Source organism: Indicator indicator, chromosome 9 (assembly GCF_027791375.1).
Source record: "Indicator indicator isolate 239-I01 chromosome 9, UM_Iind_1.1, whole genome shotgun sequence".
Lineage (NCBI taxonomy): Eukaryota > Metazoa > Chordata > Aves > Piciformes > Indicatoridae > Indicator > Indicator indicator.
The window spans coordinates 13872085-13944173 of NC_072018.1; the positions used below are offsets into that span (position 1 = coordinate 13872085).

Here is a 72089-nt window from a genome sequence, read left to right on the forward strand (position 1 = left end):
TTCAGAGAAAAAATATTTTAAAAAAAATCTATTAATGCATAAGCATCACTCTTCAAGACAAAACAAATAACACAGAAAGAAGAAATAAGCTGCCTTGAAAACGTCACTGAAGGGTTTACATTTAAATGGTGAAAAAAAAGGGTTTGTCATATCAGATTTTATGTCACACACCACATACCATTATGGCTATTTTTTAATAACCCAGTGATACAGGAAATTTAAAAGGTATTTACAATACTCATTTTTAAGAAATTTCATCCTATTAACAACTGCCCTACTTGGTCACCCTTTCCTCAAGATTAATATTAATAATTTCACTTCATATCTAAATTATGTGATATTATCTTCCATTAATAACAGCTTCTCAAAGACTCAACTGGATTAGGAGCTTGTTAGAGTGCAAATCACCACTGTGCGCTTACAGACCCATATGTATGAATCATTTCACGAGAATTTCTACTACCTCTAGAAAACAGTGTTTGGAAAGAAGGACACACATTAATAAGATATCTTTGTTCAGGCCACTGGCTCCCAAACATATAGCAACTGATAAGCCCTTACTAAAGAATGTTTCCCCTAAATTATTCTTTGGGGCTGATTTTCCTCCAAGGTAAACATCAGAACATATTTCATGAAACTAAACTCTTGTTTTGCTATTCAATTAATCTGTATTTCTCCTATTACAACAACAAACACCACCCCCTAAAAAACCAACCAAACGAAAAAGACAGCAAACATAATAACTAATGGTTTTGTAACAGAACTGGCAACATGCCAGGGAATTACAACGATCAACCCTCAGCACATAGGTAAGATTATAAGGGCTTGGAATAAGATGCTAAAAACCTTCCTAGATCAGAGTAGTGAGCCATCTATCTTGTTATCCCCAAAAGGGAGCAGAAACAGATGTTTAGAGAAAGCATGTACAGAACAGAGTAAAGTTCTGTAATCCATGTAGTCAGGTTAGCAGTTTGTTAGTTATGAAGATACAGATCATCTCAATTACCAGTTGTCTTAAGCTTCAAGAAAGCATCCAAATGCTTTCTGATCCCATTTAGACTTCTGATTTCTATGACCCGTCATGACATAAGATTAAGTACATACTTTTTTAGTTCTTCATATAGGTAGCCCTGCAGTAAAGTCCTATTCTTTTCACTCATAGATCAAGATAATCTATATACAAGTTCTTTTTCTTACTTAAAATCCAAATATATTTTCCTTCTTCTTACATAGGCAGTTCCATTAACTCCAGTCATTCTTGTTACTGGTTTTTTTTCCCCTTTTTTAATGCCAGGTCTTCTAGAAGCCAAGTATCGGGCAACACCTTTTGAAAGCTCTTTACAACCACCAGTCTGTGCTACTCTTAAACAACTGCAGTTAATTTAGTGCTCGAGTTGGGTTATGCGTATTTAGTTGCCGCTCTTCCCCACACATAACCTTCGCATTCATCAATAACGGATTTCACGTGTTATTTCCCACAGATTACTCCGGCCTGTCACAAAGGCAAACGAGAAGAAAACGGATACCTCTTTTTGCTGCCTCCCTTCTGGGTTACTGCTCTAGCTCTCTTCAAGAGGGCAGATATCCGCAAAACCACCTTCTGGTGGGACGCCTGTGGCTTAAAGGCCGGGCCTACCCACAACCACGCTATGCAGGGCCTACTCACTATCCCGCTCCCCCGACAGGAATCCTGCCTTCATCGCGCTCCCTACATCCCCGCCCGGTGTCCCTGACCGAAAAGCGGCAGAAGGAAGACGGGAGAAGACTCAACTATCCTCTCGCCCCGCTCACCCAAGCACACGAAGAGCACCGACTTCACCTCCCCTGCCGCCATCTTCCTTCAGGGCCGGACAGCTACCCGGGGAGAGGACCTTTCTGGCTGTCGCGCTGTCTGCGCCTCACTTTACGGCAGCAGGCATTGTAGCCGTCTATTATTTTTGCCTGATTTGAGAGGGGAGGAAAGCAAACTATGCAACGCTGCCGAGCACAGGCGGACGCGCTGCTGGGACGGGACGGGACGGGACGGACGTGCGCGTAGGTGGCACACAGGTAGGCAGGCGGTGGATGGCCGCCTCGGCCCCTCCCGCCTCACCTGCGACAGGTGCGCGGCTCGGCAGGGCCGCCCCGGCGCGGCCCAGTGTGGCAGCGGCGGCGAGGAGAGGAGAGGCGAAGCAAAGTCGGCGTGTCCCATCAGAAGTGAGTATCCCCGCGGGGAACAGGTGGGCTCCTTAGCGGAGAACCGTGGCGGAAGGTTCTTGCCCTCCTCGGTTTTGACTAGGGCTTCCCAATTCAGAGGCGGCGGTCCGTTTCGTCGTACCCCGCCGCCTTCTTCTTCTCCCGGGTGGGCGGCCGTTTCTCTGGTCATCTGTCCGGCGAACTGCTGGGGTGGGCCTCGTAAAGAGGAGTAAGCCGCCTGCCTCTCCTGTCCCTGCAGAAGCCAACCAGAAGGGCAGAGGATGCTGTGAGGGTAGTCAGCCCGTGAAGGCTGGTCAGCTTGCTGCCCCGTGGGGCTCTGCCGCCCTGAGCCGGTCAGGCTCTCACTGCAAACTGTGTAAACTGCGAGCTTACATTTTTCATTAATTGCCCTTCTCACTCACTGTCGTGGCATGTGGCGCATCCTCCCAGAAGAAATTCAAGAACTGTCAAATTTTAGGAGGGGAGGAAATGGCCTCAAGTTGCTCCAGAGGAGGTTCAGATTGGATATTAGGGATATTTTCTTTACTAAAGGAGTTGTCAGGCATTGGAACAGGCTGCCCAGGGAGGTGATGGAGTCACCGTCCCTGGTGGTGTCCAAAAAATGTGTAGACATGGCACTTCTTGATACGGTTTAATGGCCATAGTGATGTTGGGTCAGTGGTTGAACTCAATGATCATAAAGGTCTTTTCCAACCAAAATGGTTCTATGATACAGTGTTAGACTCACCAGGCTGCTGATGAAGTTGAGCGCACATGCTCATCTTTCTCCAGAAGAACTTGAGTATTTTTTCCTTTATCTAGTTTCATCTGTTGGATAATCCCATGTACCTGGCTGCGTTTTGCAATTCTGGCTGCCAGCCCTGCGACAGCAGGGTGTGACCAGGGATGGATTCCTCTGCTGCTTTTAAGACTTGTTTGCCTTGTTCTTCAGTCAAAATGCAGCACTTGGGAGATTAAAATGCCAGATTCTAAATTCTGTGCTGTATCTATGGCTTCCAGATTAAAGTGATGACCAATTAACTATTGTAACTTACAAAGTTTATGTAACTTATTTTCTGTTAAGGAGAACAAACAGCACATTCCCTTTTATACAGTTTTATATGCCTGCATACATCACTTTTGTAAATGCAGTTGTACAACTGCAGTTTCAAATGTTTATTTTTCTTCTCAGTGGAAATGACTGGTAATCAGAAACAGTGATTCTCTGTCCAGCATTCCCCTTATTATGCACTGCAGCACTCTGCTGTCATGTGGGTCAGCTTGGAGGTGTTAGGAGTGCAAGGTGGTGGAGCCAGAAGGGGCCGTGACACTCCTCAGTCATCTGATGTGGCCTTGGTGAAGGAGAGAAGGGCAAGATGAGTTGCTGTTGTTGTTTTCACATGTAGCTCTGCCATGTTGTATAACCTAAGCATTGACAAGTGCCTTTAATTCTGCACTCTGTCAAGTGGAGTGCCTTGAACTCTCAATATAGGAAGTATAATCGCCACCACCACCACCTCTCTGTGCATTTGTGGGTCAGAGGAAAGTGAAGCTTGGCTTTGAAAGCCCATTCTGGAGTTCATATAAAACCCAGTATTTGCATGTGTGTATATTACATGTAGGTACATGCCTAGTCTAGCTTCAAGGCAAAGTATTTAATGTTTCCATGCCTTGGGAGGTTCCATCATCTTAAGTGTTCTGTGTTCACAGCTCTCAGTAGTGGAAGAGTCACAGTCTGTACCCTCTTCATTTAATGTTCACTTCGTACCTTTGAAATTAATTCTAAGAGAGTTCATTGTAGCTCTTTGTGTCTTGTATCATGTTTTCTCATCATTGAAGATTACAATTTCTGATGTGACAAACCATATTTTGGGCTTTTTTTGTTGTTGTTAAAACATCCATTACACATTTATAAAAGAGTCTGTAATGCAGGGCTGCTATAAAGAACAGGCTGTATGACTTAGTGGGAAAGAAATACTACAGAGAATAAGACAATCCAAGAGCTTAAGTAGAACAAGGGCTACTCTTCAACTCTTGTTTAATAAATATTAAGCACTTCTTTTTTTTAAGAACAAAATATTTTAGCTTGAAGAAATGTTTCTTGTGTGATTAATTGTATAATTCATTATGAGAATTAGTAATTTCTTAAATTTGAAGCATGCACGTAGGGAATTAGGACATTTGTGAAATGGATAAATGAGAGCATCAGAATGATACAGACAGTTTTACTGATAAGGTGTTGAATAATTTCTGCATGGAATAGCTTGAGTCTGTATTTTGTTACCCAAATATTCTTTTCATGTAGGTTTTTACTGTAGCATACAGGACTGCTGTGTAGTGCACATTGAGGTTGTAATCTGCTACTTTTTTTTCTCACTGTGTTTCTGTCCCTAAAACAAACAGGATGGTTTTTAGGATTTTTTTTTTTTCTGAAAAGCACAGCTTTGTTATAGTCCCAGCTTTCTTAGCAAAGGTAGATGTACTTGGTTACCTGCTTGGATTGCCTTCAAGTGTATTCTTGGTGATAAAAATGAAGTTAGCAAACCAAAGTTGGGATTCCCTTTGGGATTTCTCCCTTACTTCCATGTCTAAATTTTCCATATCCTACCAACTCTTGTATCAATATGAGGTGAGTGAGGCAGAACTGCAATCGTCGCTCTGACTTAGCTCCAATCAATGCTACTTGCATGATCTTGCTTGGTGGGCAGCGCCCAACCCCTTTGGTACCAATTGTTTACACATCAAACACAATAAATGTGTATGAAAGACTTGCTGAAAGTGTTTTAGGTAGACAGTTTCCCAGGGTTTGTGTGACCAGATGGATAGGTGTGGTGGTGTGTTTTGAGAAAGCCTGCAATTCTCATAGTACAAATTCTTGGAAGAGTTAACTCATTAGTCCCAGACAACCCCCACAGTAACTCTGTCTGCTTTTGGTGCTTGTTGTAGAGTCTACCACTGTATTATATTCTTGAAAATGCTGGTTTCTGACTATTTTTGTACAAACTGCATGATTTCTTTCCCCCATGCTCCTTGTGTTCATCCACTGACCTAATGCAAAGGCTGCAACTCAGTAGTAGAACTGTGGACTCAGGACTTTAGCATTCTTGTAACTGCTAAAAGTTCCAAATAATTTTAAAGACTTAGCTACAGGTTGTTATACTGCTCTGTCTCCTGTGCAATTGAACAGATGTCTGATGTGCTTTTTGGAACAAATTCTCTGAGTGTTGTGCCTCAGGCTATTAGTGACTGTTTTCACATGCCACCTAAAGAGTCACCTAGTTGAAGCTTGCATACTCAAAGAGAACGTGTTTTTCTTTCAAGTGCAGTGTTCATCTGTGTCAGTACCACTTTAGTCTCAGGTATTCCAGCTCTCATGAAGTTCGTGCTCTAGGAGATGAAAGAAAATTCAGCATTTCCAATTAGAATTTCCTTCAAGCTGACTTCAGTACTGCTGGGAACCCAACTTTCCAGATAATATAGGTGACTCTGTACATTACAGGATTTTTTTAAAATTTCTTGACTTTTCTCAAGGAAGTAATTAATATGAAGTGGGATAGAGGACTAATATCCCATTAAGTTACCAAATGATACACTTCGGGTTTGGATTAGCTAAGTACTTTGTTGAGAAAAGTAAAAAATAGGCACACAGTGAAACTGTGGGCATAAGAGTTTTTAGCATTAAAAAGATGGATATGCCATATGAAATATACTGAGTTTCCATGGTCTGGAAGTGCATACATAATTGGTAGCAAAATCTGGAAAGGCAGCACATCAACACTAGCAACTGATCAAAACCTTTGTATGCTTTGAGACCCTATACATGACAATATTCATGCTGACATAGCTAACAGGGATGAATGTTTTTATCACATTTCCTACGGTTTATTCAGATAACCTTGCTTGTTTTCGGAACAATCATCAGCTAATATCTCAATTGGTATCTCTTTAAGGTTAGAGGACAAAAGCCTAAAAAGTTGGCCAGAAAGTAAATTTTGGGTTGACTTCACATTGTGAATTTGCATAGTAAAATCCAAATGGAGATGTCAGGTTTTCCATCATTGTTCTCTGACTTCTTTAACTGTCTCTCAATGAGCATACAGATGCAATAGAAGATTCCATACAGGTTTTCAGAAGTACTAATCTTTAAAATGGCATTTGTCATTTCTTTCCCTCTTAGCTTACTGTGATGTAAATCTATAAATATTTTGTAAGCTTCATAATTTCAAGAATTATTTCTTATTATTGCCCTCTCCCCAAGTCAATAAAAAAAAATCTTCACTGTAAATATCTTGCTTCTATGTAGACGTAGAAGTGTCTATGAGATTGTTGTATTTGACAAATATAATTATTGGGCTATTTTCCTTTCAGGGAAGGTACCATCTTCTGTTATGTGATGTTCCTTTTTCATATTTGACTTCCTGAAGTCTGAGTTTAGTTACAACTTTGGTATGCTCATGAGGTTTTTCCTGTGCAAAGGCTGTCATCAGCAGCTAGCTTTAGCAGGTGGAACAAGAAAAAACTGACTAGTTTTAACATGGATAAGAGTGGGGGATTTTAATTTTCAGCTTTAGTTTTAAGCACATTTCACTTCCTTCCAATGCAGTGTTTGAGAAGTGTTTGGGATAGCAGTGTGCCGTTGTGGCCAAGAGGGACAGGGATCTGCTGGAGAGAGTCCAACAGAGAGACACCAGGACGATTAAGGGACTGGAGTATGTGCCCTTTGAGGAGAGGCTCAGAGACCTGGGGCTGGTTAGTCTGGAGAAGAGAAGACTGAGAGGGGATTTAATAAGTGTTTATAAATATCTGAGGGCTGGATGTCAAGAGGGAGGGGACAGGCTATTTTCAGTTGCACCCTGTGATAGGACATGGGGAAATGAATAGAAACTACAGCACAGGAGGTTCCATCTCAAGATGAGGAGGAACTTCTTCACTGTGAAGGTCACAGAGCACTGGAACAAGCTCCCCAGAGAGGTTGTGGGGTGTCCTTCAAGACCCATCTGGATGTGTTCTTGTGCAACCTGCGCTAGATTCTGTGGCCCTGCTCTGGCAGGGAGGTTGGACTTGATGATCTCCAGAGGTTGCTTCCAACCCCTAACATCCTGTGATCCTTTGGAAAAAATTGATACTTCTTATATTCCCATTCATAGTAGGTAAACCTTAAGATACTTCACCTTCTTGTTTTCTGAATGCTAAAGATTTTGCGGACCTTTGTGCTTAGTTCTTCTTCCCCCACCACTACCAGCACCACTTTATTGCAGTACCATCCAGTAACCTTGTTATCTAGGGTGGCAGAGGAAAGAGGACTCCACATACCTTTTCACTGACCTGGTTGCTTTGCTGCCTACCACTGGTTTGAAGTGTTGGAAGTAGTAAATGGAGGTAGACTGATGGAGACACATTTAACAGTCTGCTGATTGTCACCCACTGCCCTGTGTCACTTTGCTTTTTCTGGGGTTATCTAAAATACTTACAATGTGTATCTTGCATGTTGTTCTAGGAACTCCAAGTACCAGATGAAGGCTAGAGCTGGCTACCACAGCACCACAATGTTACACATCTGTGAAACCAAAATTACATTCATCTCTAATTGTAATGCAGAATTGAAATCTCTTGTTTAGGCTCTTTTCCAGCACTATACTGTCCTGTTTTTCAGGTTTTTTTTTCCCATTAGATGATGTTCTTTAACCCTTTTTGACTATGCTTCTTTTGATGTTTATGAATGTTCTTACTCATAATATTGACTTTTTTTCTGGTCATACAAGCTTTTTAGCATTCATATTGCTGCTACAACCATAGGCATTTGCAAATTAACTGCACTTCAATGTATTCTTGTGCTGCTTCTGAACTTCTTAGTGAAGTGAAAGCAAAGACTGAATTACTGAGGCTCATAGAAGCATTTGCCATTGTTGGGTTTTTTTCATTGTGACCAAAACCAAACCCCAAACCACCTTTCACCAAATACTTCAAAACCCTTACGTGCATGAAACTGAACTTTTGATGTTCAGGTTCTCCTAATGCCACCATGCTTTATTTCATCCGTTCATATTCAGCAGAATTTTGATTGTGTCAGAATTAGTTATAGGTTTTAAGTAAAAAGGCTTTATTTATTCTTTATTACACCTTGCTCAGATAATTTCACCAAATGTTCAGCCAACACATTATTACTGTTAGTCAGAATGTAAATTAGAGGCTGACGCACTTGCTTCATCAGCTTACAAATTAAGCAGTTAATCAATTTTGGTGTGATATTGCCCAATGGGGTTTGTGTTGCTGACTCACATACGCTCAATATCTTCTCCTTTCAACAACAAGCAGGAGTGCAAATGAAGCTTGCTCCCAGGTGAGCATTCACTGGTCGTGGCATTCCAAACCCATCAGTCAATATATCCTCCTGATAGATATTATTGTCTTATTGCTCCTGGTTATCTCCTTCCTGAGCATTACTTGAATACAAAATAGACAATTATATATGCATACTTAAAAGCTAATAGTGAAGACAGTGCTACAGGATTATTCCTTATGTTATTGAAGGGGTAAACTGAATATGGAACTTCTGCTTATTTCTAAATATTCCATACAATATTCTTATTAAAAAACAGATAGTTCTATAGCATCTATTTTAACATACTTGCAATAGTAAATCAGTTTTTAAGAAAATAAAAAGGTAAGCTTGAGGGAGAGCAGGACAGTTTGATAGGTGAACAGAAATTTAAACCTTTTTTGATGTCACAGAAAGCACACTTCTGGTTTTGTCTGTTTATACAGTGATTAAAATAAATAGAAATGAATTTTTTTTCTGAAACCTTCATGATAATTAGTGGTTTTATTTCTATTGTATTTTGGGACAGACACCACAATTTCATAGTTCAAACCTCTATGTACTATTTTTTTTTTTTGAGAAAAAACAAAGTACATAAGTAGTTTTGAATTGTCTTTTGACGTATTTCTGTGATTTTCTACTGACTAGGCTTTTACCTGAAAAATTGTGATGTTCTTTGCCTTTGTACTAAGTTTTACAGAGCTGATTGATCTAAAGGAGAAGGAGGCTGAGGGGAGAGCTTATCATTCTCTACAACTACCTGAAGGGAGGTTGGGGTGAGGAGGGGACAAGTGACAGGACTAGAGGAAATGGTTTCAAGCTGCACCAGGGAAGGTTGAGGCTACATATCAGGAAATACTTCATCAAAAGGATTATCCAACATTGGAATAGTGTGCCCAGGGCAGTGGTGGAGTCACCATCCCTGGGGGTGTTCAAGCGATGTGTGGACCTGGCCCTTAGGGACATGCTTTAGTGTTGACCCTTCAGTGCTGGATCAAGGGTCAGACTGGATGATCTTTGAGGTCTCTTTCAACCAGACGTATTCTGTGATTATGTGAAAATTTAATAGTAAGAGTGAGGTGCTAGCCATGCTATATAGGTAATCATTAAACTTTCCCTTTTTTAGTGATGATTGTTATCTTTGTCCTTACCTAATACTGAATTATGGCAAAAAAATCTTGAGGGTGGTATAGCCTAAGAGAGAGAGACAAAGCTTCATCTTTCCTCCATTATAAAAGTATTAGATTCCTTTTGCTGTGGCTCTAGCTATCTTGGTAAAATGAGAGTCCATCCAAGCTTTACCAAGCATCATATTATACATAATTAAGGTCAGGGTGTGGACTTGTTTTTTGTTTGCCTTTTTTTTTTTTTTTTTTTTAATAAGCAAATCTTCGGTTCCTCAAGAACACTGCTGGCATTCCGCCAGTTTTTTAATAGCTATGTAACATCATGGAAGTAAATAAAGGAACTCAAAATGAGCCACTATGTACAGAATCATATGGTAGCCCCTATGAGTAGCTGTGTTGGTTTTCAGCAGTGAAAGTGTTTAATCATTTGCCTTGATTCCTTGTGCCATGATTGCTTGTCAATTAAGTAACTTTCATATGTGCTGCTGTTTAAATTAAAATCCAAATGCAAGTCATCCCACTTGTAACCCTTCTCTAGCAGGTCTAACTTCAGAGGGAAGCATGTTCAACATCATCTTTTTTCCTTCCCTTTACCCCCAATTAGTATCTCAATTTTGCTTTGGAAATATCACCCATTTCTCAGCCTGTTTCTGAAAGTGCTGAAATCTGGCTTAATGCAAAGTAACTGGCAGTAAGTTGTCAAATCATCTTGCTTTTTCTTAGGCCAGAACAGTAATCCTGTATTGCTTCAATCTGTGGCAGGAATGGGAAAAGCAAGGGACAATGCAAGTGTGAATTTCTATAGATACTGAAAGGATGCAGCAGCTATGTTGATGTATTAAACAAATAATACAGGGAAAAAGTGAAATTTCTCCTGTTATTTTGAGGATGGGAACGTTAGGTTATTCTTGCACTTACTGTTGCAGTGAACAGCTAGATGAGGAATATCTCTCCCTCTCCCCCACTCCCTGTTAATAAAGGAACAACTGAAGATGTATCTACAACATCTTTTCTGTTACCAGTATGGATTCTGAGAAAGTACAAGGGGAACAGATTGCAGAAAAGAACCAGCTTTGTGTGCTCTTCCTGAGTGGCATCTTCTGTTAAAACCATCAGAGACAAAACGTGGTTCTGATGCAGAAGGTCATTTCTTGTATTTGCTGTTTCCCTGTTTGCTTTACTGCTTGTTTGTAAAGAATAACTTTTCACATATGAATTACACTGGTTTATTTTTATATGAGCTGTCCTGAACTGACCATAGATATAATTTCTTATTTCTTTCATGCTATACAGTGAATAACCCTATACCTTCCAACCTGAAGTCAGAAGCTAAAAAGGCAGCTAAAATATTACGAGAATTTACGGAAATAACTTCCAGAAATGGACCCGATAAAATCATACCTCGTGAGTAAAGAAAATATTTTGATTCAGTTAAACTCCAGCACTCCCCTGTGTTGCAATTATCCTCTTTAGCAGTTTCTTCTGTTTTCAGTGACTATAATTTAGAAAAGATTGAAGATTTAGGGTGCATAACTGTTGTGAAAACATTTTGGAAGGGAAAGGGATTTAGGTTGCTGTATTTTAGGCAAACATTACATACTGGGAGAGATCTTTTGCATGTTTGCAGCCACAGGGTATCTGCACAGGAAGGCTTGGATGGATGGATGCACTGTCTCATGCTTACCTTGGGAATGCCTTTTCTTAAGGTAGAGCCTGGAATAGTATGTCGGTTCTTCAATGTCTTTGTTTCTTAGAATTAGCTAGATGAAAATAAGTTAAAGAGATTAGGACACATTTCTCCTTTGATAATAATTAAGCATTCATATTTGCTGCTGTTTTATTTATGCAATTGTGTTTCTGCAAGTGTCTGCATCTGATGTTTCTGCTTGTGGCTTCGAATTTAAAACTACTGTGTTCCAGAAGGTGTATTATAAAACTTGCAGGGTGAGGGCACTTTGTTACAAACGGCATCTAATAGTATAAACTAATTACACTACTGTGTGTCACTATGATTTAAACACAGGCTCCTCCAAAAATCTGTAGTGAGATGGATGTCAACTATCCACTACATTTTTGCCTTGCTAAGGGTTCTCACACACAGTGTTTTGGCAAAAAGTACACTAATTCTGTATGAGCTGGCCACAATAGGTGAAGCTGTGGTGTCAGCATAGATATCAGTGCATGCTCATGTGACCTCTCTTTAAGTTTTTGCTTCAATTATTTGACCCTTCTCTTACAAGAGCTTGAACAAACGATTTTGCTGTTTCAGCTCATGTAATAGCTAAAGCCAAAGGCCTTGCGGTTTTGTCCGTTATTAAAGCTGGATTTTTGGTGACTGCTCGAGGAGGAAGTGGAATTGTGTTGGCTCGCCTTCCTAATGGAAGTAAGTGAATATTTTCCTTTAATATTTTATGGGAAAATTAAAAGAAACAAGTATTTTTTCCTTTATAATTTCTTTTCATATTGTAAAAAAATTGTCAGTGGCTGCACTCAATCTTAGAGGTCTTTCCAACCAAAACAGTGCTGTGATTCTACAAGATGTGTGAGGACTCAATGGGTAGGTGACAATGTTTAGTTTGAAAGCTGTTTTTAAAATTTGGTACCTACTTTTTACCAGATGTAAATGCTTTCAGTCTCTTTGAGAAAAGGATGAAATATAAAAGTGCAAGTATAGTTGAAAATTTTTTAGAAGAATTAATTGTATTCAATTATGGACAATTGCATGATGATTTGCAACAAAGATTGGTTTAGATCACAAGGGCTTGTATTTCTTACATTCCTTCCATTGAGACAAATCAGTATAGTTATGTGATTCCATCGTAGTGCTTTTGAGCATAGTTTTAAATAGAAAATTGATTAGTGTATTTTAACTGTAATAATAAAATGACAATTTCTTGTAACATGTGGTAAAAATTCTTTATGTTTGTCTTATTTTGCATGACAGCCTGGTCTGCTCCTTCTGCAATAGGAATTGCCGGCCTTGGTGGTGGATTTGAAATTGGAATAGAGGTAAAATTTTGTATTTGGAATACTTGTTGGTGACTTTTTTTTGCAAGAAATTGAAATGCATTGAAAAAGATCTAAAATTTAGTGAAGGAGTAGGATCTATTTTTTTCTGTAATGGTTTAGCTCAGGGGCTAACTTGCCTGCCTCCCAACACAAAAGTGAAGGGAAAAATAACACACAAAAACTCGTGATTGAGACACAAAGTGAGATAAGAATAGCGTTTACTGAGCAAAATGAGAAAAAACATGGTACAAAATGCATAATTACTTTAGCCTATTTACAGAAAAAGCATGACACAAAGAAGCAGCAAACAGAAGCAAGCGAGCCAAAAGGCCAAGCCAGAAAACTACTCCCCCATCACTTCTCATCCTGTCACCATCCCAGCAGAAAAGAGCCTATACCTGAGAACTCAGAACCAAGAAGCAGGAACTGGAACAGGAAGCCTCCCATGTTGCAATCTGAACTTCAAGCCCCATAATACTTTGCTCCAGTTAGCACTTCCATTTTTGAAGATGGCATGACGGCAGCGTGGTATGAATAACACTGTAAAAAAACTTACAGAACTGGTTTGTGAAAGACAAATGAAATAGGGGGTGTTGATCTTACCAGTATAATTGCTTGGAGAGATTAAATTAAAAGAAGGGACATTACAGCTATTTCTCCACTTTCTCACTTCTAACAGACTGAATTTTTCCCTTATGGAAAGCTTCCCATCAGTGTTCACACACAACCCAACTTCAGTTAACTAAAAGTATCTTGTACTTAATACTGTATCAAGTACTTTTTTAAAGAGCACAAGGACTCCATTTGGCAAGAAACAGTGAGAGGAATTGAAAGTGGAATAAAATGGAGCCTAGCTAATACACTGTACTGCGTGGCACTATACTTCATGCATTTTGCATTTAATCTAGTGATTACTGTCTTTTGTTTGGGAGCACCAAAGTTCATGATGGCTCCTGTAAAGGAATGCTACAGAAAAAGAGCTGTTTTCCAGGCAATATAAATGGTTAAGTAAGGGACTCTAAATATGTTCAGAGAAATTCTGTTGATCTTAACCCTGATCACACTCTGCCTCTACTTCCCATCCCTTCTTCCTCACAGCTCTTTCACCCTTGTTTGTTCCCATCTTTCCTTCTCTCTCCCACCCTAGCCTTCAGTCCTGTGCTTCCTCTTCTCTTTCTGTTTAGCTTCTGTTCTGTTCCAAAGAAAATTAGTGTAACAGTATGCTACCAACAAGATCTCTTGCTACAAGCCTCATGCTCTTCAGAAGAATCCATGCATCGCTGGCCTGGGTCGTCCATGTCAGCCCCCAATGTGTCTCCTACAACTAACCAGCTATCCCTGTCCTGACAGCCAGTCAGTCAGCACTCACAGAATTACTTCTACTGTATTTTACTGTATCCTCACTGTGCAGTCTCTGATCTCAGGCATTATGCTGTGCACATTTTAAAGGATGGTGTGAATACAGAATTATTTTATTAAGAATTTTTTTCTTGGCTTTTATGACAATAAAACAGACTCTTCACATGCTTTGCTTAATCTATGAAACTGTTCCTTCAGTCATCTCCATCTGATATTGTAGATAATGTGACTATTTACTATTAATACTTGCTCAGATAGTTTCAGTATAGAAGCTATTTCTGAGGGGGTGTTTTTCTGAACCATATTATGCCCTTTATTTGAAGTTTTTGTCAGTTTTAAAAAAATACTGTTTCATTACTGCCACGTAAAACACATTCTTACTTATTTCTTCTAGTGAAGAAGTGCTAAGTGGCGTAGGAACCCAGAATCCAATTTCAGCATTTTTTTTAGTCACATATAAACTTAAACCTTGTAGAAACTTGTTGAATTTTATTCATATAGGGTACAATTGCAGTGGTACCTATGAGTGATTTTAAACAAGAAGAAAATCACAGACTTCAGAAGTTGTGTTAAGCATTAGGACTGGGCCAGCTTCTAGATGAGTGACAGACACTGTATTAAACCCTCTCCCCTTCCAAAGAGAAAGGGAGTAAGGGAGAGACTTGTGGATTGGAATAGAAAACTAGAACTACTTTAATGAAATTAATAATAAAATGAAATGCATACAAATGTATACAAAACAAATACCACACCAAATCCCCCTGATGGCAGTTATGTCACTGTCACCACTGATGCCATGGACAGGCACTGGGGAAGTCCCAGACTGGGTTGAGCAGCAGACAGAAACTGAATTCAGGAACTCATGCATCGGTATTGAAGGCAGCATGGACAGAGTTCTCAGAGGAGACTTCACTCTCATGAGCTCTGAACTTTATACCAAATATGACATATATGGAATGGAGTCCCTTCTTGGTCACTTTAAGTCACCTGTCCTGTCTCCTCCTCCCTGCAAGTGTGCTTCTTACTTTCTGCAGCCCCAACGTGGAACACAAGATTTGGCAGACCAAGTATATGCCAGCAGCCTTTCTGCACTCAGTCGTTGGTAGGAACTATAAGCATCAAGCATTAGCACTTCCGGAAGCAGACACTCTCCAAATGTATGATGTTAATTGCACTTACTTGGAAGAAACTGAGATAAAAAGTAAAATCACTGAACAGAGTTAGTTCTGTTCTGACTCAAACGAGGACATCATAGTGAAGAAATTAGTACCTCAAATTAAAGGCTAATTTTCACATTCATCTGAGTGCTTTCCTTGAAGGTTTTCTCACTATTAATTCATTTGGTGTGGATTCATCATTTTAAAGGGTAAGAAGAGGTAGCGGCATCCTGAATGACATTCGCTTTCCATCCCTGGATGATTCAGAAACTACTCATGTCAGCCATTTTTTGTTTGGGATCGGGTAGAGGTTACCAGGGGACTAATAACAAAGGCCCCTCTTACACTGTGTGTAATACTCCTGGGCCAGCCTTGTGCAAATAATCTGGTATTTCCTCTTGCATTTCCTGCTGTCATGATTTGGAACTTGGGGTAAGTTGAAAGCTTTTTCTGAACCTGACTTTCAGTGAAATCTGTCAGATGAAAGATCAGGAACTAGTCCTTGGCTAGTCAAGATAGTTGAAAGGATCACAGCAAGGTACCAAAGTTCTATGTGCTGGTACTGCTGCAGTGTTTGGATTTTGATATGTGTAGTGTCTTTACTGATCTTTCAGTTAAGATGGAGTGATCTTTAGAGAATAATGCATGTGTTTGAAAGAGTTTTTTTCCTTCTGTAAAATGCTTCCTGGTTTGGGAGGAAAAATAAGTTGTGGGAGACTTGTATTGAAATTTGTTAAAGAGAGTTAGAGTTTTACAGTACTGGCGGGAATAGGCATCAACTTCAGTAGTAAAAGTTCTTTGCTACCCATTTTTCTCTCACAACCCAGGCATACAGGTTTTTTTTAAATAGTGAGTTTTACTTTTTTATTCCCTGTTTTACATTTGAATCTTTCAAAAATGCCCCATTAGCTCTTCAGTTATTATAATTTCTTCCAGAAACTGCCGACATACCATAAACTCAACGTTTTTAAGAATTAAATATTATTTCATATATATACATCTTTTATGTATATTAAACCCCATTTTTTCCTATCAAGACAATAAAATTCTGTCATTAACAGGAAAACCAGTATCCTTTTTGCTGTTTATTTTCTGGACTATAATTTTTGTTTACTGACTTCTGTCTTGCTGTTATTAATGCAATTCTGGAACAATCAAAATTATTTTCTTAATGTGAGGTCTCTTCACATTTGAAAATGCCTATAGAAAATAAAAGCCTTTAAAAAGCCAGAGAAACAGCCACAGCTGTTCCTGTTACAGTTGTTGTCTATCACATACTGACCATATCAGCACTTGGAAAAAAAAAAAAAAAGACCACAGTTAAATTTGATTTAAAAAGTAAGGGAAAGAATTTTTAGTTTCAAAATATCTTGCAGAAAAAGAATCCAGTTTGTTAAGAAAACTTTTTTCAAAGGAATCCTTTCCAGGAAAGGAAGTAATTCTCTGAGAAGATGGGAGATCCTCACTTGAACTGAAATCTTGCTAAATCTAGTTTTCATTTGTGGAAAGGAATATTTGCAATGCTCTCACTACGTTTCCTTCAAAATGGAAGACATGTCTCCTGTGCCATTCTAACGTCTTTAAAAGCACACTACTTTTATTTCATATTTTATAGGTTTCAGATTTAGTGATAATACTGAATCATGAAAGAGCAGTAGAAGCTTTTGCCAAAGGAGGGAATCTTACACTTGGAGGGAATCTTACTGTGGCAATCGGACCTCTGGGAAGGTGAGTAAAACGCTTGCATATTATGGCGTAGATTTAAATACAGAGTAGAATAAAATGTGGAATATAGCTTTTAAAGCTCTGTATAAACATTGGTGTGGTTTCTTTTGATATGTTACAAAAACCTGGGTAACCTGTATGTTGACTGTACCATATTGTTCTTGTTGTGTTACTTGTCACTTGTTACTTTATTTCTCTTTTTTTTCTTTCCTGATAAAGGTGGTTATTGGTAGAAGGAAAGTGTTCTGAATTTTATCCTCTCTATGCAGTAGACTCCTTGGCTAGGCTCAATAAAGAGCACAGGCCCTACAGTGCCTGACTGAACTATGTGCTTTCTGTCATCACAGGTCTGCCTGAAAGTAAATGAAAAATAAACCAAGTAATTACTTTTGAACCTTAGGCAGTTAAGACAAGTTACTTTAAAAGATGAGATGATATAAATAGAGAATAACTTGAAAGGGACTGTATGAGATCTCTACTCCGAACTCCTGCTCAAAGCCAGGTCTGTTATAGCTTAAGATCAGGTTGCTCAGGCCTTTATTCCAGTTAGGTCTTAAAAACCTACGAAGATGGAAACTTCTTGGGCACTCTGGGCAACCTGCTCTACTGTTCAACTGTCCTCATGAAAAATTTTGCCTTACATCCAGTGAAAGCATTTCTTGTTTCAATTTATGTCTGTAGTTTTTTATTCTTTCACCATACACTGTTAAAAAGAGCCTGGATTCAGATTCTTGATTGCCTTTTTGTAGACTTGAAGGCTGCTCTTAGGTTCCCCATAAGTCTTCACTTCCCTGGGCTTACCAAGCCTAGCTGCCCCACACTGCTTGTGGCACACGTGCCTCCTGATGCCTTGCGTTTTTTATGATGACATTTTTACTGATGTTATCTTTTCTGACAAAATAAAAGGATAAGGCAATGCCAGTTCCACAGATGAGAAAGAGCTGTGGATCAGGGGAGGGCAGTGAATGTCACCTGCCTTGCAAAGGCCCTCAGTATGCTGTCCTGCAACATCTCTGTGTCCAAGGTGGGACATAGGTGAAAAACGAGATCATCAGGCCTGAAAATTGGTGGTAAATGATTCATATTGTACTTGGAAGCCATATTTCTGTTGAATTCCCTAGGAAACTCTTCTGGGACCTCTCCTGCTTGATATTTTTATCAGTGACATGGAAGACCAGATACAAAACATCCTCTTCAGTTTTGTGGATGACACCAGCTCAGAGGGTGAAGCCAATATACTTCAGTGTAGGGTCATCCTTTAGGGCAGTGGACCTAGAGAGGGTAAGGGAAAGATCCGACAGGAAACCTCATGAAATTAAAAAAAGGAAAAATGCTAAGTTCTGCACCCTTGGTTGGATGAATTCTCTGCAGTTATGTAGGCAGAGCCTGCCAGGCTGGGTAGCTGCCCTACTGAGAAGTTGCCTGGGTCCTGGTGGACAGTAAGTTGAGCCGTCAAGGCATCCTGACAATGAACAGTGTAGGAAGCTGCATCAACAGAGCTGTATCCAGTAGATAACGTATGCTGGTTTACCACAGTCTTTTCCCTACAACACAAAAGTAAAGGAAAGTAACACACATTAAAAAAAAATCCAGGTTGAGATAAGATTTTCCTGAGTAAATGAGATACTAATAGAATGCACAATTACCTCAGCCTATTTGCAGAAAAAAGTATAGCAGAAAGCCGCAGCAAACAGAAGCAAGTGAGTTAAACTGCTACATTCTTCCCTCTCTGGCTGCCATCCCAGCAGAAGAGAGCCAACACCCAAAAACCCCAGAACCCAAAAGCAGCAACCGGAACAGGAAGCCTCTCATGTTATTATCTGAACTTCAAGCCCCATAATACTGTGCTGTAGCTAGCACTTTCATTTTGAAGCTGGCACAGCAGCATGGGATTGAATATCAGTAGCAGATTCAGTCTAACCCATGACATAAGGTGTGGTGGTTTTGAGGCTATGCCTTTAATTTTCACAGAGTTCGAGCAGAAAAGTAAAAGAATGTAAATAAATCACAATTGGTTGTAAGAAAGCAAAATAATGATTATTCTAAACACTTCCATTGGGGAGATAGAAAAGTTTAAGAGTCAGTACTCAAAACAAAATCAGTCTGTCTGGTGTTTTCTGCTGGACAGTCTAGTGTTCCTCTTCTGGCTTTGCTTTCAGAGATAACATACTGGCATACTCACCTTGAAAGCTAAGTTCTAACAACCTCTTTGCTTCTTGTCTTTCTTCCTTCTGCCAGGGGGGGTCTGGGGAAGGCAGGGAAGGGGGAGGCAGGGGGGCAGCTTTCCTGGCTTTGGCCAGGAGGGTTTTGTGCTGTTTCTGTTAATTGTACATATTTGTAAATACTGTGTATTTGTACGTATTCATTGCATTCCATTGTAGACTGGAGTTTTTGCTTGTAAATACAGCTACATTTGGTTCTGAACTGAGCTAGTCTGGTGTTGTTAATGTGGGAGGGGAATTTCAGCCCACCACACCACAACATAAGGGAAGTTACTGTTCCCTTTTACTTGGCACTTCATAGACTGTGCCTGAAATACTGTGTCCAGTTTCAGCCCTGCAGTGCAAGAAGGATGTTTATAAACTTGAATGTGTGCAGTGACCAGCTACCAAGATGGCCAGGGACATGGAGCCACATGAATCGTGAGCCTAGGGAAGCTTGGCTTATTTTATATGTAGGAGAGAAGGCCTTGAGGTCTAAGAAGCTGCATTCCCAACAGGGCATTACAAAAAAGGCAGACCCCAATTCTTCAGTGAGGTGGCATGGCATGACACTGGAGAGATGGTAGTTGTAAATTGGAACAAAGAAGGTTCTGTCTGGGTATGACAAAAAAAAAATCAACATGAGTGAACTGAGCACTGACATAGGTTGCTTAGAGTTTTCTGTGGGATCTGTATCCTTGGAAGTCTTTAAAATCTGGCTAGAGAAAGCCCACAGCAACCAGATCTGAATTTGATGTATCCCTTTTGAGCAAGAGGTTGGATTTCAAGTCTATCCCACTTGAATTTATTCAGCAGGGGTTGCCAGAACAGAGGGAAGTAAAATTCTTGTTGCCTTTTGGTGGGATTAAAATAAAAAGACAATTGCTGTTCATATTGCAAAGCTATATTGAAGATTGTCAACCAAAACTTTTCCTTCTAGAAACCTGGAAGGAGATGTTGCCCTGAGAAGCTCTGCTGCTGTCTATACATACTGCAAATCTCGAGGACTGTTTGCAGGTGTATCTCTGGAAGGTACCTGTTTAATTGAAAGGAAAGAAACAAATCGCAAGTAAGTTCACTGTGAATGTGGAAGAAACAGTGAAAGCAGAGAGACAAAATGAACAAGAACACATTTAATTTAGGAAAAAAGAGTGCTTTCTGAGAGCATGCTGTGCTGAGTATAGAGTTCCTTGAGGGGCAAGGACTTCTTCAATTTAGATGTCTTTCAATGGGTCTCGAGATGCTGCTGAACGTTTAGAGATTAAATACCTGTGGCAGGTTAACCTTGGCTAGCCATGAGCTGTCAACCAAGCTCCTCTGTCACTCCACCTCCTTAACAGGATGAGAGGAGAGAAAAAAAGGTGACAACAAGCCCATGGATTGAAATAAAGGCTGGGAGAGCACTTGCCAGTTACAGTCTCAGGCAAAAAAACTCTCTAGTTGGGGAAATTTAATTTATTGCAAATTAATAAGAGAGTAAGATAATGAGAAATAGGAACAAATCTGAAATAAAACATTTTCACTCCATTCCTGCATCTTCCTGGGCTCAACTTCTGTCCCAGCTTCTGTATTTCCTCCACTTGAGTGACATAGGAGAATGGAGAGAAGGGGGCTGTGGTCAGTTCATAGCACTTTATCTCTGCTGCTGTGTAGCCATTTCTGAATCTGCAGTCTGCATTCAGAGGATGATAAAAGCACTGGTTAAACACATCTTGCTGAGACCCAGCATAGTCCAGAACCTGTTGAGACACAAATGGATCCTCTACCCCAGCTTACTAATTCACAGAAATCAGACCATTGACCTGTTTGTAGGTTTCAGACTTCTACTTTGGCACCTGAAGGTGTGGTATCGGTGGTGGTCAGGGAATTAGAATGGTGTATCATTAGGATCTCTTGAAAATCGTCAGAGAAATGCAAAAAGACTTTTTAAAACAGTAAATAGTTATCTGATGTGATACTCCAGCAATAAAAGGCTCGCTACCAGTGGCGAATGATATTAAATGATAGAATCAGTCAGGGTTGGAAGGGACCACAAGGATCATCCAGTTCCAACCCCCTGCCAAGGGCAGGGACACCTCACACTGGATCAGGCTGGCCAGAACCTCATCCAGCCTGGCCTTAAACACCTCCAGGGATGGGGCCCCAACCACCTCCCTGGACAACCCATTTCAGGCTCTCACCACCTCATGGTGAAGAACTTCTTCCTCACTTCCAGCCTGAATCTCCCCACTTCCAGCTAAATTCCATCCCCCCTAGTCCTGTCACTACCTGATATCCTAAAAAGTTCCTCGCCAGCTTTCTTGTAGGCCCCCTTCAGATATTGAAGGGCCACAATAAGGTCACCTCTGAGCCTTCTCTTCTCCAGACTGAACAGCCCCAACTCTTTCAGTCTGTCCTCATAGCAGAGGTGCTCCAGCCCTCTGATCATCCTGGTGGCCCTTTACACTGCTGCTTCCACCTCACAGTCTTGCCCTGCTCCAGCATGCAATCCCTCCCATGGGAGACAGTCCTTCATGAATTTCTCCAACATGGGGCCTTCCCACAGGCGGCAGTTCTTCACAAACTACCCCAGTGTGGGTCCTTTCCATGAGGTGCAATCCTTCAGGAATGGACTGATGGAGTGTAGGTTCCCTGTGGGACTCTGGCAGAAAACCTGCTGCTGTGTGGTTCACAGGTCCTGCCAGGAGGTTGCTCCAGTGTGGGCTTCTCATAGGGTCATAGCCTCCTTCAGGCATTCAGCTGCTCCACCATTAACCTCCATGGGCTGTGGGTGTACAGCCAGCTTCACAGAGTCTTCGTCACCAGCTGTCTCTATTCAAAAAAGTGAGGTTCCAGTGTTCCCACTCAGGAATTTTACTGCATCATTAAGGAATTTCTTATAACATTTAGCAAAAGTGGCATGGATTTCTTCAGTTTGCTGTGTGCTTGGCTTTCAGATGATCTAGCTGATGCATTGCACATGAACAGGAACAAAATATTTCTGGTGAAGTTGATAGGTTTAGATATCCAAGTTTGTTGCAGTTACTTGTCATTCCAAATTTACAGTGTTGAACTAATTCTGTCATTTCTCAGTAGACAATCAGTAGGTGAGTTGCAGGGCAAGGGGTGGGGGTAGAACATTTGCACAAGATGAATTTGTCTAGGCAATGAAATGTAATGATGATCAAATACCTGGCATCTTGTCTTTTATGTCAGGTTTTATGGGCAGGATATTCGCGCTAGTGCCATCTTGCTTGGTGATGTGCCTTTTCCTGCTCAAGCAGAAGATCTGTATGAAACTCTAGCATCCTTCACTGAAGTATATGAAAATGAAGAGCAAAAGAATAATCCAGGAAAAGCTGTAAGGGAACAAAGAAGGGTTTGTGCACCTCTTTTTCACATTAGCTTTTTCTGTTCCTAGTTGGTGGTAATATTGATGTTCATGTGACATTCTTCGCTATTGGGTGCTTAAAGGTGTAGCACATGGCAGATACTGGATGTGAGTAATACATTCATTCAAGTATTGCCCTGGTAGCCTCTTTTGGACAAGAATGGTGTTGATTTTGCTTTGCATCCCCTAGAATAGCAAATTATATCCTTGTTGCTATAATGGTTCATGATCAAATCTGAGGTGATGATTCAAAATTTTGTTCAACTATTGCTAATCAAGGCAATCTGCAAATCGTGAGCATACCAGGTTTGATCAGTATACTCTTCATTTTTCTCCTTTTTCTGTCTTTCATTTAAGCAATCACATTTACAATATAATTCTAAAGATTGTAGAAGGTATTTTCTTGTAGAAATTGGTGTTACTGATAGATAATCATTTACATTCATCTTTCTTAAACCCGTTGTGAATTGCTTTATAGTCACGTGTATGTCACTAGTTCTTTGGTGTGCTTCTTGGGTACATAGAATTGCAATGGAGAAAGGATGATTTATTGTTTTTTCCAGTGTAACTTGACATATTTCTAGGCTCAAAATTACAATCTACTTCCAGGTAAATGACCCACCAGCTAGACCATCATCAAGACCAGAGCCGCCTAAACCCTCTGTGAGACCAACACCACCAGGTTAAAAACGTTTTGATAATGATTACAATTTTTTTTTTCTCTGTGTAAAATTACAGCATTAGAGCTAATGAATGCTATGCAATTTTTATAGTAGTAGCTGTCTCTGTAAAAATATTTGGTTAACTCTCTTCCTTGGACAAACACTGAAAACATGTTGGGATGTTGCCATGAGCGACAAAGGGTAAAGGTTTTGTTTATTTTATATTAACAAATGTTTTGTCTCTGACAGATTTGCTATAGAAATAGCGTTTGTATAGTTACAGAAGCATGTAATAGTTCACAGGAAGCATTCACTTGGTAAAATGAAACTTCTTAGTAGAAATAACAGCCCCACTAGAAAGTGCTGGTCCTACTTCTAGAAACTTCTGGTTTCTAGAAAACTTTGTCTCTCTTTTAGGTTGCTATTATTTTTTAATACATGGAGGTCTTACAGTAGAGCAGAGGTGGCAGTTTTGGCTTTATAAGAGTTTGTCTACCAAAGTGCTGTCATTGAAAGTAAGGCTTTAATGTCCAACTTGTGTTGTTAACTTGGTTTATTTCTTTGGACAAGGATATAAGGCAAAGTCCTTGTTGCTTCTGTACTACTCCTTAGATAACCACAATCATTTTGTAACATTGAACATGTATTCAAAATCCAGTATATGAAATATAACTATATATATATATATATATTAGTATATCATACAACTTAATACTTCATTTTCCCTTTCAGCCAAAAAGAATACAAACAAACTTTATCCTGAACTGCCAAATGATTATGCTTCTGTGGGTAAGTACTAAGCTTCCATATTTTATTAATGCAGTAATCTTAGAAGTCCTAAAAGTATTTTGGAAGGTATCTAACCATATCTGGACATACACAGTTTTCTTTACTGTCTTGTGTTAAAATGAGATTCAGGTCTTATATGCTTCCTGAAAATATTTTGTAAATGTGAGTCTTATTCCCTGACTTTACCTTCCAACAGCAGTGTTCTTTTTCTGAACAGCAAAAGTTCTTTTGATTTATTCAGTGAGCTTAGAAATGCATTGAAAGTAGTTAAGGTGTTTTACATTACCACCTAAGTGAAGTGATCAAGAAAGCTGGTATATCAAGCTTGTGTCCAAGTCCTTATGCAAGGTACTGTAACTCCTGTTTTAATTAAAAAGTACTTCCACAGGTCATCTGATTATGCTGGTGTAAACACAGATTTGCATTGCAGTTATATTCTTTCAGGGTTTTGTACTGAGTTGAGATAAGTCTGCGTTATACTACCAAGATACTACTTGTTTGTTGTTCTATTCTGATTCTCTTAAGTTTAAAGCAATTTCAATTCTAATGGGAGAATCTTACTCTGTACTATTTGCAATGTAACTCTTGAACTGTGAGGCCCATCATCTGGAAAGTTGTGATGCACTACAAAATATATATATATATACTTTAAAATATATACTGTGTATAGTGTATATTGTAAGATAGATATATTATAAAAATGATTATGTTTGCTTGGCTCCTGTAGTGTGGTCTCTCACCGGGAGTCTCGTCTTAAAAGAGGTAAAAGGCTAACAGCTGTTTCAAATTAGTGAAATAAATTATTTCTCTCATGAAACACATTGTTGATTTGAAAAATAAATGTTTTGATGGTCTCTGCTAGGATCAAGACAAGGACATTCCGTATTACATATATATGTGTGTGAATATATGTACACACTTTCACATATTGCATACACCACTTGCAAATAAAATGAAACAAAAGGTCTCATTTTTACTTATGCAAATGGAGCTAAAATCAAGCTTAATAGATCACAGTGAAAAGTCTTCAAGCAGAGTAAGCACCATGGTGTAACTCAGCACTTAAACTCTTGTCTGAAAGGCAAAATCACAACTGTATTTTTGATAATGAGGAAATGAGATATTTTAATTAAGATAATCATGTGTGTCATTGTCTTTACATTCTTCTTCATAGCTTCTCTCCATACATACTGCTGATGTTCATGCCTGTTGAGGGGACCAGAACCTTTAGCCATGCTGTTGATGTGCAGATCAGACTTAAAATTTGCTATTGTGCTGTTGGACTTTTACAATCACAAAAAGAATGATGACTCTAATGATACGTACTCAGTAGATGTCATCCACAAAGAAAAAAAAAATTGGTCTTCTGGCCCTTGAAACTAGACTTTCCCAGTCTTAAAAAAGCCCTGACCAACTTGAAAGGGGTTTCTAAAGCCGTAGGAAAAACTTGCACACCCATTTGCTTTATTAAAGGCAGTGTTCTTTCTTTATGGTGCAAGTGACAAGGTAAAAATCTTCTGGAGCAATCTATTGATGACTTTCACAATTCTTTGAAATAAAAATACAGATTCGAACCAGTCTACAACTGAGGATTCCTAATGATTTCTAGAAACACACAAACTTATCTTTGGAGTGCAAGAGGCAGTAGGTTATTGTGTAAATGACACTTCTTGCAAGAAATGTTGTCTTTTGTGTACCTTTTAAGCTTGGTGTGGTATATCTTGCTTTCTATTGCAAATTTTATTTCCATAGGTAACAGTGCAAATGATTTCTGAATACACAGAAGTACTAACTATATGTTTCTGAAGTCTAAAGAATTGTTCTTATCAGAGGGAAAAATTTAAGGTTGAAGTCAGTTACCAGAAGTGTGTCAATACTGTAGCCTACATTGATGTTGATGGGAGACTGGAAGAGTGTTTCAGTCCCTTTCACATCAGTAACACAGGGTGCATTAATGCTGGGTGATGGAATAGAAGGAACCTTAAGGCCATACATCCTGTCAGGAATCTCTTCCTGCCTGTTTATAGTTCAGATGATTTCAACAGAGCTGCCTGGCAGCTACAGCTTGTACTAGCCAATCTTTATTGCAGGAGTAGTTGGTACAATGGATGTTCTACAGTCATCTGAAAAAAAAATCAACATTTTTTATGTCTTTCTAGCTTAAAAGAATATTTGATAACTAATAGAAGAGTCCATTAAACTAACCTTTAGGAAGCTACATTGTAAGTATAATGGCTGGTACAGGGGTTTTGATGTTGAACAACAAGCTTGTCTGGGTTGCTACTAGTAGGGAGAATGGAGACTGGCATTGTGTTATGAGGCTTTGGTTTTGCAGCAGTTAGAGAAGTAGTAGAAAGATTGAAACATTCATTCTCATTAGATGGAAGAAGAGCTAGACTTGTAGATGAAACATTTTAATTATTTTATGTGGACCCGAATTATCTAGATAGGTAATGTAATATCATCTATTTGAAATGCAAGAAGAATGTTAAATGAAAAACATGTTTTTCTGAACTGATAATGTGATACTTCAACTCAGAAGCAAGTAGATTGTTTTCATGTAACTGAATCATACTTAAGGTAATGCATTTAGTTGTAAAATGAGGCTCAGTAATACTTTAAAGGATTTCTAGAAACTTGAAAACCCACAGTCTTTATTTTAAAAAAAATCATTTCCAGAGACCTTTTACGGTTCTGAAAAAGAAATAATAGCTGATACAGTTATTGCAATTCAGTGAAATGAGAAGTTTCTACAGTAGTAGAGATTTTTCTGGAGACTGTTAAGATAAAGAAATCAGATTTGCTTATGAGTATGAGAGTTCATGCCTTACCAGAATTAGGAGTTGCAGTTTCATTTGTCTACTTGTCCCCTTTATGTTGTGCAGTCTAATAAAAGGACTGACTAGTCCTTCAGAGCTTTATTACCACAATTCAGCTTTGCTTTATAGAAAGTTTGTGTAAAGTTCTCTACCACATCTGTAATATAAATGACCCATAGTTCTTTAGTGAACTTACTTGGGCACTATAAACTCAGGAAAAGTTTCTGTTATTAAAAGATTTTTCTTTAGATACATTAGGTTGATAGTTTGTCACACTAGAATATTTGATCCTAGATACTAGTTTTTCATTAGTGTTATGATTTCTATTTATTTCCTCTTGCGATTCTGCCATGGAGCAGCAAATAACCAAAAATGTAGATAATTGGTTACTTGACTTACCTGTTTGTCCTCTGTGATGGTTTGAAACTGTCTTTAATTTTTTCTTGCAAAGTTCAAAACAGAGAAAGTGAAAGAGTGTAAATAAGTCACTATTGGGTATAAGAAAGCAAAATACTGATTGTTCTAAACACTTCCATTGGATAATAGAAATGTTTAAGAACTATTACCCAAAACAAAGTGGGCACTCTGCACATTCTGCATTCTGCAGTCGGGGCAGTTGCTGGGCTGTCTGGCTGCTGTTTCTTCTTCTCTTCTGGCAGAAGGTAACACACTGACCTTGGCAGCTAAGTTAACAACTTTCTGCTTTAACTAACTCTGCTTTCTGTCCAGAGGGGCCTGGGGGGGAAGCTCCTGGAAGAGAGGCCCCTTTGGGAAGGGTCCCCTTTGGTGGGAAGCAAAGGGATCTTGGTTGTGCTTTTCTGTTGATTGTATATATTTGTAAATGTTGTGAATTTTTGTATATTTGTACATATTCATTGCATTTCATCATAGATTGTAGATTCTGCTTTGTAAATACAGCTTTCATTTGCTTCCAGACTGAGCTAGCCTGGTTATTGTCGGTGGGGGGGGGAATTTCAGCTCACACTGACACATCCTCTTGTTACAGTTTGCTGAATACTGTACAATTCTGAAAACGTTTTAGTGATGTGATTTCCCAACTGAACTGCTAGCAGCAGGTGTAGTAATCTGGTGGTAAAAGCAGAAGCTGATTAAAATTAATATTGTTGAGAAATGAATTGTTAACAGGTGATTCATTAATAATCAGAGATCAGGTATTTTTTCACTTTTGTCAGCTCAGCTAACCAGCGAAGGACTGGTTCACATGTTTGGAAAAGAATCACTTAAAATTGCCAAGATTCTGAAACCATCAGGAAACAGACTTGAGGCAGGAATGGGGGTCAAAATGCAAAAAACTCTATCTTTCCAAACACTGTTTTGTCACTGTGCATTCACAATTACTAAAAATCACCATTGACTTGTGTTCTCTGGCCTCAAAAATGAATTTTTGTGTAGTGCTTCCTTCTGCCTCTGCTCAGCAGTATGTTCCCTTTCAGAAATGTTTATGAACAAGAGGTCTATGGCTACAATACTGTAAGCCAAGTGCTCATTGTAAACACAAAACTAGAGGGGTTTTTTTATAACAATGCCAGTATTTTGTCATAATTTGGAGACAGTAATGATGCTGTTTGTAGCTTTTAAGAATCACATGATTTGCTTAACTACCTCATAAGAACTTGTGCCTGTAAAGCCTAAGCATTTAAGGGTTTTTTTATTAGGTTTCTCTCAGAAAGGCTTTCTTACCTTCCACAAGTACTTCAACTAAATATTTTAAAACTTAATTTTATCTTGGGACATTCAACTGTTAAGACTGTTGTGCATAAAAGCATCACACCCAAACTTGATTACACTAAAGCTTTAAAAACAAAATTAAAAATTAATAGTAACTAGTTTTTTTTTCAGCAGAAACTTTTAACTTTGAAAATAAGATGACAATAGTAACAGATTGTTACTGCACCATTAGACATTTATTTGTAGTCTGAAAGAGCTACTATATCAGGCCTGCTGATGAAGATACAGAGGCAGGTGAGGAGCTAAAAAACAACTTTTCTTCCTTCAGTGAGGGTTTGAGTGATTTCTCAACCTTATTAAAAATGCATGCCTTCCCATATTAATTTGTCTGCAGCTTTTAGACAAGGATGTTAGTCATGGCTTTCTTCACTGTATTAAACAGCCCTTTCCTACCCAGAGGGTTTTTTTAAAAGTTCCCCCCTCTTGTTCCTTTTGAGACACTTGTGCTCTAATCAAACACATTTTGATCTTCCTTGATCTTTTGATTCTTAAACAGATTGATGACCTCTGGTCACGAATCATGTTCTCTTTCCTTTCAATTTTAAATAGTACTACAAATAGCCAATTTTGAGATGTGAGCTCACTGAGATCAAGTGAGATTTGGGCTCCTAAAAGCTATAATCTAAACACTAAACACCAGTCTTTACTTTTTTTTTTTTTAAATTGATTTTGACCTTCTTGCATATTGTTACACTATATTAAAACAACTGAGACAGTATTAACCCTTTTTGATTAGGTGGTACTGTGAATTTGTGGTAAACTTAGTTTGTGTTAACTAAATCCCTCACAGAGATGCAGCTTTTCTTGGTTTGAGTTGTTCAAGAATCGGGTCTGTCCCAGTTCTCTATAATTTCAGAGATGATCTCAATGTTTCAGTAATCTATGAATGCCACATGATTTATTTGATCTATGAAATTCCAAGACAGATTTTCACATGTCCTGAATGTACTTTTTCGGAGAAACTTGAGAGTCTGTATATGAATTTTTGTTTGTACATTAGGAGGGGATTTTGTGACCAGTTAAAAACACAAATGTTAGCTAAGCCAACAGAATTATATGGACTAAGACATCATACACTGCTTCCAAGGTAAAAACCTTTTACAAAAAATAGGTATTTTTGCAGCTCTTGCAGGGCAACGGCATGATTTTTAGTGAATTCACCTCCTGTTTCTTATTTTACTTGTATGCCTCTTCTGTAGTTCAGTTCAGACTTAACATTATTTTTAGAGCTACTACCATGTAGGATAATACTGATCCTACTCTATCTGCATAGGCATGGAAGGTAAAAGGAATCTAAAACCTGTTGGTTTGATGAATAGAAGAAGACTTCATGGTTCACAGTGCGGGGGAAAATACATTTTGCTTTTGAACTGGCAGTGGAATCATCCATGGAAACATGATTTATTTCTGTCACTGAGCCTTGCTGATGTTTCAGAAATGTTGCCCCTGGGTCATTTTCATGGACTGTACAGTTTGAAAAGTCTGTTCATTAATGAGGATATGAGAACTTGGAGATGCATAATCTGCTCTACCTGATGGGTCGCTGATAAAGGAAGCTGTTCTTTCAGTTGAATTTCCCATATTTTCCTGTGATGTTTCTGTTCTGTTAGTCATTGCTTGCAGATAAGGAAGTTAATTGGTTAATTAAATTGTTCTCCCGCTCTGTGTTTTCATGGGGAAGTGGAGTAGCCATTTTTTATGGTGAATAAAAAAATAACTATTTCAATAATTAACTGAAAACTGGATAAAATAATTAAAACAACAAATTGCGATAAAGGAATATGCACATATCTCATTTTATGTGCTATGAATGTGTGCAGTGTATTGGAACTAAAAATAAATTAAAAAAAAAAAAAACACTTTTCATTTTTCAGTTCATGAATTGCTTCCAGGAGAGACAGAGGTTTGCTGTAGGATCATATGGAACTGTTTCACATTATAGACAAGAAGCCTCATCAAGCTGTGAAGTAATCTTTTCCTTCCATATTATAATTTGAGGAGTAACTCTGACAGATTATAAACTGTAAAATCAATAAGACAGCTCAGTGTGACAGATGTTTGTTTTAGAAAATTTTTACTAAGTGTGATATGTCTGTCATAAAACTTCATGACATTGTCTGCTAATTTAGTAAACATGAAGTTAACCCCCTGGAAAGACACTAAAGGGCTTTTTTGTTTGTTTGCTTTTAAGAGTTTTAACTAAGCTTGGTCTATTTTTGTGGCTTGTGGCATGTTTATATTTAGTTACCAGAAAAATAAAACATCCATCTGGTGGTCTCCTCCAGTATTAATTTTCTTGCTATTGTGAGCTCTTTCTTAATACTAACCAAACCCAGGAAATCCCAGGAAATTATTTTTCAGGCTATTTTTATCCCTGATTCACTTTTACTAGGATTGTACTATTACCATTGTGAGTGTAGTAAGTCACATAATCAAGCTGCTTATGTTGTGGCAAGCTGAGAGGAAAATATGTAAGCATGAAAGGACTTCACTGGTCATACTGGAATATCTTACTGCGTATAATCAGCTAACTCAAAATACAAGGCACAGAGAGATTGAGGTCAGACATGCTAGGATGAAATTGGGGTCACTGCATTATCAGAGAGCTGTGATGCTAAATATGAACCAGATTTACTAATGTGGGGAACAGTATTTTTTCCTTACCATTTTTGAATGGTTTGTAGTAAAAATTAGGAAATTAGAGTGAAGTCATACCAACATATCATGCTTATTTTTTAAGGGTAAAGCACCATTAAGGTAATGATTCTGATTCACAGCAGTTAAAATGTGAAATTCTTCATATAAATGAACAAATGTTAAAAGGTACAGGTTAAAATCTTTTGTCTGAGGCCTTTGTAGAGCATACTGCTTAATTTTTAGCATATTTGTGAAATACATGCATTAAAAGCTGTTTCAAAGCTGGTGTGGTGCATTAGACAGTAGGAGGAGGACAAAGGCACGTTTAAATTGCTTTCCTATCTACCTGTCTAGAAAAGCCTTTGGGAGTATGGGAGCCTCTGCTTCATTAATACTAATAGAAGTGAAACAGGAGTTTTAAGTACTTCAAGGAAGTGATAGATATGCAGGAATTCTATCCAGACTGCAGCAATATGCCCTGTGCTTGATTGAGTTGAAATGAAAGCTAACACTGATCTAAGAAATGGAGATTGTTTTGCAGTATCTAAGTGGGAAGGTAAAACTCTGATAATAATTTCCTTTCTTTGGGAATTCATTAACTTTTACCCTGATGAAACGTCCACTTTAAATATTTTTTCATGAGCAGTAAAATTAAATGCCTTCTCATTAACAATTGCATTGCCATATTAGGCAGCCTTCACATACTTTTTTCCTAGTTTTTGTTTCTTTAAGATGTTTATCTGGAAATGAGCTCTGCTTATGTGGAAAGAAAGTAAGGTAGTATTAATTTGTTCATACTCTGAGAGCCTTGCACTCCTCCCTTTCCCGTTAGAGATGCATATTTATCTTTTGCTATATTTAACAAGGAAGATGTCTAAAGAATATAAAAAACAAGGAAATGGAAACTCTTCTACAATGAAAAATAGAAGGGTAAAACTTGCTTTGGCACACCGTTTCCAGTATTGGTCCTTGCCATAAGGTTCAGACTATGTCTTCCCTACTCCTTCCACCAGTTCTGCCATTCGTCAGGTACTGCAGAAGTGTGAGGAAGAATTTGAGAGTAGTGGTACAGTTAGATTTGGAGCAGCAGAGAAAATTTGGAGTTATCATTGGGGTGAAAAATCTGCCTTCAAGTTTATTGGACAGTTTGGAGTTAGTGGCCAAATCCCATCTGCAAGTTCACATTAAACTAAAGGTGTTTGTTCACTTGTTTGGTTGTTTTTTCCCCAGAAGTGTGGTTACTGTAAGCTTTTTCTTTGAAGGAGCATCTACACATCCAATATTTCACTTGAACTAAAAGCATGCATCACATTCATAAAAGTATGAAGAATACTGCCAATTCCATACTTTAATTTTAGCTGACAGTTGCAGAACTATTTGATGTTTCATTTCATGCACTTTATCATAACCACATCCTTTATATCCAGGCTGGTGTAGTAACCATTGCTGAATACTTGGCTGTGCGAGCCTGGGAAGCACAATGTGAACACAGATTGGGTGGCAGTGGCAATCCAAGACACTTCACCCTCATGGAGGGGTGGATGCTGCAAGTTGCAGAGTTTGCACTGATTAGTTTGGGCTCTCATTCATGGGTTTGTGCTGTTTCTAACAGCTGTTCTGTGCTTTCTTTGTCCTTTCTCCTACCACCTTTCTCCTTCTACCTTTCTCCTACCAGTTACACTGTGATCAAATGGTACAGGATTGGGCCATGGGATACTATAAGTAGAAGTACAGTTGCTTGGGTGACCATTAGACAAGAGGAAGGGAACATCTCTTGAATACCTTTTGAAGTTCTAAACAGATGGAACCCATGGTACTGGCAAAGTTAATGATTTCACTAATTGTAGAGTAACATAACAGCAATGAGAATAAGTAATTGTGGCAAGAATAAATCTTAGCATAAATCCCAACAGCCTCTGAGTGCCTTAACCCAATTGAAGTTAACAAGGGTCTTGTATGTATTGCAAGTGTTAACATAATATAAATAAGTTATAATGGAAGTGCTAAACTTCGTATTAAGATAGTTAGGAAATAGCATTTTTAACAGAAAGCTGTTTCTGAATCTTTTTTAATTATTTGCAACTTCTTTTGGGTTTTCATCTAAATCAGTTTTGTCTCATGCTTTCCTTTCTTTAGCTAAAATGCTTTTTTTTGTCTTATTCTTTTGTCTGGTAGTAGTAACTTCTTTCATCTGAGTTTTATTCTGTGAAGCTCATTTTCATTTCCCCTTGAAAAGAGGCTTTCTGTTCCTGGTCATCCTGTTTTTCATCCACTTGCAAACACTGGTGATGAGGATTGTCAACAGCACTTCAATAATATGTATAATAATATTGTTTTGTCTATCTCATACAAAATACTTCTATTATTTTTAACCATTTGTTTTACCCAGTGCAGAGCCTTTCTCCATGTGAGGCTGAAAAAAAAAATTCCATCAATATTTTCACAAAGCATTGCCCTAAATAACTGGCTTGGGTTTCCTGCCTTTTCTTTAGTTTTTCTGAGGCTTTAGTTTGCTTCCCAGACTGGGGTAAAAGCTAAGAGTTGTATCAAGTCAATGAGCTCGCCTGCCAATAACATATTAGCAGGACTTTGACAATACTGGGATTTGAGAAGCAAAATGTAGAAAGGGTATTCAGGTTGAGATGTTGACTCACTACATGTAGAGGAACCATGGAGAAGCTTGTCAACATAATAAATTGTTCCCCAATGGTCAGTTTGACCTGTATAAAACATTGCTCAGTTCTCATTTCTGTACTTTTCAGAATACAAAATTTATGCTTAGCATTGCATCTCAACTTTTCCATTATCATTTCAGCACAGGCATTATTTGCATTAATGTAGCCTTGAATATAATAAAACCCTTGACATTTATGTAGTTTATCTGACTATCTCAGTTTGAAAGAAAATTTAAATTTTTTTAAAAGGCAGAAAAATCCAAAAAGTAATCAGCAAAAGTACTGTTACAAAATTGACTCTTGCAAGCAGGAGGCTGGGTTTTTTTTATATCCTAAATATCAAATACATCCACAGATGCTTGACAAAAAAGGCACTTCTTTAATGCAAAAGCTGAGTATGCTGAAACAAAGATAGAAAGCATTCCATCAGCAGATGAAGATGATGATCCAGCATGTTCCCTAGTAGGCCATAAACTCAAAACCAGTGAAATATGTTTCATACTGAATGAGATTAATTTGCATAGTAACTTTAACTTTAAATATAGTCAGATCTGTTTCAGCCACCAATGAAACCACCAGATTTGTTTGCTAGACTGTTCAGTAGTGACATAAGCTGGTGACATGGAAACTATATTGGGGTGGTCCATTTCCAGCTCATGTGGAAGAGGTCAAAAATACTTGAGCCTTTTTCTGCATTCTGTGAGTCTGTTATTAAAATGTGTATAGTACCTGCAGCTGATGAATTTCTTACCTGTTGAGGCTCTGGAGCAAAATAGAGGATACTGTACCTTGTACAGAACATCTGTGGCTAACTTTGCTTTCTCCTGTCTTAAACAACAAGTATTAAATACAGAATAGTTCTTTACCAGCCATCATCTCTCTGTTAATGGAGAACACAGTTACTAAGTAATTCCAGGAGTCCGCGGAGGGCTTTGTAACACTGGAAACTTGGACAAAGTACCTAGTTGAAGTAATACATAAGTCTAGCTTCAGAAAAGAGGGGTTTGCTGAGTTAGTTCAAGAGGAAGAGGGTGTCACATTTGGGTTTGCACTCCTTTCCGGGACTGGGGTGTACATTTAGTACCAAGAGGTGTTAAAGAGTGTAGTTCCTGGGATGATACAGTCCTTTCTTGATATCATCCAAGGGACAAACATCAGGTCTTTTGGATGTAGGACACTTCTTTTCCTGTAAGTGATTGCAGAATTGAGCAAAGCAAGTGGTGCCTGCCCTTCCTCTTCAGAGCAGGCTTGTGTAACTGATAGAACACAGGCATTTGTATGAGCATTTAAAGGGGGTGTCAGTAAAGCTCAGTTACCCCAAAAAAATCCATTCTCATTTTCTTATTTATGAAGAAGGAAATGTTTTCAGTGTTGAGAATCTCCAGAAGCCTTCTTTTCAGAAAGTAGGAAAACACAAGTGGGTTTATTTACTTACCCAAAACAAGCCATAGTTAGTGGCAAAACAACAGCTAAGGCGAGAGAGTAGTTGTTCTGAGTGTGATTTGTTGAATATCATGTCTCCTGACCTTTGATCAAATGAACATTATTGGAGATTAATTGGATCGGTGGTGGCATATGACATACTTCAAGTATCTGTACAGAAAGATTTGTGCTTATATCTGATTATAGCAGATTAGTACCTGTAGATATAAAATGTCAAATCTACTGTGCATGTTTAGGCCTTTCCAAACATCTGTTCAGTGAGATCTGAGGTGGTTGTTTTGTGTATGCTGAGGTTTTTTTGAGATGAGTCTACATTTTAAAAACAAAATTAAAAAGGCCATTAAGGAAATTAGTAGTTTACTGTGGATAGGATATTTGAGATTTCACTTTTAAGTTTGAACAAACACTTGGTTTGTAAACAGCTAAAATGAAACTTGTAAATAGGCTCTGGAAGCTGAGATAAAATCCTTTCTTCTTAGTTTAAAGGCTGAGAAATGGAAATTGAAGCACATTAGGTGGAAAAAAGGAACTGGTCTGTCCACTGGTGTGAGTCAAGAACTAAAATTCTTTTTGTGATTTCTAGGATACAGATGGGCTACTATTTTTTCTTTTTGAATGAGAGTTGCATGGACTTTCTTCAGAAAGTCCCAATGTGTAACATACAACAATATGCTTCTGCTTTTCTCCCCTTTCCCCACTCACTACTGGCTCATGTATTATCTTGTCATGAGGAATAAAAGCCATGACATCACTTCTCTCTTCTTCTGTCTGTAATGTATGGCACTTCCTTTCATCCTCTCTTTGAATTTTCCTTATTTCATTTCCATCTCAAGTCTTGAAACAGACCAGTTGTCACTTGCCAAAGACACTGCTGCTTTAGGTTTATCACAAGGCATAGTGAATGAGAAAGCCTGAGAAAAGGCATTGCCCAGTAAGTGTAAAAGTATCCAGTGAACTATACCTAAAGAGGTCTAAATGACCAAAATGCCAATTTTCCTGAAGTCACATGAGATAAGATTCTCCTTTGTGTTTTTTATTATTGCATGAAGTCATAAATTGGATATTTTGAGGCAATGTTTTTTTATAACATCACTGTGGAAATATTTTTTCTTTGTTTACATTCTGGCAAGTAAAGGAGGTAGTCTATTTTAATAAAGGAATTACATCATACATGCAAGAGATTTTTAAATTTGAGGAGATATCCAAACTGCTTGTCACATACATTACAAGCCACGTATTTTCTAGTTCAAAAACAGAATACTGTTTTCTGTTGCAATTTTCTTCATTTCCATTGCCTTCTAAACTCTGGGAAAATTAGTTGTAATAAAAACTTTTTTTGTTAGAACAGAATGTTAGGGGTTAGAACAGACCTTGAAAATCACTAGTCCACCCACCCTGCCAGAGCAGGATCACCTAGAGTAGGTCACACAGGAACATGTCCAGGTGGGTTTTGAATGCCTCAGAAAAGGAAACTCCACAGCTTCTCTGGGCAGCCTCTTCCTGTTCCATATGCACGCGTGTACACAGCCAGGTTGCATGGGAGATTTGCAGGACCCAGTAATTAAGCCAGTTCTTCAGCCTGCTTTGGATGCTTTCTGAACTCTAATTATGAACTCCATACTCATCGTTTCTGGGCAAAAGCCGAGTGTCCCACAGAGGGTAAAAGGCTAAGACTTCTGACTGGTCACTGCTAGTTACAGCTCTCATCCTAAACCTGTGAGCAATACCCGAGGCTTTCAATGCCTCTGAACGTTGTACTAGTGATAGTAATCCTTTTTGATACTTGACTTTTTTAAGAACATGTTTACATCTAGCTAGATTCATTAGCTGTTTTCTCTCTATTGGTCTGTCTGTTGGTTTGCTCTCCTCCTGCACAAATTATTCATGTGGGTGCTTAGTTTTCTAGGTCTCCATTTAACCACTGGGAATTCTATTGCAGCTTTTTTGTAAGCTGACACTTTTTGGTGGAGCCTTTGTGCCAGCACTGTAAAACTTCTGCCATCTCTGATGCTGAAGACTCATCTGACTTTCAAGGTTTCCTATGGCAGCTACAGTCACTTCTCTCCACTTCTTTACAAAATACAAAATAGAAATTACTTAAGGGGGCCTACAGGAAAGCTGGTGAGGGACGTTTTAGGGTGTCCAGTAATGATAGGACTAGGGGTAATAGAAAAAAAAATAGAAATGGGTAGATTCAGATTGGATGTTCTTCACCATGAGGGTGGTGAGACACTGGAACAGGTTGCCCAGGGAGGTGGTGGAAGCCCCATCCTTGGAGGTTTTTAAGGTCAGGCTGGATGTGGCTCTGAGCAACCTGGTCTAGCGTGAGGTGTCCCTGCCCATGGCAGGGGGGTTGGAACTAGATGATCCTTGATGTCCCTTCCAACCCTAACAATTCTGTGATTCTGTGTTGAATGTGTTGATCATTCAGATTGACTTTCGGGAAACGAAAATTATAGCCATGCATCCTAAAGTTGGCACACAGAAATTGAGTAAGATAGACTATTCATACACCTACCTAGGCTGACACATTTTCAAATGGTGCAGTACATCCCAGTAGAAACAATGTTGTAGTCTTTCAGCTTCAAAAAGCTGATGTAACATGCCTGTTCTTCTCTAAAAAAAAAAAAGTCTTGGAATCAAAGTATGTGTTTACTAATACTTCAGAGGTTCACATTAGAATGTGAAACTAGTGGCTACATCCACTAGTAAGTTAAAGAGTATAAAGGCACAGACCCAAGCAATCTAACTCAGTTACCTATCTGGTTGTGTTGTTAGTAAGTTCCTTGGTATTACTCTCACCTAGAACTTTCCCAGATAATTCATGGGTATGGATTAGGAGTTACACCAGTATAGAAATAAGTAGGTAGTTTGAATGTGGCTTTCCTCTTTTGATGGTGAATATTTACTAGTGTATATGTGGCCAGTCTGCACAAGTTGACCTCAAAGGCAAGGAAAGGCTCTGGCACTCTTCACCCCTTCATAGAAATGTAGCCAGTGTATCTGCTCTCTAACAGCCTCCTAGAGTATACTTTATTCTGCTGTAAATGTGCTGAATTAAAGATAGTTTTATCACACTCGTCACTCTGGGGCTGGTACTGCAGCACACCCAAGAGGTTGTAAATTTACTCTATTTTATACCTCATCAAGCCCTTAAGCCATAGCAGTAGTCCTTAGCAAAAAGTTCAGATAATTATGGTATGTAAAGATAAATAAAAATGAAAGAATATAGTGGTCAGAGCAGTTTGTTACCCAGCATATGCCATACCTGTGTATGCTAGAGCACTGAATATGTCTGCTGGCTGATGCACTAATTCATCTTCAGCCACAATGTCTCTAGTTCTGTGTTGACCACAGAAGTTTGTAGAAGTGTGCTGAATGTATTGGGATACCATTAATTAAAGATTTTCCACAATATGATTTCCTTTTATTCCAGTGTGCATACTCATAAATCTCAATGATTTCAGTGTCAGATGCTGTGTCTAGTAGCACTGTAGCACCATCTTGTGTGAGCTGCAAATGTGGTTTCAGTAGATTTATTCAGCAATCTGCATGTTGACTGCCACAATTTTCCTTAAAACCTTTCTATATAAAACTGAACTGAGGAAACAACAACACAAAATAACTTGCCCTTATGTGTGTTAGATTTCATAACACTGCATTCATTTAAGATACTTATTTGTTAGGATAATCCATGGAAATACAAGGCATGGGGTGCTGCAATCTGGAGGCAATAAATCTGTATTTTATCTAGTTTAAGCCAAAAAAAACCCCAACAGAATTAAAGCACAGAAATTAGAATCTTTGTGAGCAGTTAAATGAAACTATATTATGGGAAAGAGCTGCTAGGAAAGGTTAAGTAGGAATTGTTAAGAAATACCTGGTAGGAGTAAAGCTGGAAAATGCTTTTAAATGATAGCAGGTGCAAATGGGGCAAGTGTTCATTATCACAGAATCAGAGAATGTTATGGGTTGGAAGGGACCTTGAAGGATCCTCTAGACCAACGTCCCTGCCAGAGCAGGATCACCTAGAATAGGTCACACAGGAATGTATCCAGGTGGGTTTTGAATAACTCCAGTGAAGGTGACTCCACAAGTGATCTGGGCAGCCTGTTCCAGTGTTCTGTCACCCTCATAATGAAAAAGTTTTTTTCCTTATGTTTACATAGAACCTCCTATGCTCCAGCATGTACCCATTGCCCCTTGTCCTATCATCGGACATCACTGAGAAAAGCCTGTCTCAATCCTCCAGACAGTCACCCCTCATTAATGAGGTCACCCCTCAGTCTCCTCTTCTCCAAGCCAAAGGGACTGAGCTCCCTCAGATCTCCTCATAAGGGAGATGTTCCACACTCTTAATCATCCTTGTGGCTCCGTGCTGGATTCTTTCAAGCAGTTTCCTGTCCTTCTTGAACTGAGAGGCCCAAAACTGGATGCAATTTTTCAGATGTGGCCTCATCAGGACAGAATAGAGTGGGACCTACTTGAGCTACTAACCACAGCCCTTCTAATACACCTCAGGATGCCATTGGCCTTCTTGGCCACAAGAGCACATTGCTGGCTCGTGGTCATTCTCTTGTCCACAAGTACCCCCAAGTCCTTTTCCCCAGAGCTCTCTTACAGATCAGCTGCCAACCTATATTGGTCCATGGGATGGTTCTTTCCCAGATGCAAGACTCTACCCTTGTCCTTGTACTTCATTCGATTTCTTCCTGTCCAACTCTCCAGCCTGTCCAGGGCTTGTTGAATGGTAGCACAGCCCTGTGGTGTGTCAGCCACTCCCAGTTTTGTGTCATCAGCAAACTTGCTGACAGTGCACTCTGTTCCCTCATCCATCACCTGTACTGCTTTGAAGTTGCTGTGTGTTTGCAAAGTTACACAGGCAGAGGGGCAAAAAGCGGGAAGGGAAGTGAATTAAATCAATTTTGTTATATGACAGAGCAAACGGTGATTGGAGACATGATTGTGGTACATAAGATGCACTCCTACACTTGAAAATCTCACACGTTTCTTTTTTTACACCTTTTTATGCTTTTAGTTGTGTCTGCTTTCCCTTTGCCAACCGGAGATATTAATTGAGATGAAAAGTTCAATAATGGTAAACACTGAAATACTGGATTTAAAAAGTGTCAACAGGAACGGAGGCTGGATAATGGTATCCAAGACTTTAGATTATTTTAAAACTGGTTCAGAAGACTTCTGGCGTGAATCCAATCCCAGATAAGGACTGAAAGAGTTATAGAAGAGACTAGGAGGAAGTGAATAAAATACGACTCTGCAAGCCAAGTCACTTCCAGTATATCAAACCATCATCAGTTCTTTCCACTAGCACATTTCATGTGTTTCATTTAACATGCAAAATACACCAAAATCTTAGACACTGGAAACTTTCTGGAATGAGAGGGGAAGTGCTGTGGATATTTCACATTTTAACATCTTATATCCTGAGTATTGATTTAAAATATAAATCAAATCCTTGCTTTGAGTTTCGCAGTTTCTTTGAAGACACTGACACAGACAATATGTAGCAAAACTAAAACCTGGAAGTGGTGTGATCTGTTCAGTAATCGTTCGGGAAGCACTCACATTTTCTTCAACACACCACTTTTGTTCATACTGTCTCTAACCATATGAGGCATATAGCAAAATAGCTGGCTTCTATTTTGTATAGGGTACTACTTTATTAGATAAACTGTAGTGAGAGGCTAGAATCAAAATTTCACTTACCTAATAATGTAGGGGAAATTGAGAGTGTTTTTCAACAGGGGATAAATGCTCAGGTACATTATTTTGGTGTCTTTATCACTGCTTTTTACTGTGATTTGAGCATATTCTATTTAAGAACTTACAGTATTTGCAATTTAGTAATTTCCTTTTCATTTAAATTCTTTCAATGTAGGTAACTCTTGGAGTAATCCAGTAGAAGTGACAGCACTTTATTCATTTGAAGGACAACAGCCAGGTGACCTGACCTTCAAAGCCGGAGACAAAATCACAGTCACGACAAAAACGGATTCCCAGTTTGACTGGTGGGAAGGAAGAATAGGAGGACAAACTGGCATCTTTCCAGCCAATTATGTTGCCATAAGTAACAGCTAAGTTTCTGTGGAAGAAAAAAATTGAAGCAGTAATATATCTACTCTGAAAAATATATTTTATCCTTTCAGGTTATATGAAAATAAGATTCTTGGTCAAGACTATCTTATCACAACATTGAAAAGCATTAAATAATCTTAACTTTCCCTTAAAACTATTTCTTAAATGAAGAGTATATGAGTTTATGATGTTCTATATTTGAGCAAGTTGCTGTATAAAAAAACCTCCCAATTTCTGTCTGGTGTCAGTTCTGTCTTGCAACATGGATTTATTTTTTATATGAGGAAAAAATTACAATTTTAAACTAAATATGCTGAAAACCCCACTGATTTCTATTGCATTATAATTTATGGTCTCTTTCTCTAATAAATGCGCTCAAATTTGCTGCAAACCATGTCTGAGTTGGAGTCATTTACTTTAACTAAACACAGATACTGTTTTGCAGGTATGGCAATGGCTGAATAAATTGCTTTTAGATTTGGTTTTAAAAATCACTTTAGGCATTGCAATCTACGTTAGGTCTGGTCCCCAGTGTTTGTCCTTGTTAGGCATACAAAGACCATTCTTCAACAACTTAGTAACAGTTAAGCAGTTCAACTTCTCTTATGGTTTGTCTTAAATTGCCCTTATCTTTGAAGAATTCAAGCACTTGTAAAAGTTTGTTTGATAAAATGTTTGGAAAGTCTCTCACAGAAAATACATGGGCTTATGGTGTCCCTTGATTCCTGTAGGAACTTATTCCACAAGAGGAAATTAAGAAAGAGAAATCTCTGCCTGGTTCACAAATGAGCTTGCATAACTCTTCCTGCATCTTCCCATTTAAGATTTTGCAATCTTTAAAGAAAGATTAGCATGAAGTAAATTACAGAGTAAATAGAGTAAATTATTAACAGGGAAGATACATCTGTAGAACATATGCAGTTGTCATGTATTGTATGGTCATTCTCAGATTTCAACTTAATTTTGAGTATTTTTGTAAACCAGCTTCATTTTACAGATGCAGATATTTTCTTGAAAGTTGATATGACAAATCAGGCCAGAGGTGAGAATGAGACTTGGAGGTTTAAGGAACCAGTTTAGTTTCCTTTTCATTGCTGGATACGCAGGATTTGCCTCTTGTATAGGGTTAATGCCAAGATGACAATTATGTTTCTTCAGTCTCAGCTTTCCCCACTTGAAAAAGTATTTCATTAAGTTCTTGTTTCTTCTAACAGTACCGTGAGTATCAGGTGGAAAGTTAGTGTGTGTTATCTTTCCAGAAACCATTTTGGAGTTGATCTGATATGATCTACCAAGGAAGGACATTGAGTTGCTGGAAAGTGACGAGAGAAGGGCAGTGGAGCTGCTGAAGGGCCTGGAGAACAAGTTTTCTGAGGAGTGGCTGAGGAAACTGGTTGTTTAGTCTGGAGAAGAGGAGGCTGAAGGGAAACCTTCTTGCTCTCTACAATTCCCTGAAAGGAGGTTGTAGTGAGATTAAGGTCTGTCTCTTCTCCCTAGTGATAGGATGAGAGGAAATGGCCTGAAATTATGCCAGGGGAGGTTTAGATTGGATGTTAGAAAAAGGTTACTCACCAAAATTTCTCTACTGAAGGAGTGGTCAGGGACTGGAAGAGGCTGCCCAGGGAGGTGGTGGAATCACCATCCCTGGAGACAGTCAAAAAATTTGTAGACATGGCACTTCAGGATGTGGTTTAGTGGCCATGGTGGTGTTGGGTTGATGGATGGACTTGATGATCTTAGAGGTCTTTTCCAACTGAAACAATTCTATGATTCTATAATCTATCAGGTGCTATTTAGCTTTAAGTTATCCCATGGTGAGTTTAAGCCTAGTGTAGAGGAAGACATCATCATTAGACAATCATTCCCTTCCATTCTAGACTAGACCACACATTTTCTAGATATATTCAAAAGGAGACAGAAGAGATGCAATTAAATGCATTTACTACCTTTCAATTAAAATCCTTTATATTATTTGCCTCATGGACAGGACAGATATATGTGATATGTCTTCAGACAGAGACCACCATCAAATGGATCCGTACTACTTGCAGGTATCTTCTAGAAAGTATTTTCCAACTAGTAGAAAATGCTTACATAACTGAATGTAGCTGCAGTGGAAGTGTTATCATACGCCTTTAGAAACGTTGAGGCATCTGTCAATATGAGATGAGGAAGTAAATCCTGTGTTTAACTCTCTCTCATAGTTCTACCTCAACATGAGGAAAGGCTTTTTTACTGTGAGGGTGCTGGAGCACTGGACCAGGCTGCCCAGAGAGATTGTGGAGTCTCTTTCTCTAGAGACTTCCAAAACCTGCCTGGATACATTCCTGCCTGGCCTGCTGTAGGTGATCCTGCTTTGGTAGGGATGTTGGACTAGATGATCTGCAGAGGTCCCTTCCAACCCCCACCATTGTATGATTTCGTGATTCATAGACTGCATGTATTGCTTATTAATCAAGAAAATATGAAATTAACCAATACCAAGACTCAGTGAACAGGATTAATAATATTATCATAGACCCAGAAGGTAGATCTGCCACATATGCACAAAAAAATTGCCTCTGCATTTATTATACCCGGGTGCTGTGCTTTAGTTGTACAGCATAAGCCGAAGCATCTACTAGCATTGGTCATTTCCAGAATGCTGGCTTTTTTTTTTCAGCCAGTGTACTTGCCTTTGTGTGGGGCTGTTAAAGCTTCCTAACTCATCTCAAGTGTCCTCTTCCATGAAACTGTCAGAATTTATGAACTTACGGAGTAAAATCCTGTTACTGTTTATGTAAATTCACTTAGCTGAGCTCAGCAAAAGAATGAGGTTTGTCTAAGCATTCATGATAGTCTGTAGACTCTGCAGGGTAGCACTGATTAATTACTAAATTCAAGCTGCATTTTGAGGGGGAAGTATTAAATGGGAAGCATATCTCCTACCTGGAACATATCTTACTTCATCTAAATGTAATATAAGAAAGAAAAGATTCAGTGGATTAGTCTAATGCCAAAAAAAAGCCATCAGTTGTCAAAAAAGCACACCTTGAAGCGCTGCAGAACTCTGCTGCCTGATTCTACATCACAGCCTTAGGGTAATTCCAAAAGTGTATTTACAGTAGAAATACTTTACAGATTGGTCAGCTGAAAGATCTGTAAGGAACAGGAAGTTATATAGCAGATTCTCTGCAGTAAGTCTGAGAACAGAAGGCAAGAGAAATGCAGTCACCCAAGAGACACTCCTGTTCTGGTGCAAGAGGTTTTCTCATTAAGAAAGTCCGTGTACATGTTTCTTAGCTACACAATGTCTGACCCAAATCCAGAAAAACAAGAAGGTACTGAAGAAGATGGTGCCTCTAGCACAAAGTATTAAGTGTAGGCTAGTTACGAAGTGTCTGGCATCCAGTTCTTAGTGGGAGGTTAGGATAATAGATGTCTGCAAGACCAAATCAGTAGGTATCCATACTACATTCTTCTTAGTAAGTAAATTGTTTTGTACTTCCACTAGTTTGTGCCTCCAACACACATGTACACATAGTGATGGTCAGTGTGCAGGAAAGTTTTCACCACCTCTGGCCTTTTATAAAATATCAGATGATTTGTCTGCAACAAGCATTTGAATGTATCTTCCCTGTTAACTGTCTGTTCATCCTTTCAGAATCTGGGATGCATAAATGTCACCACTGAAGGACAAAAAGAATGAAAAACTTCAATTTTTCTCACCCTCATCATGAGATTGGGTCTTGCTTGGTTTCAAAGATACTTCTCATCATATTTTAGAAAATTAAACAAGTTTTTTCTAAAGTAAATCTGAGGTGATTAAAGCTATACCATCTACAACCTTTCGTGATGGCTTACAACTGGAGAAACACAGAAGGAAGAAGTTAGTCTGGTTCCTCTTTAAACAGTTTCTATAGTCTCCTTAATCTGTATTTTCAAACCTGAATTTGAATTAGTTCCTAAGCTCCCTCTATCACCTGCAGGAGGAAACTTCTGGAGACAGAAATGTTAGCGTGATGTGCCACTGGTCTGAGTTTGTTCAGTGCATGCAAGTTCTTCCTCAGGAGGCTGTTCACTGTCCAATTCATTGTCACCAATTAAATTCTATTTTTCTGCAACACAGAAAACAGAAGAGAATATGCATTGATGGTAACAAGATTGTCTACCAAAATCTAACCAGCTAGAGTTCAACTCACAGGAAGCTCCTGGTACGTACAATCTCCTCATCAGCTTCTGGATCAAGACTCACTCTCCTTCTATGTTTTGCATGATTTCAAGTCACATGACAGCTTAGTTGCTTAAATCCACCCTTTCCAGAGCATACATCTTCAAAAGACTTGATACCTGCTTTATGTTGGTATTTAGCAAAATTTCCATAAGCTGACTACAGGTCTGTTAGTTTTGCAAAGAGAATCCTTTGGAAAACAAAACAAAACAAAACAAAACAAACCCAGCAAAACAGAAAAAACAACATAATTATGAAACACAATGAGTTTTACATAATGTTTGTAATGGTGAAACAATATCTGGCAATTCCATGCTTCCAAAATTTTCAATATTTTTAGGCAACCATCTGTCAACAAATTATGTAATTAAGAAAAGTATTCAGCTTTTGAAAATGAGACAGAATGGTATGTTTTAAAGTTTATCTTTAAACCATAAAGATCAGCTTAAAAAACAAAGTACTCAGTTTATACTGATACCAGCAAAACGCAGGGGGATAAACTGAAAAAGAAGGGTTTTTTCTTTCTTACAGACAGTTTATTATCTAGTTGTTAAGACAGAAACAGTGTGCAGCTGTTATCAACAGATCTTTCTTCTACATCCATTTTAATTAAGGCATCCACTTTAATGGACTGTTTAAAATGGTATCTATGCTTTCAGAAATTTTAAGAAGTTCTCTAAATCTTACCCATTTTTTCCCTCATATCTCTTGGACAGCTTACATCATTTTGTCCTTTGGTGATACTTTTCAGTACATAACCAAAGCCTACAGTCTAAAGTCCATATTTCGTACATTTTCACCAATTCTACCAATAGCTTATGCGTGTAGAAGACAAAAATAGACATTTGTGTAGCCTTTGCGGTAGATTTTAAAAATAATTGTGTGATCTAAAGGGAGCTGAACTGCAACTGTTTATGTTGAGTTATTGTGGGTGCTTGGATGCACAGAACTTTTCAAATGTAGGCTTTGTTCTGTGTGACCAAAATACAGACACAGCATCTTACCTATAGGCATCTATTTCTATAAATCTTGGCCAGAACATTTCAAAATTAAATTAGGTTCCATTGAGTATCTAAATTTATCCAACACTTCAGTCTGAAAGTTCATGGGAAACCGTTTGTAAGTTTTTAATTGGTTCTTGCTCTTAATTGAATTAGAAATACTGCTAAGAAAACCTTTGGGGCTTTTCCCATGCCATAACTAATGTAAGAAAAATAAATAAAAAGAAATAGAATGCTTCATTCTTTGGAAAAAGTTTTAGTTAATTTCATCTAAAACTAAGTGCACGTAGTTCCTTAAATGTCAGGAGTGTATGAGCTAATGCATGCTAGATTGATATCCATGTGTTCCTCCATATCTATGATCTATCCTGTAATTCTTTACCTGCATGTTTTTTTAAACAGTAAAAAGAAAGATTCTGGTAACTGCAGACTGCAGAGCAATTCTGCCACCTGCATCACTAAGAGGAGTCTTTGCATCTGCCTTTATAAACCTCAGTGGTAGTGCCAGCTTTGGAGTTGTCTTCAGCAATTCCTGAACCTTTTAGCTAGCAAAGTTCACATTCTGTCTAATGCTAGGAACAGGTAAATACGCCTAGCATGTTCATTGGTAATTCTGGCCTCCAGCTTGACAATTTGTCTGTATGAGAGGCAGAGAAAATAAGCCAGGCAGTGCCTAAAGGTGATAAATGTAACTGGAAGAACATAACTGAAAGATCAGACCAGCTGAAGAACCAGGAGCTGCTTTCTTGTTGAACCTGAGGACATTGTCTGTAGTGGTAATATGAGCCTGAAGGTCACACAGAATCACAGAACAGTAAGGGTTGGAAGATCATCTAATCTAACCCCTCTGCCAGAGCAGCATCACCTAGAGTTAATCACAAGCATGTACAAGCATTGTTAAGACTTCCCCTCAGTCTTCTCTAGGCTAAAAAGACACAAGTCCCTCAGCCTTTCTTCACAAGACAGATGTTCTATTCTCCTCAGCATCTTCATAGCCCTTTGCTGTACTTTCCCCATTAGTTCCTTGTCTCTGCCGAACTGGGGAGCCCCAAACTGGGCACAATACTCCAGATGTGGCCTCACTAGGACAAAATAGAGGAGAGGAATTTCACACGACCTGCTGGCCACTCTGTTCTTGATGGAACCCAGGATGCCATTGGCCACCTTGGTCCTTCTCTGAATGCTTGAGGACTGTGACAGTGTCCAGGACAACTAAACTGAACTTCCTGTGGCCACCCTCTAAATACCTGAGTAGTGCTAACCACTGCACCAAATAGTACTGGGGGAGACTGAAAAAAAAAAGAGAGACTTAGTTAACTGGCTTTGGCAGCCTAAGTTGTCACATCCTTCCTCTAAGTGCAAGTTGTTGTCCTGTCAAATCAGATACATGGTCTCACAACAAACATTATTAGAATTCTGAGTTTCTGAAAATCCTGTTTACACAATATTTGCAATGCATTTTATCCATTCAGACATTTTAACTTTCTTTTGCAAATGCAGATCCTTTCTTCCCAGGGTTTTAAATCATTTTTAGACTCTAATTTTCACACAATTAAATGTGAGTTATGCCTCACAATAAATTTAGGTAATGCTGTTGAGGGAAATAAATAAAGCAGCAGGATGCAAAAGTATCATCAAAGATTGGCAGTTCCAGCTGATTACTCAAGTATTAAGTCACTTAAATTGGTGCCATTCTGGAATATGTTATCAACTGCAGAAATTTGGGGCAAATTTAGCTAATTTTAAGCAGAGGTGAAGTCTGTTTAAATACTGGGTTTGAGTTATACATTCTGTGGTGGTCATTTTCTGTGGAAACTAGATCTGCCCATTACCTTTTAAAATCTTTTCCAGGCTATTACTTGCTCTCAGGTTGGTATTCCCTTTAGTATGTCTTGCATTTTAATGTTCCCAATTTCCTTCTGTCATATTTGATGTCAAAATTAAGGCCACAGTTAAGCCAGAAATTCAAAACATCAGTCTCTTATTCTAATTGGTTTCTTGTCAGCCATCAGTTTCTTACAAATGTAAACCTGGACAAGCTACTTTAAAATTTCACAGTCAAAGATTGTATTTGATGTGTTTTGGATCACTTCTTTTGCATATCTGATTTCATGCCTTTCAGACTAACCCCTTGTTTCCTTCTGGCAACACTGAAAATTCTTTGGGCCTCTTCCAGCTGATTTTACATCAGTGGGATTCTTTTGGTAGCTCTGAGGTAGACCTTAAATGTTAAATGTTGCTACATCTACTTAAAATTGGCATTACTCTGCTGACTTTACTTAGGTGCCAGGCTGCTGCTCAAATTACAGTGTGAGACAGAGGTTACTGACGTATTTACATGCTGCTGAAGGCAATCCCATTGATATTTTCTCTATGCCCATCACACTCTCAAGCAATGCATGCTCTTAATGTAGCTTTCCAGTAGCTCACGTTCCTAGCAGAAAGGATACTGCATCAGTCCATGCTAGGTGTTAGTTTTGTTTTCCTATATATTACCACCTATGTGTTCTTCTGGTCAGTTACTTCTGTCATTTAGAAAGCCATCCCATACATCTCACATGTTTTAAGCCAGTTCCAATGAAACTCTGAAGCAGCCCTGACCTTCTTTGTAAATTCCTGTGCAGGTTCACAGACTCATAGATCAAGTAATTCCAACCACCCTGACATCGGTAGGGATACCTTCCATTAGACCAGGTAGTTCCTCATCCTTGAACCCTTGCAGGGATGAGTTATCCACAACCTCCCTAGACAACTTGTTCCAGTGCATCACCCCCTGCACAATAAAGAATTTCATCCTAATACCTAATCTAAATCTACCTTCTTTCCATTTGAAACCGTTACCCCTTGCCCTATCACTACACATCACTGATAAAGAGTCCTGTAGCACCCCTTTAAGTACTGGAAGGCTGTAGTTGTCCCTGAAGCCCTCTCTTCTTTAGGCTAAACAATTATAGATTTTCCTATAGATCCTCTGGAGTCTGGTCATGAACGTGGCAGCCAACATTAACAGAACTTCTTTTTGAAGATTCCTATTCACAATTGCTCTTTGGATAGCATAAAAATATCAATCAATAAACAAAAATCTAAACAAACAAAACCCCACTACTGCTATATAAAAAGTAAGATCCTGAATCTATTTCCTTGTTTTACTTCTTAAGGTATGGAACATTACCTTAGCATAGAGTATTTCATGAAGTCAAGGGTTTTCCTCTTGTAGCATGGCTGTTTTCTTCTGTTGCACGGAAGTCCCATTCTATAGAGCAGCACTCATTGCTGCACTGCTGATAAAGAAAAAAAACTGGAGGAGAATATTCAGCACCAACCAAAACATCATGCAAAGAGCATTTTTATTTTTTAAATATATCTAGATTTGTGCCATCTGCTTTCAGGTACCTGTTCGGGAATGTTTAGGGGTCCTCTCAAGTCAGAGACCATTTTTCCAAAGCAAACAGTTAAGAATGAAATACCTTCTAAAGTGCTTTGTGGAGCCTGTAGTAGAGAAGGTTGACTTGTTCCTTGAAACATGTTGTTGGAATCTCTTCAGGATGATCTCTCTATATAAATACTTCACTTGTGCATTTCAGAAATAAGTATGATTTTTTTATCCATGACCTACTAAATTAAGCAAATCCTATTAACAAAAGTTTCTGAAGTGGCACATGAACTGAAACTGAGTGAAGAATGGAAAATCTAAGACAGGGAACGATAATTAACAACAGTAGAAGTTCATATCTACTTCTGTAAGAGGAATCAATATGGGATATTAATCTTAGTTGCTAGTTTTGACACACTCAAGCTATCTGCTTATTTCATCATTGCCTTTTTTGGTACTAAGACAAATGCTGGATAAAAATACGCATCCATCTAACTTGGAGAGTTGGTTTAGATTAATAAAGACCCTTTAAGTTATTCTTCCTTTGACCAGTTTAGAAATATTCTTGCTAAAGCTGCAATATAGTGAGGTGAAAAGATAATTTCCTGTGCTGAAGAAAATACAGATCTCATGCAAAGTTGTTATTTTTTTAGTACCACTGAAATCATACATTGCTAAATGTATGATTTCTTTCTTAATCTAGGGCTTTTAATTAAACAATATTAATTGTCGATGGTATCTAACAACAGCATGCATACCAAGCCTCTGGAACTCAGGTAGCCTGGAATATCTTACTTTCACATGTTGTAATATTAAAAAATTATATTTATATACTTCCCCCGAGGGTGATGTCAGAATAAAAAGCCTAAATGTTATTAATTTACATTTTAAAAATGCCAGTTTTCTTAAACATGAAGAGCTCTCTGTTAACAACTGAGCTCCAAAACCCAAATGAAGAAAATGTTTAACATAAAACTCAGCAGTTGCACATTAATAGATCCTGGCTGACAGTATGAAACTTGGACATTATTGATTACAGTTCCAATGAGATGTACTAACTTTAATACCACGAACAAGCAACATGTGCAGGCAAGCCAGATGCAAAATTGAAACATTATCTAAACAGAGCTGATTTCAAATGTTTCAAATGTAAATAACCCACCGGGTGGTCCTTGAGACTGTCAGCAGTCATTATTTTCTATAACATAAACAGGGCTGTCAGCTGGGATTTCTGTCACAAAGATAAAAAGTTGTTCTTCCCTGGCAAAGCCTAGACTGTTTTTAAGGAAAGTCATGCACCTCCAAGATAGATGGAGAGTTCTTTTCTGGATTTTAACGAAAGTATGAGTGCCATGAAAACCAGGATAGGTGTCTGAACAATGTAGACTAGGAGATAAATAAAGGTTAATGGAATTAGCAGAGTAATAAGCTTTAAAATACTGACATGTCTAAATAAATGTGTAATCTCCATAGAGTCACTGTGTTTGCTTTTCAGAGTTTTCTTCAGGTGACAAAAGCTAAACCCAGAAAATAGATAGGAATAGATAGCAAATCTCTAACCTTGGATGAAAAATTCATTGTATGTTTGAGGCCACCAAGTGTTCACTCCACTTTTCTTTTCTCAGAGAGTTTTGTATGGTCGCTTCAATCCTTGTATTCCTGCTTTGGAAAAACAGCTATATAACATGTCTGGCATCCTGAAACAGCATCTTCCCTTTCAAATCTAACACTTAGACTTAAGTCTCTTAAATTGTCTATAGTTGTCTTTATATTCTTTTCACTGCAAAACCTTTTTATTTGCTTAACCGTGTAAATAATCCCATTACTTTCTACTGCTAAAAGGAATTTGATGGCCAGCCCCTAAGAAGATCAATTAATTAGATATGCCTAAAGTAGTACCAGTATATTGCATGGAGGTTTTTTGTCTCAAAATTAACTTTAATCCGAATGACAATATATTTCAAACAGATATTTAACTCAGCAGTTGAGGTCATCAGATACTTTGAACACAAGGAAGCTCTGAGTGTCTTTGGCCCATATGTGCTTCAGGAGGTACAAACTAACTAGTCTTTAATGAAGAGTGGTGAAACTTGTCCAATTGCTATTCAAATGATGGCTAAACTTCAATGAAGAGATTGTAAAATATCTGTTGCAGGACTTAATACTGGAACAAGATAACCTTAAGTGAAGTATTGCACACACAAGGATGGCAATGGTATCTATGCTTTGTGAAACAAGTCAACATACAGAATTACAGAATGCATTGAGTTGGAAGAGACCTTTAAAAGTCATCTAGTCCAACCCCTGGCAGTAAGCCAGGTTACTTAGAGCCCCATCAAACCTGACTTTGAATGTCTCCAGAGATGAGGCCTCCACGACCTCCCTGGGCAACCTGTTCCAGTGTTCCACCACCCAAATCATAAAGAACTTCTTCCTAATGTCCATATGTTAGTATGAACTTGCAAGATTGCTGTGGGAAAGGTGAATGTGTTAACTGTTTATTTGAATCCATTTTTTCCAGCTCATGAATTTCAGTTCCCTCACAATGAAGGCTGTACAATTAGAAATTCATAGAATCGTTTAGGTTGGAAAAGACCTCTTGGATTGGGAAATCCAACTACAAACCTTACACAGCCAGGTCAGTATGCTGTAAGCACTTAGGTTAACTATCCACAGATTTTATTTTTCCCTGCATTGCATTTCACTGCAGCTCCACCCCAACCATACAGCTATCTGCACCCCATGTGCATGCCTACAGAACTGAAATCATGGCAGCAGGAGACTAAGTATTTTTTTTTTAAATGTGGGGAAAAAAAGGTTGAAGGATAATTTCTATAAAAAATGGGGAAAATAAAATTTTCTTCCAACGTGTTTCAGGTGTTCTAGCCCCTTGAGACTTTTCTTCTGCTCTTCCAAGAAGATTTGTCATGACAGTGTTTCAGTAATGTTCAGATATATCGCTCTTTTATTTGCGTTCAGGCATTTCATGGCCTTTCAGAGCAAAGAAAATAAATGGGATAAAAATACCTTCAGTAGAGTGTGCATGTCAGATATACAGAAAGCTATCAATGTGCTTTTTACTATTACAGCACTTCCCTTCCTTGTTTGTTTACCTGGCATCATTTTTCTGATACTGTCCTAGTAGTTGCCTGTAGTAAAGAAAATGCAAACTTTTCTCTATGCACTAGTATGCCAGATGTGAATGTTAAAGGAAAATACACTGAAGCCAGCTGAAACTCTTGGTACAGAGAAAGAAGATTCTTTCAAATCCTCTTCTCTGGTAACTTTTTTTTTTATATTATTGCATTTATTAAATTGATGCCAAAAGGCTTTTCTGCATTAGTATGTAATAAAGTGGAGGGACTGGATATCCCAAGGGTAGATTCTTCATAGTTGTTTTTTATGAGTGCCCTGAATGTGTTTGCATCTGTGTGTAGTATTCGGTGAAAAAGTAGTGCTGAGCTGAACCTCTCTGGTTGGCTTTTATTGCATCTTGCCCTTTCCACCATTATTATATTATTAACTAATGTTTATTTTTGTAACTGTGCTTTTACTACATCTGTAAAAAAAAAAAAGAGCCTGCTTTGAAGTTCAGGATTATGTTTTTCTGGGAATATTACTTAGAAATTGGCTAAAAGGCAGCAATGGAGGGAGCAGGCTGAGCATGGGAATTTTAAGGCTGAGTGGAGCAAAACCCACAGACATTCTGAAGCTGTCTTCTGTGACGTCTAATAACACAGCTTCATTTTTCTTCCACCCCACAGGCAACGCTTCTGATTTACTTGGATGAATAAAACTTAAAGGATAAAAACTCTAACTTACACTGATGGACATTATTTGGTTTAGTCTGCTGTAAGATCTAGTTTTGCACTTCTGCAGAAGAGAAAAATTAGAAGAACAAACTCCCTACATAGTCACTACAGAGAGGTAAGTGCTTCCAGAAGGGCCACTTAGGCAGTGTCAGTAAAATGGCTAAAGCAGACAGTGTAGATAATGTGCTTCTGAAATACAACCCTACCATGTGGTTCTTGGAAAGCTAGGCAGAGACTTGGGTGCATGTTAAGATTAGTCAAAGAAAGATAAACTTACGGTGGAGTTCTTGCTACTTTCATTTGGAATGTTAATAGCCTGAATTAAACACTGTAGAGTACTCCAAATACCAGAGCAATGAAGAAGTTTACAGCAATGATATCAACATTTGGAGTATCCATATTTTTTGAGGTCTGCTGACTTCCCATGACTTTCCAAATGCTTGTACATTGCCAGATGTAACTCAGGGTGCAGATACAATGTAGGCTTGATTGAGTGCCTGGGTATAATTCTTTCACCTATGTTATCCCATGAATCTAAAATCGATCCAAACCATATAGTGTTGCTTTCTCTTAAAAGATTATTTTGTCCCCATAAATGAAATAAACTTTCAGTTTAGCGTACTCAGTAAGGAGGACAAGGAGTGAACTGGAAGAGAAAAGTTCTCCTTTAAGCAAGAATAAAGTTCTTTTCTAAGGTCAGAACAAAAATTTAAGTAACCCTTGTTAAAATTATATCTTCTCTGGGCAAATGTATATATGTTTGTTCTCAAAGTTTGACAGCCTTGTCTTTTATACTCCTGAATCCAGGTGTTTTACACAGCTTTTGTATCAGAGATTGTGGCATGAGATAAAACATCTTCCCCTTAAATCAGAAGCTAAAGTTTGGGTCACAACTTTTTTTGCAAACAGAAGTGATGAAAGACCAGGCTGCCAGGCCACAGCAATGGCAAAGGAGCAGACAGAGAGCAAAAAGCTGGGTGCCTCCAGCTCACCTGTCTGCCACTTGCTGGATACAATCTCTTATCTGATCCAGCTTTCCCACATACTCTCCCATGTGTGCAGCGGAGGGGGAAACATTCTGTGTTTAAAATTTCAAGGAATAATCCATGGAAAGAACTGAACAGAGTGCAAGATGGAATTGTATTTCTAAAGCACACCTACTAGATTCTCTATGTTGGTATCTTGGCAGCACTGTTCAACTTAGTGCTTGTGTGCAGTTGTTTTGGATTAGTCACTTATTTTAGCACAGCAATGTGCTGAGCTCCCTGCAGTCTCCATGATACTAAAGAAAGTGAAAGCAAATTGGTTGTAATACTGCCACTCAGCCACCAAATAATTGAAGCTGTATCCTAGAGAAAACTTGGGTAAACCCTGGCTGTCCTGGGTATCCACAACTCCAAAAACAAACCTTTGGCCCCTTTATATTTTCACAACTTTGTGTATGTTACCACAAAGAAACAAAAACATGGGAAAGGGAAAGAAAAAGAAAGAGGTTTAAAATAGGCACATATACTGTGGGAACACATTTGGAAAAGAAGAGTGAGGGTAGCAGTTTTAGTGGAAGTCTATGCAGGGTTCTGTTCTGTACATTCCCATCCTGTTAGAAAGCCACTGTCTCCTGAGCACCTGCCAGGCTTGCTAAAGCAAACAGGCAGCAAATGAGTCTTCCTCAGAAATTATAAAAATGTTCATAGTTTGTGCTTGCTGGGTCCAAAGCCATTAGGACACCAGGCCAAGCAAATGCACCTTCTAATCTGGCAAGTTTAGTTGCTGGCTGTTTGCTGGTAGGAGTATACAGATGCTACATAGCCTGTCTAACTTTAAACACCTGTGAGAAGTAGAAATAACACATGAATTATGAATACAGAATAGGGGGCTCTCATTGAAAAATAGAATAAAAAAGAATGCAAGAAAGGTTTGTTTTTGCTGCCTTTTCATTGTATTCCTGCAGGTCTTTTAGTAAATGCTAAAATACAAAAGAACCCCAATGAGTCAAACAAAAACCCCATAGGAAATGAGATTAGAATAGCTTATATGCTAAAAAGGTTTGATCCAATTGCTCTTGAAATCATTAGGAATTAACCTTAGAGAATTTTACATTGAATGCCTAAGGACATTCTTCTTTCAAGAAGTGAGCTGCAACACTAAACACATTTGAAGAGTTTGGGGTAAAGTAAAGGCCATTTAATTTACAGAGCTGTTGGCTAATGTGTCAAATATCCAGAATTACAGCAGTCACAGCCTCAGGCAAAGCACTCATTAAAAGATACTATGAGTGCCAGCAAGAACAGCAGTGTGCCCTATGTTAGCTCAAGAGTGCCCACGTGTTTTGATTGTGAATAACTTAACAAGGCAGTGTACGGCAGAGGCAAGGTCACTCCAGTGGAGTAGGGAGCAGGAACCCAGGGTATGCAGGTCCGGGGAGAAGCCAGGTCCAGGTGCTGCAGGCAAATCTCTCCAATTTCACCACAAATCTAGTAAATCCCAAAATGAGTCCCTGCACACTTTCTGGTCACTCTGCTTAAGATCTTCACTAGACAACGTGTCCAGCACCTGGGTGCAAGGAACCCAGCCCATCACAATTCCAGGTCCCAGAGTGGGCTTTCCCACGAGTGAATACACGTGTGGGACTTTAGCTCCCAGCAGGAGGAAAAGGCCTTTTCCACAGGGGGAGGGGAAAGGAATTTCATGTTTTTGTCTTCCCCCATTCAAACCTCCATGCAAGAGGGGAAAGAAGGGGGGGTTTGGAGCACCCTACGACACCACGTTTACTATTGTCATATATTTGAAGTTGGTTTGTTTGTTCCTAGTGCTTTAAATGTCCTAAATTGAATTAATGTAACTGGGACAACCTGAGAAGCTGATAAAGGCTTCTTGACAAATGTTTGAGATGTGTGCAAGACACTACTTCTCAGATACCAGTTTCCTGATGCACATGGAGCAGGAAGAATCAAAGCCCAAGTCTTATGGGACAAGGGGAAAGGAGGAAAGGATATGTCACTCCTAAAAGAAGGTCTTGTGATTCCATATCAATAGGATAAATCAGTATTCAATGAGCTACAGTGATCTTATCAGTCTGCTTCAGTAAAGAAGACAATACTGGAATTTGTGAGAAAATGGGAGACTGGACAAGATAGGAAGGAAAGACACAGACTTTGGAAGAAGTTATGGAATTGAGAATGAAAAAGAATTGTATCAGAAGATTTGCACCACCAGTTAATTGATCCAAATATTTTGTGGTTGGTGTGTCAACCTCATTTTATTTTGGGAGTTGTTTTGAAGACTTTAGGAGTAAGATAGCCAAAGAACTGAGCAGTCCATTTACTCTAGTAAAATAAAGGACAAATTGAAGAGTTGTCTGCTGTTCTGTTGAGTTCCTACTGATATTAAACATCCTTTTATTTCTTCATATCCCCTTCCCATACAGCCAAAACCATAAAATTGGCACAACATAAATATTAGCAAGGATTACACAGAAATCTGTGGTCTGCCAAGCCAGAAGTATGGTTAAAATTTGGAAGCCTTCTTAAGAAAAATGATGTCTCAAGTAAAGCTGTTTGTAATTTTTAACAGCAAAACTTTCCCACCAGTGGATTATTAATAGCCATCTTGAGCACAGGTCAGGGTGAGCCTGCCACAATAATGGCAAGAGCAGTAAGTAGAAAGCCTTCAGATGTGAGCAAATGTTTAAGCAATGGACTGTGCAAATCTCAGTGCAGCAGTTCTCCTTTTCGGCCTTTGCGCTTCTATCCCTGAAGTGTGAGATTTCCAAAACCCATCAGAACTAAGTAAAAAAAACCTGATTGCGTCTCATTCACTGTTCTGGAATTTATTTTTTCCCCACTTGCTTTTGGTATATCAACTCAGCTCCTTACAGAATGAAAGAAAAATATGCTTTCAGGGCAAATACAAAATTTAGCATGCAGGTGGGAGAGGGAAAAAGCCAGTTACTGTTACTTTTTCCCTTAGATGCTTGGGTGCCACATCACTCATATGATTACAGAGGCTAGACCTAGCCACCCACATATTTTTTTGAAAAGGGAAACACAAAAGAATACCTTGACATCTCAGGTGATTCCATAATTACGGAAGATTGTCACATTCTTTTATTTACATGACCCGATAGACTTTTCTGCAAATTTATGTACTGTTAAGATTATTAATGCAATCTCCATAGAATTTAAAATGCTTTTAATTTTTTATGTTTACCTGGTCATTAAATGAGTTTCTGTACTTCACGTTATGGAATAAAATTTACAAAGGAAATAATATACAGAAGGGATAAAGTCTTCATGAAAGAAGCAGATTTAGGGTGTAGCTTGGTTGCTGTTAAAAAATAGAGAATTCTAATGGCTCAGTTCATTTCAGTGGGAGTCTTGCTCTCATCTAAACTTTGTTGTCAGTGGCAGCCATCAGAGCAATAGCTAACTTGGCTTTTGATAGATAGAGCTTCTTGATAGCCAGTTGGGTTGCTAAACAGTTTTAAGAGCATTTTTTATCCACTGTTACATAGACAAAAACTTACGACCATTGACACTGAAAGTCTGAATTGCAAAGGAATGTAATATCCTCATGTCTGCATTCATATGTTGCATTTATAGCAGCATATTTTGAGTTGGATTCCTTTATTTTCTTTGAATGAGCACTTGTAATTTTTCTTTTGTTGCATAAATGACAATGATAATGTTTTAGAAAGACTAATTGTTGAGGTTTTGCTCTTTGTCAGAAATGCAAATATGTATCAACGAAAAAGATTTCCAAGTCAATTACATCTTCTTAAGTGTAGATTTTGTCCTGAGTTCTAGCAACTAACACCCAACACAGAAAGAAATAACTAAGAAAATGTGTCTTGCTCCCACTGGAGTCAAAAGAGCTGAGCTGATAGTAGGAGAACCTATAGTAAAAGTTACTGGATAGTGGCAGTAGCAATACAAAAAGCACAGTCCGGAGAGATAGGGCTTACTCATACACAACATTTACAGCTGATACAGCTTGGAAAGTTTGCAAGAAGTAGAAATAATTTTATCAGAATATTTTTTATAGGATTTTTTTCTGCAGATCTACTAAAAACTATCAGTTCACGGCTGAAGGATTTGAGGTGAAATCATAGCCAATGGGAATTTTGCCATCAGCTTCAAAAGAGTAAGATGTTGTCCTAGATCGCATTTGTCTAGCAAGAAAGTGCCTATTTTTCCTTTTTTTTTTTTGTGCACAAACTGTCAACATTGGATGAAACAAACCATCCTGATTTGCAGAGAGCCTTTCAAAAGCCGGATGATTGCCAAAATTGCAAATCCAATTTGTTCACAGATTGACCAGTGTGTGATCATTCCAATTATATTTGGCACATGTCAAGTGGAAGAATCAAACCTCCCTCTTTTTGGATCACTTATAAACACTTCAAAAAATAAACTCCCAATATAATTAGCTGCTGAAATACTTGGCAGGTTGCCATTAAAAAATCCCCACCAAAAGAAAACACACCCCCTTGATTCTTCCCAAGCATGTTCTTCAATAAGCTACTCGGACCTTGTCCCCTGCACCTGCACTGATTAGTGTAATCCTCCTGACTCTCTGTGGGTACCCCCAAAAACTAGTTTTCCCACAAGTGAGGTCCAGGAATTGTGTTACATGAGAGCTGGATGATGAGGCAAGATCATTCCAACCCCCCACATTCTCACCCTGCACAAGCTGCTGCTTGAGCCCGTCTGCAGTAGTACTCAGTGGCAGCTAATGCTTCAGTAACTCTGTCACTGATAGAGGCTGAGGTTTTCTTTTAGTGCATCAATGAAAATGCATGGCCTTCTTGAGCTGTCTGAAACACTGTATAGTAGCTACCTATTCCAGCAAATATCTGCCTTAGCTCTTTAAAAAAGTCCTTTCCTGCCTTTTGCATAATCCTGCCAAAGGCAAAGAAGAATTCAGTGAGCATGTTACTCCAGTTTGCTGCTGTCTTGAAACATGAAAGCTCTTCCTTTTATTTATTTATGGTTTTCATTTTCCTTCCCAGTGACTGTCATAAGGATGACTTCAAAAAACTCAGAAGCAGAAAAACAGAAAAATACACTGCTGAAGAGGAAAAGACTAATAGCAGGTAAATGTATCATGAAACTCAAGCTTATTCAGCAAAACTACATTTTTGACAACAGTTTGGCAAGAAAGAAAACATGCCTTTGGACTTTTATAAAGTCAGTTTATACTTCATCATGACAACACTGGGGACCTTCCTCTGCTTAATCTTTAAAAGGCATTATACTGAACCTAATTCATAATCCCCTGGTGCTCTAACTTCCACTCTGTGCTGTTAAGTCTCACTCTTTTTCTATAAATTCAGATCTCAAGATTGTCCAGATCTCAACCCACCTCTGTGCTCATAACGCTTCTCATGTTCTCCTTTCTTTTAGCAGATTTTGTAAGCACACATTTTGTCTCAGAAGACCTTTGTGTAAAATATTTTATCAGCCACATCTCATGCCCAGTCTCTGTCAAAAAAAAAAAAGACCCTTTCAGTTCAGTAGATATCTGCTCAAATCAACACCTCATTTTCTCCCTAATAAGTATTTCTGTCCTGATGATCACTTTCCATTTGTCTCATCTTCTCCGTCTCAGTGGAGTTCTCATGCAAGACATGATCAAAAGCTATAGCAAATGTTTCAGACAAGTTCAGATAGTTTGGCAGTGGTTCATCACCCTTACCAGGAACAGCTTATCACAAAAGCAGCCAGATAAGGCTTGCACAGCCCATAATTGGTAAGTATTGTTGCATTTCTTCTACATCTTTACTTATGTTTTTTCTTTAAAATTGTTCTGAAAGCATGAATACTGACAAATGGATCAGTAGATGGCTGGTTTGTGTTTTTCTTTCATTAAATATAGCTAGTAAGTTTATTATTCTCTAGTCAAAAGCTACCATGGTCAGTGTGATGAGTGTATTTATAACAGTTTCTACCAGATTTCCAGCTCCATGTGCCAGTACTTTCAGTGTTCTGAGATCATCCACTCTCTCCAGCTGAACTACGCTATACTATTTTAAGTTTCTCTGCCATCTTGTAATGTTGATGCCTGTAAATCAGCTCTCCTCATTTTCTATCAAATCTTCCCATTGAAAACTGATGAACCACTTCATTTTAGGAGCAGAAGTTTCTCAGCATCGGAAAATTAAATTCTGAACTTCTGTTCACATACACTACTATCTCATGAAATCGTATGACAGTGCTAATCAAAAAATGCACTTTGGGGAGAAGAATAGTTACACCTGTGAAGATGTGGAAACCCTAACACAAATTTTATGAAAACAGTTTTGGGAGAGGTAAGCTTGACACCTAGTAAGACAAGGGATCTCTCTCACCCCTGTTCCTCAAAGGAAAAAGAATGCCTTCAAAGATAACAGATTAAAAACTTATTACTAACATCCAGAGGACTTCGGGGTTTTGGTAGCAATCCCCACTTGCACGTACAGCATTGAGACATGCTATCTTTTCCTTACAAGTCTGAATTTCTGGATGTCTGTCAGTCAGCCCCTCAAGATTTTCCCAGACAGAAACTTGGCTTCCAGGCTCATGGTGCAGAGGAGAATGGTTTACTTTTCTTCCTGCATTTGACAAAAGTAGATTTGATAGCATGTAAGCCACAGCATTGGAATGCAGTAAATAAACATTCAGAGGATATATTAGCAGCCCCAGCTAGTTTGTTTACCTATCTCTAACTCAAATTACTTTAGCTTAAAGTATAGTTCAGGCACTCAGCTGTTCCCTCTGTTCCTGTATCCTGCCCCCTCAATAAGAACAAGGAATGTGACCAAAGAGATTCCTAACACTTAGGAGTATGCAGGAATGACACAGAGAAGCATCAAAGCATCAGGACCACATTTGAGAGCTTGTATGACACACTTGTATCCCATGTATTTCTGGTGATGCTTTGCCAACTGCTCCTAAGTGCAGAAGGTACTGCAGGCACTGCTTTCACTGCACCCAGAATGTGAGAGACTCAGAGACCCAAACCTTCCCATCCCAGAAGGCAAGTTATAGTAATGATCTACTGCTATGCCCTTCTCAGATTGTTTTTATAAGTGAGAGGAAATGGAGGGCACAGAGAAAGAAGGTAATGGACCTGATACTAGAAAATCTCCACCAGTCCCTCCCTTCAGGGGGCTAAGGCACCAGCAATGTACTTCATGCCATTAAATTCTCTAATTGCTATTCCTCAGCTGCTGGGGAATGTCTCCCCCCTCCTAAGACTCTCTTGGGGTCAGTGCTATGAATATCCCCTCCAGCACAGCAAGCTGAGGCAGGCACCAGCCACAGATGTCGTTTGGCTTGGAAAATGTTTGGTTATGTGAACATGAACTTTCGCAATCAGATTTATAGCCTGAATGAAGGTTGCCAGTTTGCAGCCTGGTATGCAAGCACATTCAACACCAGACTGCAGTCTTACCAGGTCTTTTATTTAATCTAAAGAGAATCAAGTTACAATGAACATAAAAAGTCTTTAAAATTTCCTGTTCACTTAAATTTCCCCCCTTCCTCCTCATTCCCCATTCCTTTCCAGAAGAATCAGGAGTCCATGTTTTAGAAAGGTAATGAAAGAAAACAAACAGTTATGTATCAGTTGTTCCTCTACAGCCACAGGAATATGTTTAACTGGTTGAAGGAAATTCTAGCTGTTATCAAACATGCTTAATCAAGAGTCTCAAAGGAAAAGTTTTGTTGGAAATCCTAATCCCTTTCCCTTCCTCCCCTGCAAATTCAACACTAAACCAGTCATCCAGCTTTGCTTGGGCCTCTGTCTGAGGCATCTGAGACCCCTCCACGGTTTCATAGGGAAATGGACATGTCTAGAGGGCAGTTTCAGTGGCATCGCAGTGTCTCAAACCATTAGGTTCTTCACTGAGTTGACAGCCAAAAATTAAGAACTACTTGAGACCATGGTTTAACGGAAGTAAAGGTACAGGAAAAGAAAGAAACAACCTGCATTGTGTGGACATAGGTAAATAAAAAGCTTCAACTACATAAAAATTATGGTGTTTGCATTACAAGAAGGATTTTCTGATAAGATAAACAAGCAAATGATCTGTGTTGTGTGCTTCGAAGTGCACAGCTTTCTCTGCAACACACTACTTAAAAACGCAACATATCATTGTGGGTTTTCCCCCCTCTGAGAAGTTCTTCATTTCAAAATATGTCTTAGCTATACTGGTTTCCATTTATCTCAAATTCAGCAAAGATGTCTAGCACTGTTTAGTGGAAAAAGAGAAAGAGTTGATTATTCAGACAGCCCCCCAGTCTCTATGGGATGCATCAATTGTGTAGAGGTTAGTGAATAGCCATGCAGTCATTGTAGCCAAAACTGTTGATGAAAAGGATTTACAAGTATGTTTTTCTCCTAAAACAATGAGACAACATCTAGGTTTGTCTTAAATTAAGGTTTGCTTTTTGATTACTTTAATTATTGTATTCTCTAAGAAGAAACCAAACCTGTAAGAACAGATCCTGGCTCCTTCTATACCTTCTTTTCAATGTCTTGATGACACAGTGAGATGTTGATGGTGCAGAGAGCTCCCAGCAAAGGCAGCCTAATGCCATCCACTTTTTTCTCTCCAAAGTCCCAATGACTATATTCGCTTTGGTGAAGAAAAGGGATTGAATAGCTGGAGATGACATTACATGGAACCTGCAACAAACCCTCTAGGATTTGGGGGAGGGAAGCAAGATGCAGTGTCACATCAGTGGGTGTCAGCCACTGCAACTTTGCTGCATGAACCTGGGCTGTATACACCGAGGTGAACGCGCCCTAGCTGATGTACATAAACAACAGGATGGCACTGGGAAAATCATTTTCCCAAAGCAGACACTTTGAGCTCTGTTTTCCTTCAAATACTGAACCTAAATATTCCAATTCCATTTGTTTTAGAGACAACAGACAAACTTCTTCACATTAAGACTTCTGTTCTACAGATGTCTTTCTCTCCTTTTATTCCACTGGGACTAATGACCTTATCATATGTCCTCTTCAAAAGTTCTCTCTTACACTACTCTTATTATTTTTTTCCAATTGGTCTAATTCATTAAAATAATGAAGCTCAGAGCAGTCATTCTGTTCTCAGCCTTTCTCGATCTGTTTAGTCAGGGATCCATAAGGTCACCTTTTTTGGTGTTGATCATCAGTATTTTTGAAGAGGACAGAAAATAGAAGTGAGTATGTTTAAAGCTTTATTAGCACAAGAATCTTTCATGCCTGTTATATGTTAATACAGGTACTTTTCACAATTTGTCTCCTTTCTTTCTTTTGGACTACTTGCTTTTTGCTATGTTTTTCTGTGATAATCAACTGGTTAAGAGCTTTTGTTTCTACTGATTTAGTTTTTCTCGGAGTTTGCTAATCAAACTCTCTTAATTGTCTTCATTTTTCTGCCTTTTTTTTTTATTTCAAATTACGTGTCACTATTTTACAAACTAAGAATTATGTCAATGTTCATAGTTAATAACTTAGCTTAGTGGCTGACCTCTAAAATATGGATTGATGAAAGTTAATTGCTGATAATTTGGAGGTGGAAATATTGGCCCTTTTTTTTAAAAAAAGCCACTTGTGTTCAGGCTAGGCATTAATCCAAACCAAAGCAATTTAATTTGTTTCAGACTATCCAGATTTTATCACAATTGCATTTTCATTTGGAATCAAATTTGAATTGAGCACAACACATCAACCTGTTATTCTAGATGACATCTTACTGGAACAACAACAAAAGGACAAGGTGCATCTTTTGGGGGATGCAGTTTTGTATTGGTTGACAGCCAGTGGTGTACTCAGGTGGCCAAGAAGACCAACAGCATCTTGGCCTATATCAGAAAGAGCTTGGCCAGCAGGAGTAGGGAAGTGATTGTCTCCCTGTATTCAACACTGCTGAGGCCACACCTTGAGTACCGTGGTCCGTTTTGGGTCCTTCACTAGAAGAAAGACATCAAGGTCCTGGAGGGGATCCAGAGAAGGGCAACTAAGCTGGTGAAGGGTCTGGAGAATAGTCTTATGAAGAGCAGTTGAGGGAACTGGGGTTGTTTAGTCTGGAGGAGGCTGAAGAGAAACCTCCCAGAAAGAAGGTAGTAGCAAGGTGGGGGTCAGTTTCTTCTCCAAAGTAACAAGTGAAGGTTGAGAGGAAATGGCCTGAAGTTGTGCCAGGGGAGGTTTAGGTTGGATATTAGCAAAAAATTATTCACCAAAAGTGTTGTCAAGCACTGGAACAGGCTCCCCAGGGAAGTGCTGGAGTCCCTATCCCTGGAAGCGTTTAAAAGACCTGTAGATGTGGTGCTGAGGGACGTGGGTTAGTGGTGACCTAACAGTGTTGGATTAATGGACTTGATGATCTCAAAGATCTCGTACAACCAAAATGATTCTATGATTCTGTGACCAACAGACAAGGGCAGGAGTGACAACCAATTTGTCCTCATTGTTTTGGGACAGCAGAAGCAACCACTTCTGCAACAATGTATTTCCCATCTGATTCAAAGCTGAAATCATTGCCTAGGTCTCAGATGGGCTGAATGATCTTTATAAGGAATTAGGTCACTCAATTCCATGCTCTGGGAATCCCCTTAATGACTAGAGGTGTATTACAGAACCTAGGAGGAAAATAAGAATTCGTACAAAAGAGACTAAAACTCAGGTATTTTTCAGGGAAAATGGCAGTAGCATTACAGCTTCAGGGTCTCTGGGTGGAACATAGATTCATGGGTGTAATTAGGCTTCCCTCTATTTTAGCTGTTCCCCCTGTTCTGGTGGCACACATTTTCCCCTGAAAACCCAATAGAAAAGTCTTCCTCTTGGCTGTCAAATCGCCACAAACAGTATGAATTTCAGGCACAATTTTCTAAATCATTCTTTGTCAGTCTACCTGTGTCTCTGGACATTAAAAACGTTTCCTTCCTTGCCCCTCATTGACTTCAGTGAAACTGCTTGAAAATCCCTTACTGTTTTCAGGTCATTGGCATTATTCCATGGATCTGCAGTTGAACTTAGGCTCACATTGTCTTACAAGACTGAGACCATTCTAAGTGGGATTTGATTCAATAATTTTCCCATCCTTTCCACATACAAAACGGTTCTGTTTTCTCTTTAGTTTGTCCATAAATCTTAAGGTACTGTCAAAATGTGATGTGATTTATATTCATTGTGCTTCATGTCTGTTTCCCAAAGGTGCCAAAAATAAACTTTGCTTAATAGATAAGTTATTGCTGATAATTCAACCAAGAAATATATGACAACTGTGATAGCATGGTCTGTTTGAGGCAATTATTTGTATTCTCTGAGAGATGGAAACTATCCCAAAGCCTGGGAGCACAAAGCCCCTAATCCAGCTGTAAGGAAGAGAAGATAGATTCACTAAACTGCCAAGCCACAGAGATTGCTTATCTCTTTGTCATTACGCTGGGGCAAAGGCAATTATTTCATTTGTGCCTGGGCACAGGTTTCTCTCTGAAGGAACTTCAGGTTAGGAGCATTTGATTTCTCCAGGGAGAAACATAATTTAGCCTATTCATAAGCAAATAAGTAGGTTAGTAATTAACATGAGAAAAGCCTATATGAAATGGATGGCAGAAGGCAGAAGAACTGGAACCTCAAGTGACCACCAAACAGCAGAGCAAGGGCACATGGACTGGTGACAGCATGAAACATGCCCTCTCTGCCTTCATCCAAGGTCAACCAGGTGCAAGCTGCTTCACTCATGAAGGTACAGGAGCTGTGTCCATGCAGAGCGAGGGCCAGTATGACACAGCTGCTCTCTTTGTGGGTCTGTCAGCAGACCAGCAGGAGAGCAAAAGGGGTACACAACTGCCTGGACTCATGCTGTAACTGCTGCTTAGCTTAGTTAAGTGGTCCAGGATCTGAGTGCTCAGTATCACTGTGATCTGCCTGATGCACACTGGAAGCTAGGGTATCCTGGTGAAGATGTGCACCAAAGCTAAAGGTTTATTTAACCAGTAATAGCCCAAATGGCTCCCTAGTCATAAGCATGTCCAGTAAATGTTTTCCAGAGACCAGCAGAGTAACCATGGAACTGAAAACCTTAAGGAATGAAAGGCACTGGGATCCCTCCCAGCAGTGTAGTGTTTCAGACAAGATTCAAAAATCACATCTGAGTTTAAAAATAAGGCAAATAAACAAGAAAGCATGTCAGCCTCTGCCACGCCTTGGTACATAATCTCTCACAGAGAAATGAACTGTCAGCTGAGCTGGTTGAGATTGCCACACCAGAGATGTAGGTCAAAATTCACAGCATTTTTTTTGGAGATCAGGGTACCAGAGTTACACATCATCTCAGCTGAGCTCCTTCAATAGCCAGAGAAAGAATGCCCACCACATATCCAAACCCTGTTGTGGAGGAGACCTTCCCACAGCTGAGGTAGCTGAAAACCACTGAAATGTTTTAACATCCCTCACTACATTGGTGACAGGGATAGATAGAGGTTCAAATGCTCTTCTGTAGAACCTATTCTAGGACCTTAGACTACAAAGTCCTTTTGTGCCTTTGCTTGCCCTTCTTTTTGTTTAACCAGTAGACTTTCTAGCAGGAACCTCCTCTGGCATGGTAATCAGAGGTGCTGGCAACAGAATGATCACAACGGTGCAAGGCCCCACGATGCCGCTCTGGTTCCTCCTGCTGTCCAGTCCACCAAGCATGTACTTGTTTGCATTTACAGCACACTGGCTTCTTAGCAAAGTAATCCCAAGTTTCAAATCATCCTTGCATGAGAACTAAACCTCCAGACAATTATTTGAGCAGAACAGTAGGTCCAAAGGTCTCTGGTTTTTCACTTATTTCTGTGATATCAAGTGGGTTTGGGTGGGAGAAACGGAGGAGAATTCTATTTAAGGAAGGTATCTATGCTGCCCATGACCTGCTGCTGCTGCACTCCCATGCTAAGCTTAGCTAGGACCCCCAACAGCCCCTCAGTGCAGTGCCAGCCCTTCCCTATTGCCGTGAAATACCCATGGTATGATGTGAAGATGGAGGTTACGTGATGGTCACACTTGGTCCTTCAGCTCAGCAGTTGCTTCCTGAGTGGCTGACGTCCAGAAATAACCACTGTAGGGAACTTGAAGGGTAAATTGGATTAAAAGCAGCTTCTCTAGCTCTCCAAAGTGGGACTGAATGAGGAGAAATGCTGGTTAAGAAGAAACTGATGTTTATTTACAGCTGTTGAATGCACACAAATGAGAAATGAATTAACAAGAATATTGTTCCTTAAACAATAATGCTTTGAGTTATGAAATAACTTAGATGCTCTAAAATGTGGTCAAGTACACCCTGTCTGCACCTCTCTATATTTACTACCCCTGGAGGTGTTCAAAAAACATGTAGATGTGGCACTTCAGAATATGGTTTAACGGCCCTTGGTGCTATTATGTTGACATTTCGACTTGATGATCTCAGAGGTCTTTCCCAACCACAGCAATTTTATGATGAGACACTGCTCACAAGGGCTCCCGGACCATTCATGGCCATCAAGGGTCAGATGTCACCGCCAACACTCACCAAGGGACATGCTGCTGCAGCTTGCAGAACTGCGGAATTTGAGCAGTTAGCCATCCTGCTCTCCCCTGAGCTGCACTTGGCTGGCCTCTGTTTCCTGACATCAAAAAACATTTAAGTTTTAAAAGGTTATATTAGATCCTTGTAGGCATATAGTAAAATTCCCAGAAGATTGAAGGATTTCTGGCCTGTATTTTGTTCATAGAAACTATCCAAGAGACTGCCACACTTAAAAGTACTGTGTTTTGGTGTTTGGTTTTTTTAATAACTGGGGTGGGTGTGTGTGTGTGTGTGTGTGTGTGTGTGTGTGTGTGTGTGTGTGTGTTCAATATAGACTGAGTGCTGAACAGTCTTTATAATCCTGTGTAGCAACCATTTCCAAGTTAATAACATCTAATTCATATACCCAAATAAATAACAATTGCTATTTACTACAGGAATGAACGCAAAGTCTTTAGACCATAACATTTAGTAGATGTGAGGTTTGAGCTGAAAGTTGAGGCAGTAGAGACTCTCCATAGGGATGCACTATTTGGATATGAAGTTACAGCCCAGCAGGCAATGATTTCTTTTTATGTTCATCCCAATGAAAAAGCTTTTGGTGCAGAATTGTCAGAATGCTCTAAGACCATCATGATGCCACTTTTTAAAAATAAACCACAAAGGATGAATGATATGTAAATTCATAGGACAAAATGGATGTAAACAGAGTTATGGCAAAAAAAATTCTATCCTGGTCAAAACCTGTGATGTTGAAATAACTGAGAATGTTTCATTTAAAATCTAAAGTTATGCCTCAGCATTTATCTATTTCTATGGACTATGACCTCTTTTCAGTGGTGGGAGTGATAGGATAAGGAGCAATGGGTACAAAATTGAACACAAGAGGTTTCACTTGAAGTTAAGGAGAAGCTTCTTTACTTTGAAGGTGCCAGAACACTGAAATGAACTGACCAGAAGATATGTGGAGTCTCCTATGCCAGAGACTTTCAGTACCCACCTAGATGTCTTCCTGTGCAACCTGCTATAGGTGATCCTGCACTAGCAGAGGGGTTGGACTAGATGACATTCAGAGGTCCCTTCCAACCCCTATGGCTCCGTGGTTCTGTGATTTTGTGACCTATGGCAGTTTTCAGTCACTGTAGAGATGGAAGTGTCTGGCCACAGAGTTCAGTATTTACACTGCAGCTGGAAGTTTAGAGTTCAATCTTCTGGTTGCTATTTGGAGACACATGGAGATACATGCAGTTTCCATAAAATGTAATACTGGAAGATAGTCCCTAGATGTCACTAAATACCACAGCTGGTTTAAATTTAAAACAAGGCATTTTGCACCAAAGGAGCACTTTCCACAGCGGAGACATGCTGCTGCTTTCTTACCTGCTGGAAAACTGCTGGGGTTTTTTGTTTGTTTGTTTGCTTGTTTGTTTGTTTGCATTTAGGCCTTTCATTTCAGGGGTGAAATAACTGCATATTGAAAATTAGGAAAACTAGAGCATAACAAGCTGCTCAAGTACCATTTGCTCCTGAGCTGTCAGACTTGCCAGACATCTCCTTCAGGAGGTGACTTGGGGCCTGATCTAGCAGGTTTTCAGCTGAGAGAGAAAACTTCTTTTTCCTCAATTGCTTCTGAAATCCCTCACTATGCAATTATGTTTCCACATCAGCTTGCCCATAACTCAGAATCACAGAATTGCCTGGATTGGAAAAGACCTTTAAGATCATCAAGTCCTATCATTAACCAAACACTGACAAGTCTGTGACTAAACCATACCCCTAAGCACCACATCTAAACGAATCTTAAATATCTCCAGGGATGAAGATTCCACCACCTCCCTGCCCAAGCTGTTCCAGCTCATGCCCTTCTTTTTGTTCTCAGACGTGCTTAGTCTCATAAGAGTTCCCCAAGAACTAGAAGCAACTGGGAGCAGTGGTCAGGGCCATCAGCCGTGGCCATTCCCCACAGCTGTATTTTGTTTTAAATCTAGTCTGTTCTTCTCCTAGTTTCCTGAGGTGGTGACCATGTGAAATGGCCTGTTCTTACTGTGTGAAACCAGCTCAGGTAAATTTTTCACTTTCTCTTCAATGCCATGGCTGCCTGATGTCAGCATTAGAACCTAGCAGTGTTTTCACCTCCTTTCTCATTTCTGAAAACAGCTCTTTAAATACAACTCATTGTAGGAAATATCTCAGTAAACATCTCAGTACTTTTGAAAACTGTTACAGTTAGAAATGTTATATGAGGCATCCAGCCCTCTTCACTGTCCTAACACAATTCAATTCAAGATGCTGGGACCACCCTCTGGCACTGAAGCCAACTGGTATGGAGCAACCCAGGCTCATAGTTTCTGCTCTCTCCAAAGCGCTGCAAGTACATGCAGACTGGCTTTTGGTAGTGTCCCCCCAACCTGTGATAAAACTCCAAGCACTCCTGAAAGTTATTTAGAAGATGTCTGATTGATCCAGGCCAAAACTGTATTGGAGACTCTTCTGAAAAATCAGCAGTGTGGGTAACAGCTCTGCTGGTGATGAGATGATGACTTGGTGCAGCTCCTCCTAAAGCTGTGAAAATACCATCTCCTTGTTCTCTCCAAATAGGGAATGCATAAAATAGAGGGAGGAATGTTTGAATTATTTAAAATCTTGGTTAAACTTATAAAGTTCTTCTTTGCTTGGAAGTTTAAAGGCTATTCATAGCCAATACATGTTCATTATTAGCTTCCTTTTCAAGTGTGTTTATAACACTTCTTTTATCCTTGCCCTTTCCTAGTAATTTTTTTTAACATGATTTGTGCTCCTATTTTAATTATATCCTCTGTGAAATTGTATGATTTCTCTATATTTTCTGTAGAGAGCTTCCTTTTGTACAACGAATGCCATTTAAGAGGCTGGCTTTGACAAATGCTAGACCCATTCTCCTTTTCTCAAAACTAGATGTGACAGGTGATATTTTTTATCATCTACCTTTATATTGCAGTACTATAAACTGTGCTACTCACTGCCATCATCTACACTTATTGACATCTAACGTTGCTTTGAATTCCCAAAGCAGCCCAAAAAGAAGGGATCTTTATAGCATGCAACTTATTAGTCAAGTGGGTTTTTTCCATGAAAGAAAAAAAAAGAAAGAAAGAAAAATACTTCCAAACACTAAAAACCCTCCCAAGTGGTTCCATTTAAAATGGAAAGTGAGAAGAGGTTACATTTAAAGTAAGAAACAAGAGCAGCATAAAATGTCTCATGGGCCTTGTGTTTACAGAAGAGAGGCTGTAAACCCAACACACTCCATCAACCCAGCAAATCCAGGTAGGTGCTGGTGTTGCTGCTCCATGATCTGCCTTCTCTGCCAGAAAAACACCTGGGTCTGAGGATTTATTCTCAAGGTCAGGCTACCTGGCAACTTTCAGTAAAACAGGATCGTAGAATTGTTTTGACTGGAAAAGACTTTTAAGATTATTGAGTCCAACCATTGTCTAACTACCAAGTCTGATGCTGAACCATGTCCCTTAGCACCATATGTCTATAATTTTTAAACACCTCCAGTGATGGGGATTCAACCACATCCCTGGGAAGCCTATTCCAGTTTTTGGTAACTCTTTCAGTGAGGAAGTTTCTTCCAGTGTCCAACCTAAACCTCTCCTGGTGTGATCTGAGGCCATTTCCTCTCATCCTTGCTACTAGGGAGAAAAGACCAACACCCATCTCACTCCAAACTCTGTTCAGGAGGTAATTCCGCTAACTAGTTGTAGTCATTTGCCACTGCTGGAGCAAAGCTTTTAGTTTGTCTCTGACAAGTCTGGGTATAGATGGACAAAATTAGAGCAATTTAATGTGGTTCTTACATTATTTCTGTAGCA

At 39.0% G+C, this 72089-nt stretch overlaps 2 protein-coding genes across 3 annotated transcripts in view; one reads left to right on the forward strand and one right to left on the reverse strand.

The window, feature by feature from the left end:
• ACP1 (acid phosphatase 1) overlaps positions 1 to 1846 on the reverse strand; it is a 17859-nt gene extending 16013 nt beyond the window's left edge. For both annotated transcript variants that reach the window (XM_054383852.1, XM_054383851.1), the window contains exon 1: positions 1792 to 1846. In XM_054383852.1, coding sequence (XP_054239827.1) covers positions 1792 to 1834 — 43 coding nt within the window. In that variant the 5' untranslated portion in view covers positions 1835 to 1846. The remainder of the gene's footprint in view (positions 1 to 1791) is intronic.
• Positions 1847 to 3372: 1526 nt separating this feature from the next.
• Positions 3373 to 41590, forward strand: SH3YL1 (SH3 and SYLF domain containing 1). The gene is made up of 11 exons (XM_054383769.1): positions 3373 to 3379; positions 5042 to 5089; positions 10915 to 11025; positions 11891 to 12004; positions 12566 to 12630; positions 16762 to 16874; positions 20013 to 20141; positions 22268 to 22412; positions 23052 to 23124; positions 23837 to 23893; positions 41116 to 41590. The coding sequence occupies exons 1-11, from the start codon at positions 3373 to 3375 to the stop codon at positions 41313 to 41315; spliced, it is 1062 nt and encodes a 353-aa protein (XP_054239744.1). The 3' UTR covers positions 41316 to 41590.
• The last annotated feature ends 30499 nt before the right edge of the window (positions 41591 to 72089 follow it).

Excerpts from the sequence above, each read along its gene's own strand:
- SH3YL1 (XM_054383769.1), top strand. Across the intron at positions 12,631-16,761 it reads GATTTGAAATTGGAATAGAG|GTTTCAGATTTAGTGATAAT; the intron begins GTAAAATTTTGT and ends CATATTTTATAG. Across the intron at positions 20,142-22,267 it reads AGGAAAGAAACAAATCGCAA|GTTTTATGGGCAGGATATTC; the intron begins GTAAGTTCACTG and ends CTTTTATGTCAG.